The following is a 72089-nucleotide window of genomic DNA, read 5'->3' on the forward strand; positions in this document are numbered from 1 at the left end:
TAGTTCACCAAACCATTTATAAAATGCCCAGAAAATGCTAGCATCTTGAATGGTGTTCTCTGGTTTAAAAATGCTACTGCATTTATTCTTTGGATCAAAAAAGAAAGAATGCTACTGGGCTCCTTTGGTTCTGTTGCATGCTCATGCTCATGCTCATAACATGAATGAAATGCAAAATTGCTTGCTCATGTTCAAAATGCTCATGCATGCTCACTGGTTGTTTGAAGCTGCTACGAAAATGAAAATGCAGTAGCAAGTTTAAATGAAATGATGATATTATGTTAGCAATTCTCTGGTTCATTTAGCTAAATTAGTTTTTTTTATGCTTGCAGTACCTAGAGAATGAATTGCTGGCAGTGTAGGTGTTGCATGCTCATGGTCATGCAAAAATGCTGAATTCCCCTCTCTGCCGTAGCAGTAGCAGTACATTCTCTGGTTCATTTAAAAAAATGATGAAAAAATGGTCATGCTACTCCTACTGGTTGATTTAGTTGGTTAATCAAATATGTATAGGAACAATCATGGCCAGAATATTTGTAGAAAAACAACCTGCTAGTTATTTACTTAGTGATTGTGTCAGGTGAATCAACATGTTGCTCTTTTGCAATTTAGGAATCCAGGATGATGCTTAGGTTGTCACTGGTTAAATGCTGTAAGTGCTATTTCTGGGATCATTTTCTTATGGTTTGGCATCACAATAAAATGCTAGCAGTAATGTTGTAGCTCTGTGCTATGTGCTGTTGTAATTTGGTTTAGCTCCAGTTGGTATATATTGCATATTTTGTGCTGACGCAGATTTTGCATTTGGTATATATGTTGGTGTTTGCTTGATGAGAATGGTGATGTTTGGTTGATGCACTGGTTCATTTAAATGCCTAATGAAATGCTACTCATTTAAATGCTACTGGTTCATTTAATCTAATGTGTATTTCTAATGCACCTAGTTATTGTTATGTATTATGATGGTTATGGTGAAATGAAAATGAAAATCAAGCTGCTCCCTTACTGTAATGGTCAAGTTATATTGTCTCTCGTTTATGGTGATGGTTATGGTGTTCATGGCTATATATATGTGAATTGCATTTCTGTTACACAGGGATTGAGTTGCTATTGAGTGCCGGAATGTCGATTCATTTCCGTTCCGGCAATTCTAGCACTCGGCATGACCAATTTTTAGCAAAGGTCATGCCGAATTTTTCCGTGAATTCTAACTCTTTTTCATCTTCTATTAGTGCAAGCCACCATGTCGTCTCAAGAAGAGTTAGAGGAGCACTACAATAGGCACTTCTTTAGGATGGAGGAGGATGCCGAGGCCGCTGGTGTTGGCGGCAACGAGGACCATGAGATGGAGGATGCCGCTGGGGGTAGTGCCGACGAGCCAAGCGGCAACGAGGCAAGCGGCGCCGCCGGGGGTAGTACCTACGAGCCTAGCGGCGATGAGGCAACCGGCGCCACCGGGGGTGGCGGCGAGACAAGCGGCGACGATCCTAGCGGCGCCGCCGGGAGTACTGCCACCGGGACAAGTGGAGCCAAGAGGCCGCGGAAGGCAAGGCGCCAAAACACGGTCGGCACCGGCAGAGACACAGTCAAAGAGGTGGACCCCGCCAGTGGTTTGCCGGTGGAGCCTAAGGATGTTGCCAAGGGGTACGGCAACCAACTGGCATGTATCCTCCGAGAGGTCATCAATCTCAACGAGACGGATCTCCGAGCTGAGAGCAAAGCGCATTTGCGAGCCCAGCTCATTGCGAGGTTGCACTCACGATACAAGTTCCTAGGCGACTACGCCTCCACTGATGAATCCAAGAACATTGTGAACTCACAAGCCCTCTTGAAGTTCACCAAACACCTCAGCAGCTATAAGTACATGGTGCGGAAGATGATTGCTGACGGCAAAGGTTTCGAAGAGGTCCACTCTGCCTTTCCGCATGTCTCCCAGGCGGACTTTGATGCTTTTGTGGCCAATGAAGAGCTACAAGCGATGAAGAATCGCAAGTTGTGGGGGAAGGAAATGCGGGAGCTTAACATCGGCAACCACAACCTTGGGAGCCGTGGGTACGAGGGAAAGGAGCCCTATTGGGCGAAGGAGGACGAGGCGTATGTAAATGCCGGCATTGAGAACCCCTGGCTCAAGTACAAGGACCCGCTTGAAAGAAGATTCATCAGGTCGCGGTACCATAAGAAGAAACTAACCGGGGAACTTGTCACGGGCCCCAAGGTCGTAACCGACATAATTTGGTTCACGAACGACCAGAAGGTCCTGTCGTTGGAGAAAAAACTGGTAAGCAATTTACCGGTTTTATTAGATCAAGTATCGTTCATATAATAGTAGCAACATTTCTAAATGGCTCACGTTTCTTCCGCAAGAAGAAGAAAGACAAAGACTTTCTCAAGGTGACGAAGGCTCCTCGTCCCAGGCGTCGACGGGCAGGGTAGCATGGGACAAGCCTCTCGTACGGGCGCTAAACATCGTCAATGAGCATTCACCTACGAGAAGGCCGCATAGAGGCCGTGTGGCTGGCGCCGGTACAGGCCACAAGCATGATCACTACGGCTTGTCGTCTGCGGCCGATAAAAATGCGCGCAATGAGAGGAAGCAGCGGGAGGCGGAGGTAATGAGGGAGTCAATCCTAGCCCAAGTCCAAGCTGGTTTGGTACCGCAACTGGTACCGCAACTCAAAGCTACACTCGTACCTGAAGTCAAAGCTGAAGTCGCCGCTTCAGTCCAAGCAGATTTCAACGCTCTACGTGCGTGGTATGAGGGTGGCAAACAAGGCCCCCCCCCCCCCCCGGAAATGCAAGTGGTTAGCTTCGACGGTAGCAACTCGATGGCGCCGCCGTCCGCCGGCAATGACAATGTTATAATGGAGACTCCTCCGGCCGCCGGCAATGACAATGTTATAATGGAGACTCCTCCGGCCGCCGGCAATGTCGCTGGTGCTAGGGATTCACCGTCCATGACGGGTAGCAGCCCCTCCGTCACTTGCACGCCCGCCGCCGCATGTGCTGGCCCGTCGACATTAGCCGAGCTCAACGCCCTCACGGTAATTAACTAATGTGTACATCAAGTTAATATATTAGTTTCGTCATCCTTGCCCTCTCTCTAATGCCATACACATGTTCTCGCAGGCGCTCTCAACGCCATGCACCTTCCTGATGAGAGTAAACGACGAACTCAAAGACGTCGCGAGGGGTTCCATCCTTCGGCCCCTGGATAAGAAGTGGCACACACGAGATATGGCGGATGACGTTTACCGGGTTGAAGTGGATCGGGCGTTACCGGGCTATGAGGATTTGTTTCCTCCTAATCAACCGCATGGTGCCGATGATGATAGCCCGTTGAATCTGGCCTCACTGAAGGGTTGGGTACTGCTATGGCCGAAGACCCTAATTCGGATCAACACCTACTCGGGGTCGACGGCAAGCAAAGACAAGCACCTTGCGGCGCCACATGTCAGCGTCCCTCCACGACAGCCAGCGGCGCCCGTGGTCATCGCCCCACCAGAACGGCCAGCTGCGCCAGAGGTCAGCGCCCCACCACAACAGCCAGCTGCGCCAGAGGCCGAGGAATACGAACGTGACAACTTCCAATGGGATATTCCTACGTCTTCACAAGTTGTCCATGAGGATGTGCCGGCCTTGAAATATGTGTGCTCCAAGAAGCTGTTCGATTCTCAAGAAACGGCTGAGGAGGAAAATCCTGAGGAGGTCGCCACCGCCGCCGTCAAAAATATGTTGAGCCCAAACACACTCCGTGCTATGGCCACTACGGCGATGGAGGGTCCATCAGTACAACCGAAGAAGAGGAAGAGGCAAAATAAGAAGGACGCCCAAGACAAGGCGGCGGCGGCCAAATCCAAGGACAAGGTCCCACTCCTTGACAAGTTGCCAAACAATTGGCGACCTCTGCATCACTTGGGTCAACCGATGCTGCCGGAGCATGTCGTGAAGAAACTCACCCCGGATATGAGGAGCTTGCATGAGACTGTCTTGCATGTGGAGAACCTTCTTCTCAAATCAAAAGATCCTGGTTACCCTCTCTTGGTGGCGAAGGTGCCAACTGGCATGAACTTCGTCTAGAAGTACCCCGCGGACTTGTGCTTCATCCGGTTCAACGACATCTTCAGCATCTATCGCATGCAAGCGCTCCACTTTAGTGTGGTTCGCCTAGTTGCTCTTAGCTTGTACGCAGATTGTTAAGGAGGAGACGCCGACCATCGCGATAATGGACCCCTTCTATATGCGGGAGAGCATCATCTGCAACGGCGGGGATCGGGCGATTGCCACCCACAGGTCGAGGATTTCATGCTGGCGAACATTAAAAAGGGCGCCATTCTCATCCCTTACTTCCCCGAGTAAGTAATCACTCGCTAGTCCCCCATTACCATTCTATCCTATATCTCCATTTGCATTTCCAAAGGTTAATCCGTGTGTTTTCCGCAGAGACAAGTTCTGCACCCTCATCGTCATGCACCCGCAACACTCGCATGCAGTCTATCTCGACTCGGGTAGGGACCACAAGAAAGACTACACCCACATCAAGGCCCTTCTCAATGATGCTCTCACCGGCTTCACCAAGAAGGCAGGCCCCCTCAAAGTAGAGAGGAAATCCCGAGGAGGCTTGGTCTTAACCCACACAACCAACTTCCCCTGCCTCAGGCAGTCGACGCCCGACAATGGGATGGACGCGTGGTACGCCATCCTTCAGATGCAGGAGTACATAAAGTACGCAGATGACATGTTGCTGCCAGAGAATCTCAGAAACAGGTTTGCAAACATGGCGGATGTCCCTGATAGAGAGATTAGAAAGAACTGGGGCCGCATCCAGCAGTTCATTTGCACGATAATCCTGCAGGATGTCAACAATAGGTTTGGCGAGTTCTTCTACGGCTACGGTCTACCACCTAATGACGAGATAGAACTCCGCTTGGAGATGTCGCGTGATGAGAGGCCGTTCAACTCGCTTGAGGGCTGCCGTCCATTCCCCCCTAGGCGTACAACCTGATCCTACGACGGGAACACTTGCTAAAGCTTAAACGATATGTCCTTGAACTTCCGTATTGTAATAATTGCTATATATTCCCATAGAATCGACTAGTTGCTTTTATTTAGTTGTATGAATGTGCATGTGAACATGTGTCTATAGTTTCATTTACTTTGCTATATATTTCAAGATTATGGCGTACATAGCTTAATAATTATTTGCATTTACTCGACCACTACTTGCCTCGTATTTGGAGTTCGCCGATGATTAGAATGTTCGGTCACTCGTACACTCGGGGGTGGAGCCAGTGAGCCTTGGTGCGACGGCCACAAGTATCAATCTATTGTGCATCCTACCTAGCCTCACTGACTCCATCCCTGGATGTTAATATTTGTTTCGACCGACAAAGTATGAGGCACGCTATTTAATTCGTACTACTTGTCTTCTATTTGAGTTCGCACTTCTTAATTGCATTGGCCGATGATTAAAATGTTCGGTCACTTGTACACTCCGGGGTGGGGCCAGTGAGGCTTGGTGTGATGGCCACAAATATCAATCTATTGTGCATCCTACCTAGCCTCACTGACCCCATCCCTGTATGTTATTATTTATTTCGACCAACAAAGTATGAGGCACATGCTATTTAGTTCATACTACTTGTCTCTTATTTGAGTTGGCACTTGTTCATTGCATTGGTACTAACGTTTTACTTGTCTTGTGAATGGAGATGCCGACGACATATGTCGTGTACAAGGGGAGGGCTCCTGGAGTCTACGACGACTGGGAGGACTGTCGGAGACAGGTGCACCATTTCAGCGGCAACAGCTACAAGGGATACCCCACTAGGGTGGAGGCGGAAGGAAGATACGCCCGTTATCTAGCGGGAGAGATGAGGGACATGAGGAGGAACCGGATGAAGACCATGGCCTTCGTGATGATGGTCATCATGACCATGTTGGTCATGTTCTATGTGATTGTAGTTTAGGTTAGGACCTACATTGTGAGGTGTATGACGATACTTGTGACGACTATGTACCAAGACTTCTAACTTTGTGAAACTTCGTCGTTCGGTGTTGCATATGCACATGTGTTGTATGAATCAACATTCCGAAACGAGACTTGCGTATTTGTGTATTGATACCGAAATGAAACTTGGCTCTCTATGTGCTTCTCATATTGCATGTAATGCTGTATAAATATGAACTGCGTTGTAAATATATACTGCTGTCAAATATGTATTGTAATATGCTGGAAAAAAGCTGAAAAAAGAATTTTCGAATTTATTGCCGGCGCACCTAAATGACCTACTGCCGGCACACGTGGCATGCGCCACTGCTGGTAGCACTACTGCCGGCGCAGCTGATGGTGCGCCGGTGGAACTTGTCCTTTGCCGGCGAAGCGTCGATGGCGCGCCGGCAGTATCCATCTATCGCCGGCGCACTGCCTGGTGCGCCGGCAGTGGCCATTTATCACCAGCGCGTTCGCACCGGCGGGCTCGTGGTGCGCCGGCAATGGGCCTTTTAGGTTCGCCGGCGGTAGGCCTTTTCCTTGTAGTGATTCCCTGAGACTGCATCCCTGTCGTGCTACTTCTCTCCTGCCCTTTTTTTTCCCGCCCACCCTTTCCTGCTGCTTCTCTCCCGCCCTTTTTTCCCGCCCACCCTTTCCCGCTCCTTCTCTCCCGCCCTTTTTTCCCGCCCACCCTTTCCCGCTGCTTCTCTCTCGCCCTTTTTTTCCCCGCCCACCCTTTCCCGCTGCTTCTCTCCCGCCCTTTTTCCCGCCCACCCTTTCCCGCTGCTTCTCTCCCGCCCTTTTTTCCCGCCCACCCTTTCCCGCCCATTCTCTCCCGCCATGTTTTCCCGCCGTTTCAGCCCCTCGTCGGCCTATATATAGCCATGGCTTCTCCACTAACAGCACCAGCAACATTTCCCCCTTCATCACTTCTCTCATCCAATAGAACCACAAAATCCTCTGAGCTGAGCTGCCGCTGAGATGGCTCCTCGTCGCTGTAGCAACACGGGCTTCATTGGCGTTTGCCTGCGGCCTGCGGGACATTTCGCGGCTGAAATCACCGCCGGTGGTACGCGTGTGTGGCTCGGCACCTTCTACACGAAGGAGGCTGCTGCCCGCGCATACGACGTTGCGGCTTGGAGGTTTGGCCGGCCGCGCCACGAAATGAACTTCCCGGAGGTCAGGTCTCTGACGGAAGCTCAGAGTCTCTCTACTGAGCCGCTACTTCGCTCACAGGGTGAAACGCGGCGGTACAGGGCTGGCCAGCGGTGGATTGATACCACCGAGGCGGACGAGCAGTTCATGGCACAGTGGCGCAGAGACCATCCCGGAGACGTCGAGGCAACGCGCGCATTCTGGAAGGAGAAGCAGACGTACAGGAGAGAGAGGAGGGCGGGAAAGCGGCAGAGGAAGGCCGAGGTTGAAGCAGAGTACGCCAAAGGAGAGGCGTCGACATGGGGGGAGAATGATGAACGTTGGTCATGGAACCTCACAACCACCGCTTCAGAGGACACCCCCAGCGAGGATGAAGATTTCGACTTCTCTGATTAATATGTGTGTGTGTCGAGTCCGTGTGTCTAGCGGGTCATGTGTCGACCCAGTGTTAAGTGCTTTGTTTGTGTGTGGGTGTAGTTCTTTAAATGCTTTGGTTTGTGTGTGGGTCTAGTTCTTTAAGTGTTTTGGTTCCTGTGTGTGGGTGTAGTTTCTTTAAGTGTTTTGGTTCCTGTGTGTGGGTGTAGTTCTTTAACTGTTTCGGTTCGTGTGTGGGTCTAGTTCTGTAAGCGCTTTGGTATGTGTGTGAGTCTAGTTATTTAAGTGTTTTGTATCGTGTCTGGGTCTTAAGTTCTTAAGTATATCACTTTTGTGCCCTTATACCGCCCTTATACATATATAGGTTTCCCGCAAAGGGGTTCGCCAAACTAGCAGTAAGAAAAAAATAAACAAATAAAAATGATTGGGATTAACAATTATATGTAGTAAAAAATGTTAAAAAAAGGTGGGGCATCATTTGCTGTGCCGACGGCCGAGGTTGTGCCGTGGGCAGCCGTCGGCACAGTAGGAGAAGGGACCCAGTTGTCAGGCTCTGGGCCGATGGCCGCGGTTGCGCCGTGGGCCACCGTCGGCACAGCCTAGACGGCGCCGTGACAGCCTAACGGCTGGGCCCACCTATCAGTGCCTGTGCCGACGGGTGAATCTATGCCGACGGTGACCTTCGGGCGCCATATTTTTGTGCCGACGGCCATTGTTGCGCCGACGGTGACCGTCGGTATAACATGCAGTGTGCCGACAGCCGGCCTGTGCCGACGGTCAACTCCGTCGCCGGTCGACGAGGGCTTCTGTGCCGACGGCCCCGACATTTAGCCGTCGGCACATCGGGTGGCCGTCGGCACATGCCGGCTCTCGCGTAGTGGGTGGCTATGGTCACCTCACTTGTGTTTAATTATTTCAAACTTTTTCCGCAAAAAAATTTATTTCCACCTTTTCTAGCACCCCACCTTAGTATATAACATTGTGAATCATATAAGATTCCAACCTGAGTTGTGATTGTAGAAGAAACATCTTTTGTAGTTTGCTCTAATTAAGGAGAACCATGAAACTCGCTTGGAATGTACGTCTTAATCTCCAACTTTATGAGATTTGCAATCGTGTTCATGAAAATATAGGTAGAGCGTTCTGCTATTTTCGCTATACATTATCAAAATCACATAGTGAAGTGCCAAACCTACCCCATACGAACCAAAAATATATGCTCTTTATCGAAAAAAAGGAACCAAAAATACGTATTAATATGAATGTACATGATTATAATGGGGAAGACTCATTTTTCCATTGTATTGGAGGTCATCCCTCTTTCTCACCATGTCTGATCAAGTTTAACCAACTTAAGAATTCAGATGAATTAAGCATCATGAACTGCCTGAGATGATTACGAGTTACAATCTCTAGATATTGTGTGCGTGGGACATAAGATTCACTGGATAAACTTGAACACGTCTTGAACATTCACGGGATAACTTGTCTACGGTAGTTTATGCAAAACTACTCTGCTGATAAATTGATAACTTAAGAAACAACCAAAACTAACGTAACCCTAACAAGCTGACTGGTGCCATCATATATAGAGAGTCGCCACTACCGGTAACTAATCTTTCACCAACAATGATAGTAATTAAGGAACTGACAAACAAACCAGGAGGAAAATCTCCAGACTCGGCAAAATGAATTGGCAAAACCAAGTTAAGGCGGTGATGAAAGGGAGTAGTGGTCATATTTTTGAGTACCTTGTAGGTACGTGGACTAAGCTAATAGTATGTGATGATTTTAAGGCTACAGTGATTAACATAATGCTTTGCTAAATATATCCATTTGATCCCTAAAATTAACACTAATCACATTTTTATCAGAAAAATATTAATAATTTCAGACTTCTAAACGTGCATATAATTAGTAAGTCGTTGTCTCATCATGTGTTCATATGCGATCTACACTTGTTCACACTTCACTTTCCAGACATCATGGAAAATCTGCTTGATCTCCCATCCAAACTATTCAATAGATCGCAAACTAATTAAGGATCAGCCATACGCAGAATTGCGGAAAGAGGATCATGCATACCGTCCTAAAGATTAAAAAAACCTGCATGCATGATATGGTTCTGAAAAGGAAAAGCATGCCTCCATGCATATATCTGCACGTATCAGTATTCAGTACTCATATACTACCCCAGTTTATGCCTTTCCTTCCAACAGATGCACTCTGATCATGAAGTTCAAACAGAATCTATCTTTTCTAACGCAATCCACTTGACAAATACAGTGATGCCTTTTCTTCCAGATGCATACTCATGCATATGAATGAATATATAAAAAGATCGGTTAGATAAGCAGTTAGATATATTACGTCTATATATATATATAAGCCTGTTAAATTTATATGAGAAAATGGCATTATTAACAAAAAACGTAATACCTACATGGGGTCAATGAATATGGAACTAGCTATCTATACATATGAAATGCTCATCTTGTCAAAACAAAATGCAGAATTGCAATATAGTGGTAAGTCAAATTTCACTGATTCATCGATGAATAAGTTATCCAATAACAAACAAAAATAGCTCGACACAAGAGAAGATTTTCCATGTTACCAATATAGTATCAAGGAGAAAGGAATTTATGGCGCATGCATGTTGTCCACATAGTAATATTACCAAGCTACTATCATTCTAGACAAAGCGTCAACTTGTATTGATGTAAGCTTGTCTGTCCATGTCGAAGATGCAGAATAATAGATACTAATTGCATTAAGCATGAAAATCCATACGCCAAAATGATGTTTTGTACTTGTATAGTGCTTAATGGTTATCACCCGAAAGATTAATGTGATTTTATTTCGTCCTATATCAGAGGAGTCTAAAGTGAACATGCCTAACAATACCCATAGGCTCATCTTACAAGATGCTTATATTTCAGTTGTATATATATAGGCCTAAATCTTATATTTAGACAAAGGAAGAGATCACTCTTTGTCCTAGGCACAAATCTAATTATTGTTGACTATAACAATATGTAGCTAGTAAGTACATTTCCTTTTTAGGGGCCAGTTTTATGTATATATTCAACTTAGTCAAACCAAGCAAATCATGCTCCTGATGGCATGGCCTTACTACTAACATTCAAAATAATCACATGCAATCAACTTAGACTACTCAAAAAATAAGTAGTAGCCAAACAAATAGATGAACAGAAAGTGTGTACCCACATATCAATGTTAAAAGAAACAAATGAAAGAAATGAATTAGCTAAACACCTAGTTATTTGGTTTTCCATTAATTCTATTAGAAATCTAGGTGCACAAATTTAGTATTTCATCTACAATCTCACTCAACTCTTTTGAATGGCCGGTAAGAAGATCGAAAAAACATTCCTTTCAATCCATAGTGGTTGAGTCAGATAAGAGTGTACGTTGCCTAGAATAAAAGATGAGAGTGTATGATCTCCAAACAAGTCAAGGACGTCTATCCAAAAGCTTCTGCTCCGGTGCTCCTCCCCTGAAAAAAATATGGGCGCATAAAATACAATTATGGTGGAGATCTTCCCATAGATGTTCGTAAGAGGGCCCACGATCGTAATTTTGAGTGTAGGTCCACCGTCCGTACAGCCATGTACAGGTCCGTATGGTCCGTGTTGTGTTGTACCTCGTTTTATACGTATCTACGGTCACGTGCGTGTGCCGAAATAGAAAAATGCTATAAAGATCTTGCTCATGTGACCTCTTCTTTTTTCCTTGCGCGACGTATACATACCGTATTAATATAGACATGTATACATGGGTTAGATATGAATTTCGGCGGATCCAACATAGGAAAAAATATCAACTATGACCCTTCAACTTATTTTAGGGGGGAGCACCGGAGTAACCCTCCTATCCAAAGGCAATAGCAACAAAGCTACCAAGTCCAGGCTGAATCCCTGACAAGGGACAAGGCCATATGGATGTAGGAGAGACTGAACTAATGACTCAAATCAAGATCAATAATATAGGCAGGCAGCTACATACATCCTGGACTGTGGTAGCAGTATGCCTGGCATTGAACCCAAATAATGAACAACACATGGCTAAAAGTTACTCTAGCATGCATAATCTAAAGCTCCCACATCTCTCATCTCATCTCCTGCCAGTAATTACTCTCTTCTGCAGATTATAACTGCTGCCCCAGTACCTGAATTCAGATCCCCATTACGTGCAACTGTGCAAGTGTATACTTAATTAACTGTGCCATGCAATGCTTTGAAGTGGTACTGTACGTGTCATGAAATGCTTTGTAATAGTAGCAGTACGTACAATACGCAATGTGTTCTGCAGTCTTGCACTATATCCACATTCATCTCTCTCTCTCTCTCTCTCTCTCTCTCTCTCTCTCTGGGGAAGAACCGAAGGGCAGCAGGAGGGAAGGATCTACAACTGCTCTGTAACGGACAGCTTTAATTCTTCTTTTTACTCCCCGGTGCAGAAAGGTCGTCTGGGCTGGGCTGGGTTGCGTATACAAATCTTGGCATTTAGTACTTCTGTGGTATGTACAGATGGTGTACTATACCCCTGATGAACATTTCACACACTAGGCATGCTGCCGTGGTGCTGCCTCAGAAGAAACAGCAGAGGCAGCAGGGGAGAAGGAATTGCATATGGGACAAATGCGCAAGCCAAATCAAGGAGTGCAATAGTGCACTCTCTCTGTGTGTGGAGAGAGAGAGAGAGAGGTATGAATGTATGCAATTGCAGCGGCATGCATGTGTAGTAGAAGGATTTAGGATCTGACCTCCAGGCCTCTCCCATAACTGACTGTCCTAGCAAGCAAGCTAGAAAGAATGCTGGCGCGCTGGCCCTGGCCCTGGCCTGGCCTGGCCCTGCCCTAGCTCTCCCACATTTTAAAGGGCATCACCGGCCTCACCTACAGCTAGGCTTAGCTGCTTCTTTGGAAGGAGAGCCCAATTGACCTGCATGCCCACACTAGCTAGAGCCAGCAACAACAAGAACAATCCATGTGCCCATCTACAACATATAGTTAATTAAACATTGCTTTCCATCGACAAGATACTTGTGTGTATAATTATATAGCGGTGTGTGTGTAAATTGTTATCATATGTGGGAAGCTCAATGTGTTTCATTTTCTTCTTCAACATTAGATAGGAGTGGCAGTGTCTATTTGTGTTCCCCCCAAGACAAAAGAACAAGATATCATGTTAAGACAACTAAAATATATAATTAAGCACAAGGGAGGGGGAGGAAAGGAATGGAAAATCAGACCAAATCGAAGCAAGAAATTATGCATCAAGCTAGAAAGAATATTTTTTTGGTTGCTGCTGCTTTGTTCTTTTCGTGTTTCTTCTCACACTGCACTGGCTAATTAAAGAGATATCATGAGCTATATACGAAGAGAGATTAGGAAGAAGCTAGATGAGTACTCCAATGTCCACGCATGCACCGGCGGCCGCCGTCGCGCGCCGCTGTTGTTTACTTCTCCTGCCGGCCTCTCGAGTCTCGACCACAAGAACGGCGGCGGTTCCGTTTCTGTCAGAATTGGAGTAGCAGCAGTAGTGGTGGGTCGTAGTGTACCACCGTCCACTTTTTAGCGCTTCACAAGTCAAGATTCAAAGAGCACCTCGCTTTCCCGGACGACGACGACGACGAGGACGCCGGAGACAGCAGCTGCAGCGACGGCGGCGCCATCCTCCCGGGGCCTCCGAAATCGTCCTCGGTGGTGCTCGTCGCGCACTCGAGGTTCACCCCGAAGAGCCTGACCCGCTTCGACCCTGACGTCGCCACCGACGGCTCCGGATGCCCCGGAGCTACCGCCAGGCGAACCGGAACTGACTCCAGGACCACCGACTGGTGGTGGTGGTATTGCTGCTGCGGCCGGTAGAACAGCACCTGCCTGCCGGACGCCGCCTCGTAACCATCGTACCCGACGTGTCTCCGGGTGTGGTGGTGGTGGCCGTCGTACTCGTAGACGGACACTGGCGAAGGCGCCGGCATGAACATCCTGCCTCCTCCAACAGGGTGGTGCGTGGTCCACGGCGCGAAGGGCATGGAGGGGATGGCGAAGTGGCCGCGGTGGTGGTGCGCGAGCAACGGCGCGGCGACGACATCGGGGCGGCGGCGCCAGTCGATGAAGAGCCTGTCCCTGGCGGCCTCCCCGACGCCGCGGCCGAAGGAGACGGTGTCCCCGGCGTCGAGGCGCTTCTCCTTGACGAAGCGGCTCCAGCCCTTGGTCATGACGTAGCTCTGGCTGCTGTTCCAGTAGGAGTATCGGAACCGCCACGGCTTGCCGGCGCGGTCCTCGAAGCTAAGCAGGAGGCCCTTGTCGGTGGAGGAGGCGTCGAGCGGGAAGTACTTCTCCGCGTGCTGCTTCGGGATCACCAGCCGGTTCAGCTTCCCCACGTCGCTCGGCGTCACCACCTTGTCGAACATGTGCTCCTTCTCCACCGCGGCCGCCGGCTGATCCGGCGACGGGCATCCGCCGCCGATCCTGTCTTGCCCGTGCTCGGCACCAGCCGCCGCCACCGTGGAGGCCCTGATTGCGGTGAACTCCATCAGAGCAGACCTCGCGCACCACCGATCGATCGAGAGGTAGGTTAGGTAGGTAGATGATGCCTCCTCTTTCCCTTCACTTGCTTGCCTTGCTTCTCCTTGACCTTTGACCAGCAGCAAGCTGCAGCTGGTGCTGTGCTGCTTCAGCTGGGCTGTGACTACTATTGTTAGTATAGGATTGGCTGGGCTTATTATAATTGGCAGGAAAAGTGCACCCTCTTCGATCGGTTAGTGGATGGCGAACTGAGAAGGAATTTAGAATTCCGGTGTCTCTCTCCTGGCCGACTAGGTTGAGTTTCTTGGAGGTTTCGGACACTTGAGATCGAGCAAGAAGAGGCCGAGAAGGACGATCGAGGAAGAAGAGGTAAGGAGGATGGAGAGAGGCTGGAGGAAGTAATGGAGGTGAGCTTGTTAGATGCGTGAAGGCTGATGAGGAGTGAGGAGTACTATGTGGTGGAAGAATGAAGGGGTGGAGGGAGATGAGGATAGATGGATGGATGCTTACTTTTGTCTTGCCACCAAAGGTAATTGTCCTAGCTTAACTAGTGTGTATGTATACGTGTGTGTTTGTGTATGTAGAGGGAGGGGGTGATGGTGGTGTACCGATAGAGGGAGGAAAGGGTGGGCACAATACATGTAGCTTGCTTTTTAAAGGGAGGATGGCTGATGAGAGAGAGGGATGGGGCGTGAGAGGGCTAGCTAGCTAGGGAGGGGCCCATGGATTATCTGGTTGAGCTCATGTGAGCTTGTCCTTGTCATGCTATAGGGAGAGACTTTATGTGAGTTAGGCAGGTGATGAGGAGCCCCAAAATGCCAGTTGTTGGATTAGCATTTTCTACCTTGTATTGGTAGGTATCGAAATTGCTGTATTTTATGTGATATTTCGGCTGAATATAGGATTTGTTTGCGTAGAGTATTGTTTGATGTCATCCGAGTCTTTTATATATGGAAGATTATATTCTATTTGATGTTGAGAAATGAAACAATCCAAGTGTTTGCTAGCTAGCTGTATCAACTGGTGGCTATATTATTGCATTGCAATTTGACTTGAGTTTGCAGTGTCTCTTCGTCCCTTCCGAAGTTTCCTTGAACTTTCGGGTTAAGCTGGCAAAAGGTAATGGTTATTGGAGCCTATATGTCTTAGTTGACTTCTCAGTCAATAATATAAAGGTGTTCATCCAAATCTAAAAAATGTCTCTATATCAAAAATAATTTTAAAAAAAATATCTGAGTCGATTGACAAATAACTAACTCCTTGATGATTTTACAAATATGTTCATATCAATCTAAGAAAATGCTCACGCTGGAGTAATAATTTGACCATCCGGTGAAAAAAATAGATATTTTCTCAGAATTCAGGATATATAGAATTGTACCAGGTTTTTTATGGGGGTTCTAAGTAATTTCCAGGCGAATGAGAAATAGCGAATCTGAAGGAATAATTTTGCTACGATATAGTTTTGTTTTTTTGGCAGCACTAGGCTATCATAATATATTTAATGGACTCATATATGTAAACATCTGGATATTATTATCATGCATATGGTTAGTCTTAGCTGGCAGGTTCTTATCACATCCAGATGCTAAGTTTGAACGGTATTGCTGAAACCTGCACAAGATTGATCTGCCACTGAAAACCGAACATGGCTGTCTTATTTTGTTGGTGTATTAAATTGAAGTGATTGCATAATATGTTGATACATGCTTCCTCAAATCTCAACACCTAAGATCCCCAAATAAAAACATGAATACATAAAGATAGTACTATAGTTGTAACGTGAGTCTGTTGAGGGCAGTTTTTGATTAGGCCGAACTGGCTCTGAATTTATTTCAGGTTATCTGCTTGCAATATAAAAATTGGATACAGCCTCTGCAGGGCCAGCTACTGTGGCAGGAAGAGAAGATTAGGAGAGAGGGGTCAGCATGGCTGCTCACATCTGATTCGGCCCCAGGAGTGAGAGGCGCCTATTCTATGGTCACGCATACACATGTGGAGCATACAATAAGGTACAATCTGCAGCTACTTACTACAAGTAGGGGCATATTTTATAAGGTGCACACACATGTTGCTGGGTGTTCACTTGGCACATGAGGTAGGCAGATGCCAATATATATATATGAGTATGTGTGTGTGTGTCCACTGGCTGTTTGTTTCCAGGGGTTTTTCCTTTGTTTTGGTGGAGAATCGCGAGGCATTGGGAGGGGGTAGTTGACGGCTGGTTAGACTGCTGAAAGGACTTCTCTACTCTTGTTTGTATTGGTATAATCAGTTCCACAATTTACTTTTTTTATGACATCGTGTTCGCCGCTAACAAGTTTTGGCTGTAGCGTGGAAGTTTATGACCCGGGACAACAGTTAAATTACGACAACTTGTACTTAAGTTACGGTTGAGTGTGCTTATATTTTTAAACATATGGTCCTAGTAAAGCTACTAACTAGATGGCAAGGAGGTTGTTTAAGCTTTCCGTGCGCCACAATACCCTGCTGGCGCTACTCACCCAATTATGTCTTTAAATTTCGTGTGCGTCACACAGCCTTTAATTTGTTTTATTAATCTCGAGTAATCTCTGAAAGTAACATTATGGTCCTAAAATAAGAAAGCTACACAATATATGGCCACAAAAGGCTCCTGTATTACTTACAATGTACTCCCTAGTGTTGATGATTTCGACCGGTTAGCATGGGGGTATGCAGAACAAGTGGTCTAGCTAGGTCCATCCGCACTTGGCGAACCCTATGTAGGAAAGCACCTTTTTTAATAAAAACATTGAAAAATTAATGCAACTCCTCGTTTCACTTAGTTATGACTTACAGCGGATTCGAGCAAGCTCAAGATCTATATTTAGACTCAAGACTTTATTTGTATTCTGAAGAAGATGTAGCTCAAGATCGAGACCGGTTAAAATTTGGTCAAACGTCCACTTCTCAAACAACCTCAAGTTGAGCCCAAAGATGCATTCCAAGAGATCGTATGGGACCAGGGACCAGGCAGCCGCCAGCTCCTTGCTGTGGATCGGCTGAGCACTTTGTTGACCATTGGACGGAAGGATATGTGCATTGCATTTTGCATGCATGCGTATCTCAAGTGGGCATGTAGCATGTCAATTTTGCAAAGCTAAGAGAACGTACTTTTTTTCTCTCTTTTGCAAAGCAGCTGAGCCCTTCTCTGGGCTCCATTTGTCACAGGACCGTGGATGATATAAGCTATTCCCTCCGATCCATATTATTTGATACTAAAATGGATGTATCTACAACAAAAATGTGTCTAGATACATCTACATTAGCATCAAGTAATATGTATCGGGAGAAGTACTAAGTTGTACCGGTGTTTTCATCGCTGGTTATTCAAAAATAGGGTTAACTATTGTGTATATTCTGCAGGCATGCAACACGTGATCCTAGACATTTTGTGTGAGTGAAATGTGGATCATATAGCAATAAAGTAGTAGTATGTCCTACAATTTTATAGTTAACTATTGTGTATCTTAATCTAGGATGACGAGTTAATATGGACACTATAGTGTACAACTCGATCATAATCCTAGCTTGCCAATGAAAAGTGATATTCCAAGGCCAGTTTTCTGCAGCTTCAAAATAATGTGAAATGATTCAGACATGACGACTGCTGACAAGATCTACTTTTCTTTAATTACGGAGTATATATAGGAGATGGAGATTGCAGGTTGACTAGCTGCAAATGCTTAAAATGGAGTATATATAGGAGATGGAGATTGCATGATGCCAAGGCTGACAAGGCATGCATGTCTAAGACAGTGAATTTTTCTGAGACGTTAGGGGGCACGTATTCGGTCGCCATGGAGACCAGGCAACATGGAGCTAGCTGCACGCGCGAATGCGCATGCGCATTGTCAATTTGGCACATCGACATCTATCCATTTGTAACTGCTAAAACCAATTTGAGCGATCGTCGAATCGATCAATTCACCAACTTGCAGGTACTATGGGAAAACTAGACTTTGCCGTGTGACATATCGCACGGCAAAGGGCCCTAAACGCTCGGTAAAGGCACGGCAAAGATCGCACGGCAAACAATTCGACGACAACGAGTTCGTTGCCGTGCGCATCGCCAGTTTTGCACGGTAAAGACGTTGACGTGCGTTCAGGGCTTTGCCATGCGCAATCATCTTTGCCGTCCCCCTTTTCTTCGTCGTGCACCCTCTCTTTGCCGTGCAAAGTTTCGTTGCCGTGCGCCCACCTCGTTGCCGTGCGTGCTCGCTTCGCCGTGCGTTGCTGCTTTGCCGTGCGTTGTCATTGCCGTGCGCTAAAGGTTTGACGTGCCGTGCCTTTTGCCGTGCGCAAGTGCCCCAGGCCGCACGGCAAAGAATATGCAGCATGCCCCCTAGGAGCTCCCAGGAGCACAGCTGCGCGCCACGTGGCCCTTTTGCCGTGCGTGTGCACACGACAAAGTGACCAAAAGTCCTTTGACGTGTGCATACACACGGCAGATGCCCCATATTTTTCATTTTTTTGCTGTTTTTCATTAATCTCTGCATTTTAAATATTGCATTTCACAAATATAGCATATTCAACATATCATCACCAAACACATCAACAACACCACAAATACATCGAACACACATAGTTCATGCATACCATACATTACATAGAGTCCATCCATACAAGTTAAATAGCAATGTTCATTACAAGTGCATACAATCCATTACAACAACGATAAGTGCACGACGAAGAGTTCATAGAACCGATGCCATCAACCTTGTCCTCCTCCATTGCTTCCCATGGCATCATCGTCATTGCCTTATCCTCTCCCTACATGGTTGATGGAATTAGCATTTGCATTTGCATATTGACATGAAATTGAACAAGTAGTATCATTTGCATGTTGACATGGAACTGAACAAGCATGGATCCATGGCTACACTTGAACAAGTACAAGAAGCGGGTTGGGCACAATTGTAGGAGGACTCACCGGGGATCAGGTTCCTGATGATGTTCGTGTTGTTCACGGTGAAAGGTGTGGTCACCGGGCTCTGAGTGGACGGTGGCGGCATCCACGGCAAGGAGAAAGGAGGAAGAGGAAGACTCCCCGGTGGAGAAGACAGATTGGTCTGGCTCATCAGCCAGTTCATCTATGCCTGGTGCTGCTGGATCATCTGCTGCTGCTGCTGTTGCATCTGCTGCATCATCTGTGTCTGGTGCTGCTGGTAGTCCAGACCTGCTGCTCCATCTACGCCCTTTGCTCCTGGTCCGCCTGCTCCTTTGCTGCCATCTCCGCCTATGTTGTGTTGCCGTGATATCATTAACATTTCAATGGAAAGCATATAAAGAAAAGGTAGAGGCCCGAGGAAGAACATACCCGTAACCGCTCGACAGCTAGATCTGAAGCCCGTGGCCAGGTCTCTACCTGAGGCTGGCCGCTCTTACGACCACGACGGATCTGGCGGAGAGAGGGAACAGTCGCTGGGTCGACGCACCCGTCACCAAGCCATAGGTGGCCATGCTTCATGCCTTCTCCCGCAAGCACCCGCAACCTCAGGGTCAAAGTCCTCGGCATCTGGGTTGGCGCCCTCGCCGTACTTCTGCTTGAACTTCGAGACATACGAAGTACACTGGGTCTCGGATTGCGGGTTAACCCATATGGACCCCATCTCAGGATGCGGCGTCTTCCTTTGCTTCATCTTTTTGAGCAAGCTAAAGACGTTTGGCTTCGCTCCTGTCCCGACTTCCTGCAAAAGAGAACATGTAATTAAGTGAAATGGCACACCCTTGCGGAGTTAACAATATATAACGTGAATTGAAAGAATGAAGTAACAATTTGCTCACCTCGGCCTGCATGCGAAGAGAGATGGGGATACTGCTGATACGCCTCAAAAGTATCTATAATTTCTTATGTTCCATGCTAGTTTTATGACAATACTCACATGTTTTATATACACTTTATATCATTTTGATGCATTTTCCGGCACTAACCTATTAACAAGATGCCGAAGCGCCAGTTCCTGTATTCTGCTGTTTTTGGTTTCAGAAATCCTACACAGGAAATATTCTCGGAATTGGACGAAACAAAAGCCCACGGTCTTATTTTCCACGGAGCCTTCCAGAAGTCCGAAGAGGAGACGAAGAGGAGCCGAGGGGGCCCCACACCACCTGGCGGCGCGGCCAAGGGGGGGCGCGCCGCCCTATGGGGTGGGCCCCTCGAGCATCCCCCGACTCTGCCTCTTCACCTATTTATTCTGTCCGTCGCGAAAAACCCTATTATCGAGAGCCACGATACGAGAAAAGTTCCAGAGACGCCGCCGCCGCCAATCCCATCTCGGGGGATTCAGGAGATCGCCTCCGGCACCCTGCCGGAGAGGGGAATCATCACCCGGAGGACTCTACATCACCATGCCCGCCTCCGGATTGATGCGTGAGTAGTTCATCCTTGGACTATGGGTCCATAGCAGTAGCTAGATGGTTGTCTTCTCCTCTTGTGCTATAATGTTTAGATCTTGTGAGCTGCCTATCATGATCAAGATCATCTATTTGTAATGCTACATGTTGTGTTTGTTGGGATCCGATGAATATGGAATACTATGTCAAGTTGATTATTGATCTATCATATATGTGTTGTTTATGATCTTGCATGCTCTCCGTTGTTAGTAGAGGCTCTGGTCAAGTTGATACTTGTGACTCCAAGAGGGGGTATTTATGCTCGATAGTGGGTTCATGCCTCCATTGAATCTGGGACAGTGACAGAAAGTTCTAAGGTTATGGATGTGCTGTTGCCACTAGGGATAAAACAACAATGCTTTGTCTAAGGATATTTGTATTGTTTACATTACGCACAGTACTTAATGCAATTGTCTGTTATTTGCAACTTAATACTGGAAGGGGTGTGGATGCTAACCCGAAGGTGGACTTTTTAGGCATAGATGTATGCTGGATAGCGGTCTATGTTCTTTGTCGTAATGCCCTAAGTAAATCTCATATTAGTCATCATGATATGTATGCGCATTGTTATGCCCTCTCTATTTGTCAATTGCCCAACTGTAATTTGTTCACCCAACATGCTATTTATCTTATTGGAGAGACACCACTAGTGAACTGTGGACCCCGGTCCATTCTTTTACATCTGAAATACAATCTACTGCAATCATTGTTCTCTGCTATTCTTTGCAAACAAACATCATTCTCCACACCATACGTTTACTCCTTTGTTTACAGCAAGCCGGTGAGATTGACAACCTCACTATTAAGTTGGGGCAAAGTATTTTGATTGTGTTGTGCAGGTTCCACGTTAGCGCCGGAATCCCTGGTGTTGCGCCGCACTACACTCCTTCACAAACAACCTTCAGTGGCCTTCATCTCCTACTGGTTCGATAACCTTGGTTTCTTACTGAGGGAAAACTTGCTGCTGTACGCATCACACCTTCCTCTTGGGGTTCCCAACGGATGTGTGCTTCACGCGTTATCAAGCTCTTTTTCTGCCGCTGTTGCCGGGGACGTGAAGGAAAATTACACCACAGAGATTTCTAACTCCCACGTCAACTGCATGCCAGCAAATCTTTTTCTGGCGCCGTTGCCGGGGAGATCAAGACACGCTGCAACGGGAGTCTCTCACACCCAATCTCTTTACTTTGTTTATTGTCTTGCTTTACTTTATTTTATTTTCTATCTTGTTTGCTTTCTTTATATCAAAAACACAAAAAAATTAGTTACTTGTTTTACTTTACTTAATTTAGTTTGCTTTACTTATTTTTATTATTGTTAAAATGAGTACTCCTGAGAACACTAAGTTGTGTGATTTCACTAGCACCAATAATAATGATTTCATATGCACACCTATTGCTCCACCTGCTGCTACAGCAGAATTTTATGAAATTAAACCTGTTTTACTAAATCTTGTTATGAGAGAGCAATTTTCTGGTGTTAGTACTGATGATGCTGCTGCCCATCTTAATGATTTTGTTGAACTTTGTGAAATGCAAAAGTATAAGGATGTAGATGGGGACATTATAAAACTGAAATTGTTTCCTTTCTCCTTAAGAGGAAGAGCTAAAGATTGGTTGCTATCTTTGCCTAAGAATAGTATTGATTCATGGACTAAATGTAAGGATGCTTTCATTGGTAGATATTATCCTCCTGCTAAAATTATATCTTTGAGAAGTAGCATAATGAATTTTAAGCAATTGGATAATGAACATGTTGCCTAAGCATGGGAAAGAATGAAATCTTTGGTAAAGAATTGCCCTACCCATGGACTGACTACTTGGATGATCATCCAAACCTTTTATGCAGGATTGAATTTTTCTTCGAGGAACCTATTGGATTCAGCTGCTGGAGGTACTTTTATGTCCATCACTTTGGGTGCCGCAACAAAGCTTCTTGATGATATGATGATCAACTACTCTGAATGGCACACTGAAAGGACTCCACAAGGTAGGAAGGTAAATTCTGTTGAAGAAACCTCCTCCTTGAGTGATAAGATTGATGTTATTATGTCTATGCTTGTTAATGGTAGATCTAATGTTGATCCTAATAATGTTCCTTTAGCTTCATTGGTTGCTCAAGAAGAGCATGTTGATGTGAACTTCATTAAAAATAATAATTTCAACAACAATGCTTATAGGAATAATTTTGGTAACAACTATAGGCCATATCCTTCTAATAATAGTAATTGTGTCCTTGATGAACATGTGAATTTTTGATTATGCACTAACCCTCTAATGAGATTGCTTTGAGTTTGGTGTGAAGGAAGTTTTCAAGGATCAAGAGAGGAGGATGATATAATTGTTATCACCAGAATTTAACCGGATCAGAGGTGGGCCGTGATTAAGATGGGCTTGGAGAATATACACGGAAAATATGCATGAATCGGCCTTGTGCAAGAGTTTGGGCTAAGTTGCCCGTGTATCTGTAAATATAGTAGGATACGTGTCGGTTAGGATTAAAGGAGTTTGGCTCGTGCACGGTTGGGATTATTCCCACGTTAGAAAGTCTACGGACTATAAATATGTATCTAGGGTTATTGAGAAGGAGGAAGATCACGTTCACAACAAATCAATCTAGGCGCATCGCCACCCCTTGTTTCGAGGGTTTCTTCCTGGTAAGCACCATGCTGCCTAGATCGCATCTCGCGATCTAGGCAGTATCAGGTTTATTCGTTGTTCGTGCGTTGCTCGTGCTGAAGCCTTGTTGATGGCGAGCAACGTAGTTATCATAGATATGTTAGGGTTAGCATCAGTACTTTCTTGATGTATTTGCTTAGCCATGCTGCCTCTAGATATCTAGCCACCCTTGTACCGATCTGAGGTGCAAGGGTGGCACCTTGCTTAGTCATTGTTTAGTAGATCCGATCCGTTACGATTGCTCCTTGTTCTTCAAGGATTAGTTTAATATCTACATAGTTAGGCCTTGCAAACGGGTTGAAGGATCTAGTAGTACGTAGGGTGTAGTTTGTTAGCCCTAGAGAAGATATTCCGTGAATCAACTCCATGTTGGTTTTTAGGCCTTATCTAGGGTTGGCTTATTATCATCTTGCGTGGCTGCCAGGCTCAGTCACGTGTAGGATGTTCCGATTATGTGGTGAAAACCCTAAATCGTCGTAGGTCGTTTTAGCTTAATATTGATCAAGCAGGACCACCATGTTATCGTAGACTTCATACGAATCATGGGTGGATCGGCTCCTTGAGCCGATTCACAGGACAACCTGAGAGCCGATCGAGGCTCGTATTTAATGTTTACGTGTATGCCATGCAGGAAACTAAGCGAAACAATCCATCACCTTCCTGACCAGGTATAGGTCAGGTGGCACGCCCTTGCACCAGCATCGGACGTGCGTGCCGGAGCTTTGCGGTCCGTCGCTCGAGGGACTAGGTCCAACCGCAGTTCTGGGAGCCTCCCGGCTCTACCTGTTGCCCGTCGCTACTCGCCGGTGGGTTTTGGTGGCCAACACATTCTGGCACGCCCGGTGGGACAGTCTTCGACATCAACTGCATCATCATCCGCATCAGAGATGGCGGAAGATCCAGTCACGTACGAGGATCTGACGGAGGAGCTCAAGAATAAGTATGACGATATCAAAGCTCTCTTCGAAGCCGACCTCATCGGCTCTTTCCAGAGGACCCGCTCACACGGCATCAGGTGGAAAGGGTTCTCACCTGAAGGCGCGCTCGATGGAGTGGATCTGTCTACTCCTTCAGAAGAACGCACCAGGTCTCTGCGTCAGGAAGTTAATCACATGGTAGCTCATTCGCTACACCGCCATTCGGAGAGCCTGGTGAACGCCTTGGAGCGAGTCGCGCTTCGTGTGGTCCAGGAAATCATGAAGCATCAGTACTCTCCGTCAGGACCTGCTCTAGGGACTCACCAAGGAGAGATACCACTCCAGACCCGACCACAGCTGCCATTCGCGCTGGCAGCACCAGAAGTGCCGAGTTCACCGGCATACGTCGTCTACAAGATCGGTGGCGATCCTAGTGATTACCAGTTCTTGTATGAAGCGCCTAAGGAGATCCCGCACGGATACATGTGCACATATGTGCCAGACTGCAGTAACTGGGCACGCACGAGCCAGACTGCAACAGCAGGGGTTTCTGGAACAGCAGGAGGGGCTTCTGGATCAGATCTTGAGAAGCAGGCGTGGCTAGCTAAGTATGCCACTCCAACGAACCTTCAAAGCTCGACTCCTGCAGCTAGCTCAGATCTTGAGAAGCAGGCGTGGCTAGCTAAGTATGCTACTCCAGCAAATCTTCAAAGCTCGACTCCTGCAGCTAACACCGTGGATCAGATCAGTGCAATCTTGAGAGACCAGTTCGGCATGGTGCCGAAAAGGAGGACAATCGGCTATTTCAAGCCGTACCCCAACGAGTACGATTTGATCCCACTACCACCCAAATATCGGCTCCCTGAATTCTCCAAGTTTAGCGGGTCAGATGGCTCCAGTTCAATCGAGCATGTGAGCCGATATTTGGCGCAGTTGGGCACGATCTCAGCATCAGACCCATTACGTGTGAGGTTCTTCGCACAGTCCCTCACGGGATCGGCTTTCGGGTGGTACACCTCGCTGCCACCAGATTCAATCCGGGCTTGGAAGCAGATGGAAGAGCAGTTCCACATGCAGTATCACTCAGAGGCTTCCGAGGTTGGCATTGCCGATCTAGCACAAGTACGACAGAAGCGCGGAGAAACAGTGTCAGAATACATCCAGCGCTTCAGGACCATCAGGAACCGATGCTATTCGGCTCGTTTGATTGAAAAAGAAGCAGTCGAGCTGGCGGTGGTGGGTCTCGCATCGCCGATCAAGGATATGGCTTCCCAAGCAGAGTACGCTTCACTGGCGCATATGGTTCAGAAACTGTCACTATATGAACAGCGCCACCCAGAGTTGTACCAGGACAAGTTCAAGCGCGCGGTAGTCCTGGTTGAGACAGAGGAAGAAGACTCTGCAGGAGATCAGGAGGTAGCAGTAGCTGAATGGGCTCGGGGGGCAAGCCCCGTGTCCTGCAAGTGGGTTAAGCCACAAGGTCCTCCAAGAGGGTTTGACTTCGACGTAAGCAAAGCTGAGCAGATTTTTGACCTCTTACTCAAGGAGAAGCAGCTGAAGTTACCCGAAGGCCATAAAATCCCTACGGCGCAAGAGCTGAACGGAAAGCCATATTGCAAGTGGCATAACACGTTCACCCATACCACCAACGACTGCAGGGTGTGGCGTCAGCAGATCCAAATGGCGATAGAACAAGGCCGTCTAATTTTCAGCCAGTATGCCATGAAGGTTGACTCACACCCCTTCCCCGCCGTTAACATGGTGGAGTACGCTTACCTCAGGAGGTGCCAGCCAGGTTTCTCGTTCAGCATTAACATGGTCGGGCCTGTGCACCACCCTGGTAAGGACAGAGACGAGGGCAGCCGCTTTCGTGGCAAGGACAAAGAGGAGGCCGTTCCGCGCGACCGGCCCCGACACGATGGCAAGCGCTACATCACAGAGGGAGAAGTGAAGAATGTGCGATATCAGCAACCTCTCTCTGATCATCTCCTCAACAAATATGAGCGTCAGTATGACCAACGCCGGTGATACAACGACGACGACGAAAGAGATCGTCGGGCTAGCAGGGACGCCAGGAAATATCGTCGGCATGATCGGGGCGATGAAAGATATGAGCGCCATGCCAAGGAAAAATCTAGAGAGCAGGATGACGTGGACATGCACTGGGATTGTCCCTTCTTCAAACACTGCTGGGATTCAGGAATGAGCCGATTGCCCACAATCGGCAACTGCCCAGAATGTAGACAGAAGAAGAAGGGCACAGGAGACGTGTCAGTGTTCAAGCGTCTAGGACCTCTCCCATCTCGGAACAAGCAAGCTGAGTCCTCTCGGGTGGAAGATCTCGAGGAGTTAGAAGACGAAGAAGAAGAAGAAGAAGAAGAAGAAGAAGAAGAAGAAGAAGAAGAAGAAGAAGAAGAAGAAGAAGATAAATACCACCGTCCAAGGTGGTGCCCTGATGGACTCAGCCACTCCCAAAAACGTAGGGTTCAGCGACTACGTTGCTTGGAGGAAGCCGAAAGGTTATACCTGCATACGTTGAGGAAAGCGCGGCCTGATCTAGCCGCGAAAATTCAGCGAACTCTGGACGAGGAGGGTCGACCACAGAAGAAAGAGTGGCGCCCCAAACAGAAGAAAGCCGATGATGAGACATCGGCTGGCACAAACATGGTGTTCATTCTTCCGGCGGAGTTTTGTGCTCCTGGAACCGAAGAAGCACCTGTGGCACAACTTGACTGCGGCCCACGGCCGATTATCTTTGAGAAGCCACGAGAAAGAAGTTACAGATACCTGAAGGCCATGTACTTACGAGGTTATATCAATGGGCAGCCTGTCAACAAGATGCTGGTTGACACCGGAGCGGCAGGCAACATCATGCCATACTCCATGCTACGTCGTCTGGGACGCTCTAGCTCGGATCTGATCAAGACCAACGTCACATTGAGCGATTTCAACGGCCAAGCATCAGAAGCACAAGGTGTTCTGAACGTGGATCTGACCGTAGGAAGGAAGACCATCCCTACGACATTCTTCATTGTCGATAGCAAGAGCACCTACGCTGTCTTGCTAGGGAGAGATTGGATTCACGCCAACTGCGGCATTCCATCCACGATGCATCAATGCTTAATACAGTGGGATGGAGATGAAGTAGAGGTCGTCCACGCAGATGACTCAGCCGAGATCTCAACGGCTGGCATGAACGTTTGGGAGGCGGCAGGTCAAGAGCCACTCTCTGGAGTCACTTTGGACGACTGTGAGCGCATCGACGTGACAAAAAATGGGGTGAGGCTGGTCTTATCCACCGGCCTGACTATGTAACAAGAGCGAAGACTATGGACGTATGTGGCAAGGCCGATCCATGCGATCGGCCCCAAAAAATAAAAAGTGGTGATCTTGTCTCAAGCATGTCACGTAGTCGTAGTAAAGCACGAAAAAGATGTAAACCCTCATTGAGCAATACAATCAAAGTGGGGGCCGATTCCAGCAATCGGCCCATATTATCCTCGCCATACGTTTTGCCTGTGTTGAGCATCGATCTAACAGGAGACGGAAAGCTAGGGTATGGGTTTACATCGGCTGATGAGCTAGAAAAAGTCGACATTGGTCCTGACGGAGCCGATGTTCAGGTACAGTTCTTTAGATGACTACAGAGCCGATATCTGCAGTTACCTGATAGACTCGGCTCGGGGGCACCTAAACGGATAAACATGTGCGACACATGGACAGTGAAATGTGGGGGCCGATACGATACAAAAAATCGGCCGGTAAAAAAATGTACATACAAATCACAGCCGATGCACAAACATCGACTTCAGAATAAAAGCCGATGCATAGCCATCGACTCCAGAGTTGTTATCAGTTACAAAGAAAGGTTCTACTGAAGAAACACGTTAAGGGCATGAAGGGCGTCAGCACGGATACGATCCACCTCGGCGATCTCAGCCTCGTCATCCTCGTCTTTGCCCGTCACCAGCTGACTGTTCAGGGCGCGAATTTCAGCCAGATCGGTCTTCAGGTCAGCTGTGAGGCCTTTTGCTTCCTCTTTAGAGCGGGCAATAAGAGCTTCCTTGTCTTGGATAAGCTGCTTGGTCACCCTGACCCTCTCTTCAAGGTCCTCCAGTTCCTTACGCAAGGTCTTGAGTTCGGCGTGACTCGCAGAGGTGTCAGTCCTGGCGTCCAAGGCAGCCTTTTTCTCGTTGAGCCGTTGACACTTGTCTGCAATATCGGCTCTCAACGGTAGCTGGGCGTGGCGAAGGTTAATTCTCTGACGAGCCAACTGCACCCTTGACCTGAAGACCGACAGGGTCACAGCTGGCCAAAGTTTCACCTGCAGTGTCACCGGGAGATGAGGCTGAATGTCTTCGAGAATGCCCTTCACTTCCTCAGGATTTTCAACCAAGGTCTCAACTGAGGAGGAGAGAAAAGTCTTGAGACGCTGGAGTTGACCATGGGTCGTGCTAGGTCTCGGCTCTTCACCTGCCCTGGAAGTAGCTGGTTCGATGGATTCCGGGTCGAATGTCAGCAAGCTTGAGAGATCACAACCCTGACAGACGGACAAGAACAGCATTAGTACACAGCAAAGGAAAAGGGTAGAGCCAAGGGAATGGAGCGTACCTCTCCTAAGACAGGAGGAGCAGCCGATGTTGTGGTAATCGGCTTTGCTGTGGGCTTGGCTAGGTTGGCCACCTTGTCAGCCACGATCGTTGAAGTTGCTAGATCCAGGGTGGCGGATGACATCACTATCTCTTCAATGTCCCCACTAGGGGTGTCATCAGTCTACAAGGGAAATGGTTAGCCGATCCGAGTAGCGATGGGATAGTATGGAATATTAACCAAGGGAGCTAATTACATTCGAAACCTCTTTGCTTGGTGAAGAAGCTCGCGGTTCTTTGCGAGCCCTCTTGATGCATCGGCTCTTCATACGTAGCCCTGTTCTGATCGGAGCTTGAGAAGCAGCAGGTTCGGGAGCTGACCTTTTCTTGGAAGCCGACGATGGCAAGTCTGTCTGGCTCTGTGTGGTGGTTCTCCCGGAATCACCTGAGCTCGAGTCCCTTCGACTAGACTGTGTCTCCTCGCTGGGGTTCTCCTCGGTGGAGGTCTGTAAAAGAAATACAAGCATGTTGCAAAAGCCCAGAAGGACAGATGAAATTAGTCAAGGCATAGATCAGCTTACGTGCAGGCTTTCTTGAGCAGGAGTAGGGGCTTGGTGCTTCAAGGTCTTCCTGGCAGCTACTTTCCTCACTGCTTTCCTCGCCTGGATTGAGGCTCGGGGGGCAGCTGGCCCCGAGGATGCTCTGCTCTTGGAAGCCGATTTCGGAGAAATCGGCTGACCCTGCATCATAACCTTCTTCAGGGGTGGCGAGCTCTGGCAGAAGAGAACCACCGGAGCTGGTGGAAGGAATTTGAAGGGGGAGCCATCGGCTTGCATGGGTTCCGGGCCATCGTGCTGCTGCAAGGAAATAGAGCCAGGTTACAGACAATCATCGTGAGCCATTGCAAGAAATTTATAAGTAATGATACCTGGTCTGCAGGGACATCGTATTCAGCATCAAGTTGCTTCAGCAACGGTCCTAGAGCTCTTCTGAAGGCATGGGTCTTCCACATGGACCACCAAGTCTCAAAACCATCGGTAGTGGTGGTGAAACGAAGGTTATGAGGAATTGGAATGGCCAGAGCGTCAAAGAAGGAATAGCACCTCTGGCCAGTAAGGATGTCAGGCAGTTCAGCTCTGCTTTCTGTCAAATGGTGAAGAAAGAAGTGTGGAGACACTTGCCCGAGACCAAACTGCCGGGCTACTACCACCGGCTGGTAAGACTCATAACCAGGCTTGATGATCCTGTTTGAGGTACTCATGCCAACTGGAAGAAAGCAAGGACGGATCATGATAGAGTACAAGTGCCGAGTGCTGGGGTCATCGGCAAAGCTGTCCAACCTGAAGGAAACTGGGTTCTCAAAATTTTCAGATTCAGTGTAAGGAAAGAACAGAGGATTGTCCAAGCCTTGGAAGAAAGTTCTGAACCACTCTGATGCTTCCTTAGGGATCAGCCTGCTGCCTGGGAGGCTGTACAGAGCTTGGCCGTAGCTAGTGCATCGGATCTGCTTCCCACTAGCATTGGGGAAGGTGCAGGTGGCCAAAGGTGGAAAGTTTGGGATCTGGTTTTGGAAGTACAGCTGAGCCCATAGCTGAATAAACCACCAGGGGCCTCCTGTTTTAACTGTCTTTTGGGAGAACAGTTTGACAGACATCAGTTGGAGAGAGCGATAGACCTCTCCAAGGAACAGTTTGCCGATGCCAAGCTGAGTGCCTTTAGCGAGTTCATAGGCCAGGGAAAGGTAATTCTTGGTTGGGGTGAGTGAAGGGCCACAGAATATGAAGTGCTCCAACCAGAAGTTCAGGAAGGCCGTGTGTTCTTTCTCTGTCACAGGGCCTTTGGTTTTCATATAACGTCTGAGGTAGGCACCCCAGCTTGTACACTCTGTTTTGGAGGAGAGGGTGAAAGGAACCTTTGGCAGCATAAAGGCAGAAGGGCATGTGGATGCAATATCTAGGCCTGTGATCATGGCCACGTCTAACAGAGTGGGTGTCATGGGGCCATGGCCGAACATGAAGCAATTCAGTGCATCAGACCAGAAGTAGCCGATGGTTTTCAGAATGTTCTCATTCTTTTCAAGAGGAGACAATGATAATGACAAAGCATCGGCTATCCCTATAGTTTCCCAGGTGGCATAATGGGTTCTGGACACTCTACTGTACCATGCCACCCAACCCTCAGGAGGATTAGGCCAGGCTCGCAAGCAGTCGGCCCAGGAAGTCAGACCTAAATTCTGGTTCACAAAGGGGATCCTGTTGGCCTCGCATGAAATTAAATGAGCGGGACCCTCGGAAGAACGGGGGCCAAGACACATAGAATTTGGGAGAGAAGGATGCGGCAGCAGGATGTCTGAAACCTAAAATTAATAACGAAATGGGACATTAATTCAGGTGTTTGCTGTTAATCCTAACATTTACTCGAATGTCGAGGAGCGGTTAAGGATTACCTTCAGACCGGAGACCATAGCGTTGGCGTTGGATGATTCCGCCATTGGGTGCGCTGCGGAGTTGGTTCGGCGCGGTTGAGATCTGAGATTTGTGTGGCCGTGAGATTGGATCTGTTCGAGCGGCGATTTGGGGATCCGAGTTTACTCTCTCAGACGGAGGTCGCAGGTTACCGTTTGAAGAGACAACCGGTTTGGCCTTACTCGCGTTTTATGGTAAAGGCCGATGCGATGCCATCGGCTCTTTGGGAGTTGACTGACTTTGACTATCGGCAAGATTAATTGAAAGCACTTCTTCATTAATAAAATGGTTTTTTACAATGAAGAGCCGATTGCTCAAGGAAGGAAGAACAAAAGAAGAGCCGATTGCTCAAGAACTACTGCTAGCCCTGTACTAATAGCTCCTATTCTAAGGGCTGTCACTTGCTTTGTCATCGGCGTCGTAGCTGCCGTTGGCGCTACTTCCGGCGGGCTCCTCGTCGCTGCTACCCCAGCCCTCGGTCGGGGCTTCTTCCTCCTCGTCATCATCATCGTCGTCACTCTCCGACCAAGCTCGGAAGCGTTTTGCCGGCGGGTATCCGGCGGAGGAGGAGTCGTCCTCCTCCTCTCCCTCTTCTTCCTCCTCTTCCTCCTCTGCCTCCTCTTCCTCCTCCTCGTCAGAAGAGGTAAAGCTTGCCCAGGAGTGGAGGTCATCCTCGCTCTCGCTCTCCAGTTCCCCGTCGATCAGGAACCAGAGGTCCACCTCCCCGTCGGTCATTGACAGGTCGTCGTCCGACCCGACGGCGGCTGGGGGAAGGTCGTCGCTGGAGAAGGAGGATTGAAAAGAGAGGCCCGATGAGGCGGAGGAAGAAGAAGACATTGCTACAGGGAAAGAGGGTTTTTTTTGGTGCCGATGGCTAAAACAGAGCGAGGGGATGAAGAGGTGAACTGTTCGATGCGGTTAAATAAAGAGGATATAGTGGAAATTTAATGCCGTAGCAGTTTTCGAGGAGGCGATGCCAAAACACTATCAAATCTTGCAGAGAAGTCGAGAAGGCAAGACATCATGATGAAGGATACTGTGACAGTTCTGCTCTGCCACGACATGACCCGACGAAGAAAAAACAGAGTGGTTTTGGAATTATCATTACCAAAACCAGGGGGGCATGTGTTATCACCAGAATTTAACCGGATCAGAGGTGGGCCGTGATTAAGATGGGCTTGGAGAATATACACGGAAAATATGCATGAATCGGCCTTGTGCAAGAGTTTGGGCTAAGTTGCCCGTGTATCTGTAAATATAGTAGGATACGTGTCGGTTAGGATTAAAGGAGTTTGGCTCGTGCACGGTTGGGATTATTCCCACGTTAGAAAGTCTACGGACTATAAATATGTATCTAGGGTTATTGAGAAGGAGGACGATCACGTTCACAACAAATCAATCTAGGCGCATCGCCACCCCTTGTTTCGAGGGTTTCTTCCGGGCAAGCAGCATGCTGCCTAGATCGCATCTCGCGATCTAGGCAGTATCAGGTTTATTCATTGTTCGTGCGTTGCTCGTGCTGAAGCCTTGTTGATGGCGAGCAACGTAGTTATCATAGATATGTTAGGGTTAGCATCAGTACTTTCTTGATGTATTTGCTTAGCCATGCTGCCTCTAGATATCTAGCCACCCTTGTACCGATCTGAGGTGCAAGGGTGGCACCTTGCTTAGTCATTGTTTAGTAGATCCGATCCGTTACGATTGCTCCTTGTTCTTCAAGGATTAGTTTAATATCTACATAGTTAGGCCTTGCAAACGGGTTGAAGGATCCAGTAGTACGTAGGGTGTAGTTTGTTAGCCCTAGAGAAGATGTTCCGGGAATCAACTCCATGTTGGTTTTTAGGCCTTATCTAGGGTTGGCTTATTATCATCTTGCGTGGCTGCCAGGCTCAGTCACGTGTAGGATGTTCCGATTATGTGGTGAAAACCCTAAATCGTCGTAGGTCGTTTTAGCTTAATATTGATCAAGCAGGACCACCATGTTATCGTAGACTTCATACGAATCATGGGTGGATCGGCTCCTTGAGCCGATTCACAGGACAACCTGAGAGCCGATCGAGGCTCGTATTTAATGTTTACGTGTATGCCATGCAGGAAACTAAGCGAAGCAATCCATCACCTTCCTGACCAGGTATAGGTCAGGTGGCACGCCCTTGCACCAGCATCGGACGTGCGTGCCGGAGCTTTGCGGGCCGTCGCTCGAGGGACCAGGGCCAACCGCAGTTCTGGGAGCCTCCCGGCTCTACGTGTTGCCCGTCGCTACTCGCCGGTGGGTTTTGGTGGCCAACAATAATATGATCAAGAAGAGTGAAAAGTCTAAGCTTGGGGATGCCCCCATGGTTCATCCCTGCATATTTCGAGAAGACTCAAGCGTCTAAGCTTGGGGATGCCCAAGGCATCCCCTTCTTCATCAATAACTTATCAGGTCACCTCTAGTGAAACTATATTTTAATTCCGTCACATTGATGACCCACAAGTATAGGGGATCGCGATAGTCTTCGAGGGAAGTAAAACCAAAATTTATTGATTCGACACAAGGGGAGGTAAAGAATACTTATAAGCCTTAACAACTGAGTTGTCAATTCAGCTCCACCTGGAAAAGCACTAGTAACAGGGGTGATGTGAAAGCAGCAGTAATATGAGAGCAATAGTAATAGTAACACAGCAGCAGTAACACAGGAGCAATGGCACCGGAAAATAGTTGATACTACTTCCAATGACATATAGAACTATTATATGATGATGAGAGATGGACCGGGGTTCCCAGCGATCTACACTAGTGGTAACTCTCCAATAAGTGACAAGTGTTGGGTGAACAAATTACAGTTGGGCAATTGATAGGAATCAAAGCATTAAGATAGAACATCCAGATTATTAATTATGTAGGCATGTTTTACAATTATAGTCGTACGTGCTCGCAATGAGAAACTTGCACAACATCTTTTGTCCTACCAGCCGGTGGCAGCCGGGCCTCAAGGGAAACTACTGGATATTAAGGTACTCCTTTTAATAGAGTACCGGAGCAAAGCATTAACACTCCGTGAAAACATGTGTCCCTCACATCACCGCCATCCCCTCCGGTTGTCCCGATTCTTGTCACTTCGGGGCCTTTGGTTCCGGACAGTGACATTGCAGCAACAATAACTTCACAAACTTTATAGATAGACTAATCATAATGTATCATCCATCGGATCCCAACAAACACAACACCGATTACATCAGATGGATCTCAATCATGTAAGGTAGCTCATGAGATCATTGTATTGAAGTACATGGAGGAGAGAATACCAACTAGCTACTGCTAGAACCCGTAGTCCATGGGGGAACTACTCACGGAGCATGATGGAGGCGGTGGCGTCGATGGAGATGGCTTCCGGGGGCACTTCCCCGTCCCGGCAGGGTGCCAGAACAGAGACTTCTGTCCCCCGAATTGGAGTTTCGCGATGGCGGCGGCGCCCCTGGAGTCTTTCTGGAGTTTCGTCAATTGGTACTGCGTTTTTAGGTCGAAAGGGGTTATATAGGCGAAGAGGCGGCGCAGGAGGGTCGACAGGGTGGCCTCCCCATAGGGGGGCGCGGCCTGGGCATGGCCCGCGCGGCCCACCCTCCTGGTGGCCCCCTGGCTCTTCTCCGACTCTTCTTCGGTGTTCTGGATGCTTCCGGGAAAAATAGGATGTTTGGCATTGATTTCGTCCAATTCCGAGAATATTGCCCGAACAGCCTTTCTGGAACCAAAAACAGCAGAAAACAGGAACTGGCACTGTGGCATCTTGTTAATAGGTTAGTTCCGGAAAACGCATAAAAACATTATAAAGTGCAAGCAAAACATGTAAGTATTGTCATAAAACAAGCATGGAACGACAGAAATTATGGATACGTTGGAGACGTATCAGCATCCCCAAGCTTAGTTCCTGCTCGTCCCGAGCAGGTAAACGATAAAAAGAATAATTTCTGTAGTGACATGCTACCTACATAACCTTGATCATACTATTACAAAGCATATGAAATGAATGAAGTGACTCAAGACAATGTAAATGACATGAGTAAACAAATGAATCATATAGCAAAGACTTTTCATGAATAGTACTTCAAGACAAGCATCAATAAGTCTTGCTTAAGAGTTAACTCATAAAGCAATAAATCAAAGTAAAGGTATTGAAGCAACATAAAGGAAGATGAAGTTTCAGCGGTTGCTTTCAACTTATAACATGTATATCTCATGGATATTGTCAATGTAAAGTAATATAATAAGTGCAATATGCAAGTATGTAGGAATCAATGCACAGTTCACACAAGTGTTTGCTTCTTGAGGTGGAGAGAGATAGGTGAACTGACTCAACAATAAAAGTAAAAGAATGGTCCTTCATAGAGGAAAGCATCGATTGCTATATTTGTGCTAGAGCTTTGGTTTTGAAAACATGTAGAGAGCATAAAAGTAAAGTTTTGAGAGGTGTTTGTTGTTGTCAACGAATGGTAGTGGGCACTCTAACCCCCTTGCCAGGCAAACCTTCAAAGAGCGGCTCCCATTTTATTTTATTTTTGTGTGGCACTCCTTCCAACCTTTCTTTCACAAACCATGGCTAACCGAATCCTCGGGTGCCTGCCAACAATCTCATACCATGAAGGAGTGCCTTTTTATTTTAGTTTTATTATGATGACACTCCTCCCCACCTTTGCTTTCTCAAGCCATGGCTAACCAAATCCTTCGGGTGCCGTCCAACAATCACATACCATGGAGGAGTGTCTATTTTTATTAATTAATTTGGGACTGGGAATCCCATTGCCAGCTCTTTTTGCAAAATTATTGGATAAGCGGATGAAGCCACTAGTCCATTGGTGAAAGTTGCCCAACAAGATTGAAAGATAAACACCACGTACTTCCTCATGAGCTATAAAACATTGACACAAATCAGAGGTGATAAGTTTTGAATTGTTTAAAGGTAGCACTCAAGCAATTTACTTTGGAATGGCGGAGAAATACCATGTAGTAGGTAGGTATGGTGGACGCAAATGGCATAGTGGTTGGCTCAAGGATTTTGGATGCATGAGAAGTATTCCCTCTCGATACAAGGCTTAGGCTAGCAAGGTTATTTGAAACAAACACAAGGATGAAACGGTGCAGCAAAACTCACATAAAAGACATATTGTAAACATTATAAGACTCTACACCGTCTTCCTTGTTGTTCAAACTCAATACTAGAAATTATCTAGACCTTAGAGAGACCAATTATGCAAACCAAATTTTAGAAAGCTCTATGTATTTCATCATTAATAGGTGCAAAGTATATGATGCAAGAGCTTAAACATGAGCACAACAATTGCCAAGTATCAAGTTATTCAAGACATCATACCAATTACTACATGTAGCATTTTCCGTTTCCAACCATATAACAATTAACGAAGCAGTTTCAACCTTTGCCATGAAAATTAAAGGCTAAGAACACATGTGTTCCTATGAACCAGCGGAGCGTGTCTCTCTCCCACACAAGCATTTATTCAAACAAAAACAAAAACAAGAAACATACAAACAGACGCTCCAAGTAAAGTACATAAGATGTGACCGAATAAAAATATAGTTTCAAGAGAAGGAACCTGATAATTTGTCGATGAAGAAGGGGATGCCTTGGGCATACCCAAGCTTAGACGCTTGAGTCTTCTTGAAATATGCAGGGGTGAACCACCGGGGCATCCCCAAGCTTAGACTTTTCACTCTTCTTGATCGTAGTATATCATCCTCCTCTCTTGACCCTTGAAAACTTCCTCCACACCAAACTCAAAACAACTCACTAGAGGGTTAGTGCATAATCAAAAATTCACATGTTCAGAGGTGACACAATCATTCTTAACACTTCTGGACATTGCTTAAAGCTACTGGAAGTCAATGGAACAAAGAAATCCATCCCACATAGCAAAAGAGGCAATGCGAAATAAAAGGCAGAATCTGTCAAAACAGAATAGTCCGTAAAGACGAATTTTATTGAGGCACCAGACTTGCTCAAATGAAAATGCTCAAATTGAATTAAAGTTGCGTACATATCTGAGGATCACTCACGTAAATTGGCATAATTTTCTGAGTTACCTACAGAGAATTTTTCCCAGATTCGTGACAGCAAAGAAATCTGTTTCTGCGCAGTAATCCAAATCTAGTATGAACCTTACTATCAACGACTTTACTTGGCACAACAATGCAACAAAATAAGATAAGGAGAGGTTGCTAAAGTAGTAACAACTTCCAAGACTCAAATATAAAACAAAGTTACTGTAGCAAAATAAACACATGGGTTATCTCCCAAGAAGTTCTTTCTTTATAGCCATTAAGATGGGCTCAGCAGTTTTAATGATGCACTCGCAAGAAATAGTATTTGAAGAAAAAGAGAGCATCAAGAGGCAAATTCAAAACACATTTAAGTCTAACATGCTTCCTATGCATAGGAATCTTGTAAATGAACAAGTTCATGAAGAGTAAAGTGACAAGCATAGGAAGATAGAACAAGTGTAGCTTCAAAAATTTCAGCACATAGAGAGGTGTTTTAGTAACATAAAAAATTTTACAACCATATTTTCCTCTCTCATAATAACTTTCAGTAGCATCATGAGCAAACTCAACAATATAAGCATTCTTATCATGAGTCTCATGCATAAAATTATTACTCTCCACAATAGCATAATCAATTTTATTAGTTGTAGTGGGAGTAAATTCAACAAAGTAGCTATCATTATTATTCTCATCATCAAATATAGGAGGCATATTGTAATCATAATCAAATTTATCCTCCATAACAGGCGGCACCAAAAGGCTAATATTATTATAATCATCATAAATAGGAGGCAAAGTATCATCAAAGTAAATTTTCTCCTCCATGCCCGGGGGACTAAAAAGATCATGCTCATCGAAACCAGCTTCCCCAAGCTTAGAATTTTCCATAGCATTAGCAACAATAGTGTTCAAAGCATTCATATTAATAACATACCCATTAGCATGCATATAAAGTTCCATGGGTTTTTTAAATCTCTCTTCAAACACATCATGTCCTAATTCAAGATAAAGTTCATAAAGATCTCTCATATTTTTGTTGTTTTCCATTATGCCTAACTAGTGTAAACAAGAAACAAAAAGATGCAATTGCAGGATCTAAAGGAAATAGCTTCGAGCACGCACACAATGGCGCCAGAAAAGTACTGTTACCTGGAACCGAAGTATGAGTGCCTTTTACCTTTCCTCCCCGGCAACGGCGCCAGAAAACGGTCTTGATGACCCACAAGTATAGGGGATCGCGATAGTCTTCGAGGGAAGTAAAACCCAAATTTATTGATTCGACACAAGGGGAGGTAAAGAATACTTATAAGCCTTAACAACTGAGTTATCAATTCAGCTGCACCTAGAAAAGCACTAGTAACAGGGGTGATGTGAAAGCAGCAGTAATATGAGAGCAATAGTAATAGTAACACAGCAGCAGTAACACAGGAGCAATGGCACCGGAAAATAGTTGATACTGCTTCCAATGACATATAGAACTATTATATGATGATGAGAGATGGACCGGGGTTCCCAGCGATCTACACTAGTGGTAACTCTCCAATAAGTGACAAGTGTTGGGTGAACAAATTACAGTTGGGCAATTGATAGGAATCAAAGCATTAAGATAGAACATCCAGATTATTAATTATGTAGGCATGTTTTCCAATTATAGTCGTACGTGCTCGCAATGAGAAACTTGCACAACATCTTTTGTCCTACCAGCCGGTGGCAGCCGAGCCTCAAGGGAAACTACTGGATATTAAGGTACTCCTTTTAATAGAGTGTCGGAGCAAAGCATTAACACTCCGTGAAAACATGTGTCCCTCACATCACCGCCATCCCCTCCGGTTGTCCCGATTCTTGTCACTTCGGGGCCTTTGGTTCCGGACAGTGACATGTGCATACAACTTGTAGATACAATCTAAGCAATAAATATAGAGCTTAAATCTAAGATCATGCCACTCGGGCCCTAGTGACAAGCATTAAGCATAACAAGATTGCAGCAACAATAACTTCACAAAATTTATAGATAGACTAATCATAATGTATCATCCATCGGATCCCAACAAACACAACACCGATTACATCAGATGGATCTCAATCATGTAAGGCAGCTCATGAGATCATTGTATTGAAGTACATGGAGGAGAGAATACCAACTAGCTACTGCTAGAACCCGTAGTCCTTGGGGGAACTACTCACGGAGCATGATGGAGGCGGTGGCGTCGATGGAGATGGCTTCCGGGGGCACTTCCCCGTCCCGGCAGGGTGCCGGAACAGAGACTTCTGTCCCCCGAATTGGAGTTTCGCGATGGCGGCGGCGCCCCTGGAGTCTTTCTGGAGTTTCGTCAATTGGTACTGCGTTTTTAGTTCGAAAGGGGTTATATAGGCGAAGAGGCGGCGCATGAGGGTCGACAGGGTGGCCTCCCCATAGGGGGGCGCAGCCTGGGCATGGCCCACGCGGCCCACCCTCCTGGTGGCCCCCTGGCTCTTCTCCGACTCTTCTTCGGTGTTCTGGATGCTTCCGGGAAAAATAGGATGTTTGGCGTTGATTTCGTCCAATTCCAAGAATATTGCCCGAACAGCCTTTCTGGAACCAAAAACAGCAGAAAACAGGAACTGGCACTGTGGCATCTTGTTAATAGGTTAGTTCCGGAAAATGCATAAAAACATTATAAAGTGCAAGCAAAACATGTAAGTATTGTCATAAAACAAGCATGGAACGACAGAAATTATGGATACGTTGGAGACGTATCACACATCTTATGTGCTTTACTTGGAGCGTCTGTGTGCTTTTATTTTCATTTTGTTATTTTCATTCTCTGAATAAATCGGATCTTAACATCCTTGTGTGGGAGAGAGACACGCTCCGCTTTTTCATTTGAACACTGGTGTTCTTCGTTTTACTTTTAATGTTCATGGCAAAAGCTGAAAGCCGCTGCATTTATTGCTATTTGGTTGGAAACAGAAAATGCTTCATGTGGTAGTTCGTATATTGTCTTGAATAATTTGATACTTGGCAATTGTTTTGAGCTCTCAAGTAGATCATGTTTAAGCTCTTGCATCATGTAGTTTAAACCTATTAGTGGAGAACTACCGTAGAGCTTGTTGAAATTTGGTTTGCATGATTGGTCTCTCTAAGGTCTAGATATTTTCTGGTAAAAGTGTTTGAGCAACAAGGAAGACAGTGTAGAGTCTTATAATGCTTGCAATATGTTCTTATGTAAGTTTTGCTGTACTGGTTTATACTTGAGATTGCTTCAAACAACCTTGCTAGCCAAAGCCTTGTACTGAGAGGGAATGCTTCTCGTGCATCCAAAACCTTGAGCCAAAACCTATGCCATTTGTGTCCACCATAACTACCTACTATGTGGTATTTTTCTGCCATTCCAAGTAAATACTTCATGTGCTACCTTTAAACAATTCAAAACTTTATTACTCCTTATTTGTGTCAATGTTTTATAGCTCATGAGGAAGTATTTGGTGTTTTATCTTTCAATCTTGTTGGGCAGACTTTCACCAATGGACTAGTGGCACATCCGCTTATCCAATAATTTTGCAAAAAAAGCTAGCAACAGGGTTCCCAGCCCCAATTAATTAACTTTCATTAATAATTCTCTTCACATATTTTGCCATGATTCATCAGTAAGCAACTTAATTTTGCAAATAGACACTCCTCCATGGTATGTGAAATGTTGGAAGGCACCCGAGGATTCGGTTAGCCATGGCTTGTGAAAGCAAAAGGTTGGGAGGAGTGTCATCCCTAAATAAAACTAAAGAACATGTGTAAACAAAAGAGAAGAGGGATGATCTACCTTGCTGGTAGAGATAACGTCCTTCATGGGAGCCGCTCTTTGAAAGTATGTTTGACTAGAGGGTTAGAGTTCCCACTACCATTCGTTGACAACAACAAACACCTCTCAAAACTTTACTTTTATGCTCTCTTTATGATTTCAAAACTCGAAAAGCTCTAGCACATGATTTAATCTCTGCTTCCCTCTGCGAAGGGCCTTTCTTTTACTTTATGTTGAGTCAGTTTACCTACTTCCTTCTATCTTAGAAGCAAACACTTGTGTCAATTGTGTGCATTGATTTTTACATACTTGCTTATTGCACTCATCATATTACTTTGTGTTGACAATTATCCATGAGATATACATGTTAAAAGTTGAAAGCAATTGCTGAAACTTAAATCTTCCTTTGTGTTGCTTCAAAACCTTTTATTAAGAATCTATTGCTTTATGAGTTAACTCGTATGCAAGACTTTTTGATGCTTGTCTTGAAAGTACTATTCATGAAAAGTCTTTGCTATATGATTCAGTTGTTTAGTCATTATATATTTGTTAACAAACTATAGACCATTGCTTTGAGTCACTTCATTCATCTCATATGCTTTACAATAGTATTGATCAAGATTATGTTGGTAGCATGTCACTTCAGAAATTATTCGTTTTATCGTTTACCTACTCGAGGGCGAGTAGGAACTAAGCTTGGGGATGCTTGATACGTCTCCAACGTATCTATAATTTCTGATGTTCCATGCTTATATTATACCAATTGCTACATGTTTTATATACACTTTATATCATTTTTATGCATTTTTCGGCACTAACCTATTAACAAGATGCCAAAGTGCCAGTTCCTATTTTCTGATGTTTTTGGTTTCAGAAATTCTACACAGGAAATATTCTCGGAATTGGACCCCACGAAGACAGAAGTCAATATTTTGCCGAGACGGACCTAGAGAGCCAGAGAGGGGCCAGAGGGGGGCCAAGGGGCTCCCACACCATAGGGGGCGCGGCCCCACCCCTGGCCGCGCCGCCATGTGGGGTGGGCCCCTCGGGACTCCACCGATGCTGCCCCTTCGCCTATATATTGCCCCAGATGCGAAAACCCTAAAGAATCCAGTCATATTCCACGAAAAGTTACGTAGCCGCCGCCATTGCGAAGACAAGTTTCGGGGGACAGAATCTCTGTTCCGGCACGCCGCCGGGACGGGGAAGTGCCCCCGGAATCCATCTCCATTGACTCCGTCGCCATCTTCATCGCCGTTGCTGACTCCCATGATGAGGAGGGAGTAGTTCTCCCCTGAGGCTGAGGGCTCTACCGGTAGCTATGTGGTTCATTTCTCTCTCCCATGGTGTGATCTTTATGTGATCATGAGCTTTGTAATCTAGTTGAATATGTAGATGTTACTCTTGTTTATTATGCATTCTAGAGGTTACTTTAATATGAACTTCGGAGTCACTCTCCACGGTGTTATGGTGACAGTGTGCACATCGTGTGTGATTCCTTTATGACGTTGTGGAGCTTGTTTACTCCGGCTTGAGGTGTGCTTTTGCAGCCCTACACAATGAATGGTGTTTGTTATCCAACAAGAGAGTCTTTGAGAGTATCATTTATTTAGTCAATTATGTGATCATTGTTGAGAGTGTCCACTAGTGAAAGTATGATCCCTAGGCCTTGTTTCTAAGCATTGAAACACCGTTTCCAACAAGTTCTGCTACATGTTCGCTTTCTGCCATTTTTTATTTCAGATTGCAATTACTACTTATAATCATCCATATTACTTGTATTTCACTATCTCTTCGCCGAACTAGTGCACCTATACATCTGACAAGTGTATTAGGTGTGTTGGGGACACAAGAGACTTCTTGCATCTTAATTGCAGGGTTGCTTGAGAGGGATATCTTTGACCTCTACCTCCCTGAGTTCGATAAACCTTGGGTGATTCACTTAAGGGAAACTTGCTGCTGCTCTACAAACCTTTGCTCTTGGAGGCCCAACACTGTCTACATGAATAGAAGCGTGCGTAGACATCAACCTCCATTTTAATTCCTCTTCCCTAACTTTAATGAGAGCATTTGTAATATGTTTTGTAAAGGCCAAGTTTATAGCACTAGCATTAGGACTTCTAGCAAGTTTTTGCAAGAACTTAATAACTTCAGAAATATGACAATTATCAAAATCAAAACCATTATGATCTAAAGCAATGGGACCATTGTCCCCAACACTTTGAAAATTTTCAGCACTTTTATCACAAACAGTTTCAGCAGTTTCAAGCAATTTTGCACGCTTTGTTGTAGAAGTAGAAACATTGCCAATACCAATTATTTTACCATTGATAGTAGGAGGTTTAGCAACATGTGAAGCATCAACATTACTAGTGGTGGTAATAGTCCAAACTCTAGCTATATTATTCTCTTTAGCAAGTTTTTCTTCTCTTTCCCACCTAGCATGCAATTCAGCCATCATTCTAATACTGTCATTAACTCGAACTTGGATAGCATTTGCTGTAGCAAATGACTTAATATCTTTAACTTCATTAGGCATAACTTTCAGTTTCAAAAGATCAACATCAAGAGCAAGACTATCAACCTTAGAAGCAAGAACATCAATTTTACCAAACTTTTCCTCAACAGATTTGTTAAAAGCAAGTTTGTGTACTAATAAATTCTTTAAGCATGACTTCAAGATCAGAGGGTACACTCCTACTATTGTTGTAAGAATTACCATAAGAATTACCACTGTTAGAAGGATATGGCCTATAGTTGTTACCAAAATTATTCCTATAAGCATTGTTGTTGAAATTATTATTTTTAATGAAGTTCACATCAACATGTTCTTCTTGAGCAACCAATGAAGCTAAAGGAACATTATTAGGATCAACATGAGATTTACCATTAACAAGCATAGACATAATAACATCAATCTTATCACTCAAGGAAGAGGTTTCTTCAACAGAATTTACCTTCTTACCTTGAGGAGTCCTTTCAGTGTGCCATTCAGAGTAGTTGATCATGTTGGAGATATGCCCAAGAGGCAATAATAAAATGGTTATCATAATATATCTTTGTGTTTATGATAATGTTTACATACCATGCTATAATTGTATTAACCGAAACATTGATACATGTGCGTTATGTGAACAACAAGGAGTCCCTAGTAAGCCTCTTATATAACTAGCTTGTTGATTAATAGATGATCATGGTTTCGTGATCATGAACATTGGATGTTATTAATAACAAGGTTATGTCATTGATGAATGATGTAATGGACACACCCAATTAAGAGTAGCATAAGATCACGTCATTAAGTTCATTTGCTATAAGCTTTCGATATATAGTTACCTAGTCCTTTCAACCATTAGATCATATAAATCACTTATGCCGGAAGGGTACTTTGATTACATCAAACGCCACTGCGTAAATGGGTGGTTATAAAGGTGGGATTAGGTATTCGGAAAGTATGAGTTGAGGCATATGGATCAACAGTGGGATTTGTCCATCCCAATGACGGATAGATATACTCTGGGCCCTCTCGGTGGAATGTCGTCTAATTAGCTCTTGCATCATATACTTTGCACTTATTAATGAAGAAATACATAGAGCTTGCTAAAATTTGGTTTGCATAATTGGTCTCTCTAAGGTCTAGATAATTTCTAGTAAGAGTTTGAACAACAAGGTAGACGGTGTAGAGTCTTATAATGTTTACAATATGTCTTTTATGTGAGTTTTGCTGTACCGCTTCATACTTGTGTTTGTTTCAAATAACCTTGCTAGCCTAAGCCTTGTATCGAGAGGGAATACTTCTCATGCATCCAAAATCCTTGAGCCAACCACTATGCCATTTGTGTCCACCATACCTACCTACTACATGGTATTTCTCTGCCATTCCAAAGTAAATTGCTTGAGTGCTACCTTTAAATTTCTATCCTTCACCTTTGCAATATATAACTCATGGGACAAATAGCCTAAAAACTATTGTGGTATTTAATATGTACTTATGCATTTTATCTCTTATTAAGTTGCTTGTTGTGCGATAACCATGTTCCTGGGGACGCCATCAACTACTCTTTGTTGAATATCATGTGAGTTGCTATGCATGTCCGTCTTGTCTGAAGTAAGGGCGATTTACCATGAGTTCAATGGTTTGAGCATGCATACTGTTAGAGAAGAACATTGGGCCGCTAACTAAAGCCATGATCCATGGTGGAAGTTTCAGTTTTGGACAAATATCCTCAATCTCATATGAGAAAATTAATTGTTGTTGAATGCTTAAGCATTAAAGAGGAGTCCATTATCTGTTGTCTATGTTGTCCCGGTATGGATGTCTAAGTTGAGAATAATCAAAAGCAAGAAATCCAATGCGTGCTTTCTCCTTAGACCTTTGTACAGGCGGCATAGAGGTACCCCTTTGTGACACTTGGTTAAAACATATGTATTGCGGTGATAATCCAGGTAATCCGCGCTAATTATGACAAGGTGCGGGCACTATTAGTATACTATGCATGAGGCTTGCAACTTGTAGGATATAATTTACATAACACATATGCTTTATTACTACCGTTGACAAAATTGTTTCTTGTTTTCAAAACCAAAGCTCTAGCATAAATATAGCAATCAATGCTTCCCTCTGCGAAGGGCCTTTCTTTTACTTTTATGTTGAGTCAGTTCACCTATTTCTCTTCACCTCAAGAAGCAAACACTTGTGTGAACTGTGCATTGATTCCTACATACTTGCATATTGCACTTGTTATATTACTTTACATTGACAATATCCATGAGATATACATGTTACAAGTTGAAAGCAACCGCTGAAACTTAATCTTCCTTTGTGTTGCTTCGATACCTATACTTTGAATTATTGCTTTATGAGTTAACTCTTATGCAAGACTTATTGATGCTTGTCTTGAAAGTACTATTCATGAAAAGTCTTTGCTATATGATTCATTTGTTTACTCATGTCATTTACCATTGTTTTGATCGCTGCATTCATTACATGTGCTTACAATAGTATGATCAAGATTATGATGGCATGTCACTCCAGAAATTATCTTTGTTATCGTTTACCTACTCGGGACGAGCAGGAACTAAGCTTGGGGATGCTGATACGTCTCCGACGTATCGATAATTTCTTATGTTCCATGCCACATTATTGATGATATCTACATGTTTTATGCATACTTTATGTCATATTTATGCATTTTCCGGCACTAACCTATTAACAAGATGCCGAAGAGCCAGTTGCTGTTTTCTGCTGTTTTTGGTTTCAGAAATCCTAGTAAGGAAATATTCTCGGAATTGGACGAAATCAACGCCTAGGGGCCTATTTTGCCACGAAGCTTCCAGAAGTCCGAGGGAGAGACGAAGTGGGGCCACGGGGCGCCGCCACACTAGGGCGGCGCGGCCCAAGGGGGCCCGCGCGGCCCTGTTGTGTGGGGCCCCCATGACGCCTCCTGACCTGCCCTTCCGCCTACTTAAGGTCTTCGTCGCGAAACCCCCAGTACCGAGAGCCACGATACGGAAAACCTTCCAGAGACGCCGCCGCCGCCAATCCCATCTCGGGGGATTCAGGAGATCGCCTCCGGCACCCTGCCAGAGAGGGGAATCATCTCCCGGAGGACTCTTCACCGCCATGGTCGCCTCCGGAGTGATGAGTGAGTAGTTCACCCCTGGACTATGGGTCCATAGCAGTAGCTAGATGGTCGTCTTCTCCTAATTGTGCTTCATTGTCGGGTCTTGTGAGCGGCCTAACATGATCAAGATCATCTATGTGTAATGCTACATGTTGTGTTTGTTGGGATCCGATGGATAGAGAATACTATGTTATGTTGATTATCAATCTATTATCTATGTGTTGTTGATGATCTTGCATGCTCTCCGTTATTAGTAGGGGCTCTGGCCAAGTTTTTGCTAGTAACTCCAAGAGGGAGTATTTATGCTCGATAGTGGGTTCATGCCTCCATTAAATCTGGGATAGTGACAGAAAGTTCTAAGGTTGTGGATGTGCTGTTGCCACTAGGGATAAAACATCGATGCTATGTCTAAGGATGTAGTTGTTGATTACATTACGCACCATACTTAATGCAATTGTCTGTTGTTTGCAACTTAATACTGGAAGGGGTTCGGATGATAACCTGAAGGTGGACTTTTTAGGCATAGATGCATGCTGGATAGCGGTCTATGTACTTTGTCGTAATGCCCAATTAAATCTCACTATACTCATCATATCATGTATGTGCATGGTCATGCCCTCTTTATTTGTCAATTGCCCAACTGTAATTTGTTCACCCAACATGCTTATTCTTATCGGAGAGACGCCTCTAGTGAACTGTGGACCCCGGTCCATTCTTTTAATCGAATACAATCTACTGCAATACTTGTTCTACTGTTTTCTGCAAACAATCATCATCCACACTATACATCTAATCCTTTGTTACAGCAAGCCGGTGAGATTGACATCCTGTGGTGACCCGGCATACCACTGCATGGTGTAGTATGCAAGTCTGATATAACACCAATGAAACACAGTTCCACGGGTATTATATCGCTCAGAGTGGTACAACAGAAACATATGCGGGTCCAAGGCATGTCTATAGAATTACAACATTGACTCTGTTACATAAGATCATCACAGCCTCCTACTTTACAATGAGGTAAATCTGCAAATAAACTCCAGAAGAACGACTCGTAGTCTAATCCTATCACGAACTCTATTTGTAGAGTATTTGACTAACTCTAGAGGCTGTGAATAGATTCTAGCTAAATAGGAGCTAGGTTTAGGAAACTAGTTCCTTTCTATTGCTAAGCTAGGTTTGATCCTTGTTGGAGGTAGTGTTTGACTCTTCTGTCAGGTTCCTGTCCCTTGAAGTATTTGTTGATCCCTCTGTCTTCGAGTTGCACTGTAGATCCTCCTTCGATGCCTCCATATCTAAGCAGGGGATTTAAGAGTGGGATGAGTACGAGCGTACTCAACAAGTTCATTATAGGAAAGAGGTGTTTAATGCACTAGCTACGGCATTAGACCAGAAAGTCTAATACCAATGCAAGTTTTCATAACCATTTCTTCAAAAGGTTGCTTTTATTCAGAAGAACTATGTCCGTCAGCCTTCACCGGTTTACTAGAACTTCATGGAGCTCCTTTCCGGCCGCGTTCGCAGTTCCATATCCCGGAACAGGGAGTGACAGGTCACGGTTCTTTACACTCTGCAGAGGTGTGTTGCTTTACCCATAAGAGATCTTAACCTTGGTGCCAACCGAGCCGCGAGCTCGTCCACACTTCCTATGGTGTGAGGCCCGGTATAAGGTCTATCCAATCATGTTCCTCCGCTACCTCGAACACCCACCCTTTGTTGCATGCCCCGACCCTGGGTCCTCGCCGGTCCCATTATTCCCACTCACGGGTGGACCCCGACCACGACGACAGTTTGGGATCGAACCAAACTCCTTCGCCGGTAGCTGCAACCCATCATAGACCGCAATACCGTGGGGACTTAAGGCTTCCCCAGCCAACCGCTTGCACTTCGAGCGACAAGTGTCTACGGACTATTCCGTGGGGACTTAAGGCTTCCCCAGCCAACCGCTTGCCCTGACAGATACAAGTGTCTACGGTAAAGCGCATTCGTTGATGAACGAGAGGTGGAAACACTTTTGACTACTCCGTCCCACTCCGGATCTTATGGTTAACACGGGTATTACGGCACAAGAATCACTGGCGACATTTGTTGTTTAATCCTAGATGGATATAAACCCTTGCAATGGAACCTCCACCATATCAACACAATCCATGGTTCCATTGCCCACCACATAGTCATATTCATAGTTATGAAAATAGTGGTTTTGGTTTTTATGCAATAGTGATAACCATAATACTTTGCAAGTAATTTGATAGAAATACTCAAATGACATGAGCAAGTGATGAACTTGCCTTTCTTGACTGCAAGATTATGCAGGCAAGGTCTTCGATACGCAATAACTCCAAATTCTGAAATAGCATCATCGTTCGGTAAGGACGATGTTTAAAAGATTGGCAAGGATGCAATAATGCATAAGAATGAGATGCAATCACTCTAAGCGTGACCTAACCCCGATGATTTAAGATCAGTGAGTTGTAATGATTGGTTCAGGGTGTGTTGCACTTTTAGAGTGTTCACAAACAAGGTTCTTATTCAGGTGTGATTACTTGGTATCATAAACAGGTGTTGCAATATAGCATAACAATAGCATTAATAACACACAACAATAAGATTTGGTGTAATCCTAACATGTAATAAATAGTGGTTGGTTTTAGCACTATATGTCATGGTTAATGATTGATTATTATATACTTCAAAAGAATAACTTTTGAAGAACATGTTCTTGAATAAAGAACAAGTATGATAATTAGATTGGTGGGGTTCTATGGTTGACTATGGTTTCATCTAGTTTCTGGAGTAAGTATTAGATGGATCACAACAGAGTTGGGTTCATCAATAGTAGGTGGAGTTATGTCTAGGCATCCTAAGCAATTAATTACACATGGATGCTATCAAGGTTGATGCTACCTTGCTGGTGTTAGATGGCTATTGTCTATAGGTCTTATTGGGCATGATTGATGATGATTCCTTATTTTCTTCAAAAGAATAACTTTTGAAGAACATACCTCTTAAATAATAAGAAGTATTACAATCAAGGTTGAGGTTGTCTTGTATTAACCATTGGATCTCTAAGTGGAGAATGGTTGGTTCCTAAATAGGATGGTTTATATGTACCTCACACTAGTAGGGTTTAGTGGAGTAGGGAATGTAATACAAAATAGTAGGTGTAGTTGCTATTAGGGTTCATCACAATGGTGTGATGCTAATTATGGATAACTAAGGATGGTGGTCTTTGGGTTAGGAACTAGGGTTTTATATTTGGTTGATCCCACTTGATTAGTCAAGTCTGATAAGGATGAACACATGGGGTACCTATATATTAGTGATAGGTCTTCTACATTTTATGTGTCCAAGACAAGTATGTAGTTGCTACTATGGTTCTATGGTTTGTAATAAGGTACCATGATCACATGCTCTAACCTAGGGTTTAGGTTAGAAGCAAACTAGGGTTTACATGTAATAATGGAGCTAGGGTTCCTAATGATATTAGAGTTTTAGGTTTCACATGAGATGATGAGATTCTAGTTTTATTTCTTATGGAACTAGGGTTTACTAATTACCCTATAATTTTTGGATTAATAACTTCATTAATAAATTTGAAGTTATTAATAACTTGGAAATAGAAATGATATTGGATTTGGGATTTTATTAATTTTCAAGAATTAATAATTAAGGTAATTATTAATAAGGGTTTAAATCTCTCTAATAAAGATTTAACAAAATAACAAATAAAGAAAAATAGCTTTAATGTTTTCTTTATTTTTCTTATTGGTTTTTATTTATTTTAGAAGGTTTTACTATTTATTGAATTTTAATTCAATTTAGAATTAAAGAAAAGGCTTATTTAATGAATTTGTAGTTAAAAATATAAATTTCATTTTATATTTTTATTGGATAGATTTTTCTTTTATAAGAATTTTGATATCTTATTTGTATTTTTCTGAGCTTTTATGAATTTTCTACATTTTTTCAAAATTTCAGGTATTTTCTGTAATTTGAAATTAAACCGAAATACTAAACACACCCGAACTGGTCTACACCCAGTGGCTGACTGGTGGGCCTTAGGCCACGCCAGCTGCCACGCAGGCGTGGACCAAGTCCATCTACTGACGAGGCACAGGAGCACACTGCCGGCGAGGCAGTTGTTGCCGGCGACGGCGATTCCGGCCGGTAGGACACGGACGAATGGGCGAGCTAGACGCAGCACTACACGCTGAACAATTTGTAGGCGGTGCCCCCAGCGAATGGTCACCGGAGTAGCTCCGGCGAGCACATGCCGCGGCGGTGAACTCCGGCCAAGATGCAAGAACTTGCTACAGGCGGATATAGGATGCAATAATAGGCTCAGGCGAAGCGCAAGCTCACCAGGAACCTGTGGGTATGCTTGGTGATGCGCGGGGTTGTCAGAGTCGATGACACGGCCATGGATTCCGGCGAGGTGCTGCGGACGAAATCGGTGAAATTATCCCGGCTGAGATCATCCCGGACCAATTCCTCCCGTGGGCGTAACTTGTCGATGACGGCGGTCACGATGGTAAGCTTAGCTTGGCTCGGGAAGGCCTCTCTCACCGGCGGTAAGGGAGACTGAGGCGGCCATGGTTTCGGGTTGGAGAAAATTTAGCAGGGGAGGAAGAAAACTGGGGCTAGAGCTCGTCCCGGGGCTTTTATATGGCGTTCGGACGATCCTCGTCACGTCGTTGGTCGCGGAGAGGGTGCCAGCACGAAGGGGAAGACGATCACGACGTCGCCGTGGCCTCCAGCACGATGGAGAGGATGAGGATGAACTCGTCCTCGCTATTTTGGACGAAGGGGTACGGCTGGGTTTTGGGCCGTGCTGGGCTTGCGGTTGTTGGGCTGCTCTGCAGGCTTCTGCCGGGCTGCCACGGCCAGATGAGGTCTGATAAGCCTCTGCTCCATTTTTTTCTCTGTTTTTCTTTTTCTTCTTATTTTCTGTTTTTGAATTCTGTTTTTAATTCAATTTTTTTTTTGAATGCTTTTGTATTAGCAGGTATTTCTTATTTGTACAATACAAGGATTAGCCTAAGATACTGCAAATACCTTGGTTATGTATTAGAAAATTTAATATGGGTTCTATAACATTGGTTTTATTGTTATTTTTAGGATTTGAATTCAGCTATCCATATGGGCATGAATTTGAATATTATTTTTGAAGAATGTTAAATTGTTTTACATGTGATAGTTTTCTTACTTAGTGATATATAGAATTTTGTTGGTATTACTTGGCAAGAAACATTCTCAAGGTAATACTTATTAATGAATTTTAATAAGGGAGTGTCTTAATGACATGAGTTCATGTACTAAAATATGTCTAAGGACTTGACCTCTTATTTGGGAATGTTGTCACTTGCACATATTTCTATGTGAGCACTTGCTTGGTAAGGTTTTGTAGTTTTTATTATAACCATGTTTCAAAGGTATCACTAGGATTATATTTAAATAGCACCTTGAAGTACTTAGAGTAGGTATTACTCTCCTCATAGTTAGTTCTTAGTTATTAAGTCAAATGGTTGACATGAGTGGTTATTCACCTTACATGGGCTTTTAATTATGGAGCTTAGCATTAGATGTTTCTTATGTTTATAATTGAAGCATTGGATTTAATTAATGAACCATTAGAGTTCTAATGATATCTACCTAATGGCAATTAGTTTGAATCATAGTCATGGCCTAGGTTTATATTATGATCACCATAGTGATGCATAAACTAGGGTTGAGATGGAATTCTAATTTATAGAATTGGTATTACCTTATATTGCATGTGCTAGGTTTAATCTCCCCTAACCATGATAAGATGGTTACTTGCTTAATATTTTATGTGCTTCTCTTATTACTAAGGATTTGGGAATTGGTTTAATCTTCTACCAATTGGCTTCTATTATTAACCTCAATTTATCATTTAAGTAACTACATTGGTTATAGTTTTTTTATAGTTAACTTTGGTCATTTGGGTATATGGTTTCTCACCATATAAAGCATGGAGTTTAACTCTAATGTTTTCTTTGGTTAATTAATTTATGAAGTATGGATATGGTAGGATTCTACTTATGATCACCAAGTGGTTCACAAGTAAAGGTTGGGATATAAGTCTAGAGTTGCTTACTAGTTACCTCCCTATGATTTCATGTGGTGAATGATATCTACTTATTCTAGTAGGGTTTAACTTATCCTCACATACATCAAGTTCTTAGGGTTTTTGATCATTCACCAACTGATAATGATCAAGGTTTGGCTTCCTAAAGTATCTCTTATGAAATGAGTTTCTCACTTCTATGATCAAGCATTGTCTTGATCCACTAGGGTATAGTACTTCTATTTCACTTTCTAGAATGGAACTTCTATGGTTGCCTCTAAAGTTTATATCCCAGGAGAATGCCTGAGATATTATGTTAGGGTCCTACTCAACAATGATGATATGATCATCTGGTCATAAGAATAGTTCTCTCTCTCAAATCCAGGTGTTGCCTCATCTATTTTTAGTGTAACTCCATAGCTTGAGTTCTCTCATATAGGAATGGTTTATTCTAGGGTTTATGGTGTACTCCTAATATTTATTTAGGTTGCTGAGCTAAAGATTCAATTGTCTAACTTAGTTGGATTAGTCCAACCCTTATTTCACTAATTCATGGATATAGTTTAATTCCACTTGGTATTTGGTTATCTCACTACTTCAAGATGAAATGGTTAATCTCTTAATACTTTAATTCAAAGGTTGTCCTTTATTCTTGAATAGGTAAAACTAAGATTAGTATGAGTGGTCTCTCTCTCATTTGGGGAAGGACTTGAATAATACTCTAGGGTTCCTCTTGAAGATGATGATTAGAATACTTGGATGCATATCCAAGGTTTAACTCAAGGTTTGTTAATGCTTCTCTAATAATTATAATAGAACTCTCACCTCTCTAGGTTTGATTCTTAATAATTTGGAATAGAGAAGAATTATATCCCTTAGTTGGATCTCCATGTCTTGTTTCCAAGAATGAAGTAAAATGAATACCATGGGTTCATGATAGGACCAAGGATTAGTTAAAGACATGGAAAAGATAAGTTAGGAATAGTTACTCCAATTATTGTTACTTGATTTCCAATTAAATGGATGTTTATATGTTGTGGCAAGGATTACCATATTATAATCTTTTATAAGATAATGTAGTTGATCCTTGATTAATAAGTTCTTGTGTTGATTTTAATTCCATTTGATCTAATCCCTTAGATCAAATTATCTCTACCCAAAACAATGTTTTAGCAAAGTCACATTGAGGTTTATAGCGCTTGACTTGATGAGCTACTTCAATTCCACCAAGGTCAAGTGAAACTTCAGTTACTGTGATTGTTTTACTTTAAAGCGCGAAAATTCCCCAGATTTTCTATGCATGAATGCAGTGCACACATCTGTTTCCTCTATTTTTGTAACCCCAATACCTGGGATATTACAGTCTCTACCCCTTAAACTAAACTTCGTCCTCGAAGTTTGATATCTCTCACGTTTCGGAGTGTGGATCTGACTTGTGCAGAATACATCTTTTCGCAAACTCCTTGGTGATCTCACTGGATATAATTGAATATATCCCTTGTCCAGATTCTTCCTGGAATCCATTAGGGTTTGTCTCTGAACTATGGTTCTTACTTTGATTCATTGATTTCTTCAAACTTTATAAGCTTGTTTCCTTTCTCATTGAAGAATCAATGATGGGACTTTTTCTGGTGCTGCTAGTCTTAACTGAGGACTAATTTAACAACATACTCCTGATTGGTAAATAGGTCTTTGTTTTCCCTTACTACCAGAACTGCAATAATGGTACTTAGTAATGTACTTAGCATGGAATGGTCGTGATGGTTTATTTTCCTAAGAATGGATTAGACTCATTTAGTCCATCCAATCATGATTTATAGTTGATACATATAACTATTTTGGGTTATTTAGGTTCCATGAAAGGAATCATTCTATTAGTCTTTGGTATTGGTATGTTCAATCTTCTTCGGTCTTTGGCCTTTTTGAACTGTATTTGATCTACTATATTTTCTTCATCCAACTTCTTTATGCTTGACTTACTTGAGCTTTTGAACTTCTGAGTAAATACTACTCACTTTCTCAAGTTATAGTCCACTTCTTACTTCCTCGAGGTATAAACCTTGGCTTCTGGTCTGACATCCCTCTGAAAGTAGTGTTCAATAATCTTATGAAAATAAGATCGAACTTCCTCTCAGTTCAGACCTTCTTCTTATATCTAACTCAAAGTATTGAGTCGTGGTACATCCAACTCAATCTTTACTCTACCCCTTAAAGTTTTCTTATGGTTTTCAACTCCTTTTTCTTCCAGCCATTGGACTTATGAGTAGAATATTGGTATAGATCTTGTTTATGATTTATATTCCTCTAAGGTTTTGCGTAGAAACTTTGTGGTGTATCCACTCAATTGTGGACATCCAATGTGAATCCTTTGACTAAATGTTTATAGATCTAGCTATTTGGCTGACAAGATTTTTATTTGTTCACAAACTTTTGTTACAACTAATTAAATCATGGACTATTTATAATACCAACTGATACCAGCTGTGGTTATTATACCAACTGTGGCTATCTGATATCTAAAAAATGGATTCTATTATAGGTTCTGATCAACTGGACGAGACATCTTCTACTTTATCTCTTAGTATTGATCCTATACCACAACTGTGGTCTTCTGATACCCATTATGGTCTTCTTATATCTGCTATGATTTCATATATCATCTTCCTTCATTCAGGGTTTATTTTGCAAGAAAACCACTAACTGTCACTATGAATATAGTATCCTTAGTGATTTCCCATGCATTCCCTCTTCTATGTTGACTATGGATCTGCTTCAGCTTCACCATAATCACCAGATTTCTTACCTTCATGCTTCTTATGTACTAAAGTACTCCTCTGTTGAGGTAAAGCATGAGTTTTGATTGATACTTCCTTCAAAGTTTTGTGGTTGCTTCCCACAACTTTGCTTCCTTTCTCTGATGAACCTTCATCTTGTCTTCGGAATCTTCCAGAATTCGTCACTTCCTCACACGAATACTATTACCCTCTAGATCTATAGCATCAAGTAAGGACTTGATATTGCAACATGCATTTGCATATCAAAGTCAAACTTCAGGTATGGATCTAGTCAAACAATGAAAATCCATTAAAATCCAAGAAGATTCAGCTTTGTGTTTATAGTACACACCATCATAAGCCCGAGTATAATAATTGAGTAAGACATCTCTAAACATCAGGCTGAGATGTGTAGTATATAACACCACATAATATAGGTTTATATCGTGATAGTTAGCACGATTATATGGGATTCTACTATTTGTCTCAACATTTACCTTAATTGCACAATTGCAATGAGATAAACTTGAAACAAAGTGGTCTAGGATAGTTGAGGTTAACCTAATTTTGTTTGGAAGTACTAACAAAGTATCATACCATATATAAGTGCTATTGAGGACTATTTTGTATGATACCACTAGTTATAATATGGTTACTCTAAATACATATTTATTCGGATATAGTTCCTATACTTCTAAGTGTTTCTACCATAAACATATGGTCTTGATGTGCTTGGCACACTTCCCATTGTTTTGGAACACAATTCTTGCACTTATTGTTTTGCACTTGGCTTCTTATTGTACTCTTTTTAATTAATTAAGAGGTTCTAGTCCATCACATAATGATTCTCAGGTGAATCATATATGAGTAACAACTCTACCATGTAAGTAGACATATATTATTCCTATCACTCTTCCTTATTTCCCATGATTGACTCATCATGGTCCATACTACCTCACATAACTTATAGTTATCACTTACTATCAATTGTTTCACAAGTTTGGATAATTACTTACTCATTACTTAACTTGGTATATATTTTCTATTATGATATCTTAATTATCTTCATTACTTGGCATCACTCCTATTACAGGTCTGGATAATTCTTACTTAACCATATCAAGTGTTGGTACACATCTTCCAATAGGATATCTTACTTATGGTTGTATCCTCTCTTTGGACTACCATGTATTGTATACCAACTGTGATCTACTCATCTATGGTATGAAGGACTTAATGTATGCTACATATTTGGGATTAGCTAACTAACTTCACTTAGGAATAATAGTTAAGAAAGGTTGACTCAAGTGTGTCAGGATTATTCTCAAGTGAATATCCATCTCAAGTCATATGCAGTATTTGGTTTAACTAAGACAACTTCCTATAGACACTACCAATCCTATAGGTCTCCTTTAAAGGGTTTTAATCCTAGGGTAAAAGCATTTGCTCTGATACCAACTGTGGTGACCCGGCATACCACTGCATGGTGTAGTATGCAAGTCTGATATAACACCAATGAAACACAGTTCCACGGGTATTATATCGCTCAGAGTGGTACAACAGAAACATATGCGGGTCCAAGGCATGTCTATAGAATTACAACATTGACTCTGTTACATAAGATCATCACAGCCTCCTACTTTACAATGAGGTAAATCTGCAAATAAACTCCAGAAGAACGACTCGTAGTCTAATCCTATCACGAACTCTATTTGTAGAGTATTTGACTAACTCTAGAGGCTGTGAATAGATTCTAGCTAAATAGGAGCTAGGTTTAGGAAACTAGTTCCTTTCTATTGCTAAGCTAGGTTTGATCCTTGTTGGAGGTAGTGTTTGACTCTTCTGTCAGGTTCCTGTCCCTTGAAGTATTTGTTGATCCCTCTGTCTTCGAGTTGCACTGTAGATCCTCCTTCGATGCCTCCATATCTAAGCAGGGGATTTAAGAGTGGGATGAGTACGAGCGTACTCAACAAGTTCATTATAGGAAAGAGGTGTTTAATGCACTAGCTACGGCATTAGACCAGAAAGTCTAATACCAATGCAAGTTTTCATAACCATTTCTTCAAAAGGTTGCTTTTATTCAGAAGAACTATGTCCGTCAGCCTTCACCGGTTTACTAGAACTTCATGGAGCTCCTTTCCGGCCGCGTTCGCAGTTCCATATCCCGGAACAGGGAGTGACAGGTCACGGTTCTTTACACTCTGCAGAGGTGTGTTGCTTTACCCATAAGAGATCTTAACCTTGGTGCCAACCGAGCCGCGAGCTCGTCCACACTTCCTATGGTGTGAGGCCCGGTATAAGGTCTAGCCAATCATGTTCCTCCGCTACCTCGAACACCCACCATTTGTTGCATGCCCCGACCCTGGGTCCTCGCCGGTCCCATTATTCCCACTCACGGGTGGACCCCGACCACGACGACAGTTTGGGATCGAACCAAACTCCTTCGCCGGTAGCTGCAACCCATCATAGACCGCAATACCGTGGGGACTTAAGGCTTCCCCAGCCAACCGCTTGCACTTCGAGCGACAAGTGTCTACGGACTATGCCGTGGGGACTTAAGGCTTCCCCAGCCAACCGCTTGCCCTGACAGATACAAGTGTCTACGGTAAAGCGCATTCGTTGATGAACGAGAGGTGGAAACACTTTTGACTACTCCGTCCCACTCCGGATCTTATGGTTAACACGGGTATTACGGCACAAGAATCACTGGCAACATTTGTTGTTTAATCCTAGATGGATATAAACCCTTGCAATGGAACCTCCACCATATCAACACAATCCATGGTTCCATTGCCCACCACATAGTCATATTCATAGTTATGAAAATAGTGGTTTTGGTTTTTATGCAATAGTGATAACCATAATACTTTGCAAGTAATTTGATAGAAATACTCAAATGACATGAGCAAGTGATGAACTTGCCTTTCTTGACTGCAAGATTATGCAGGCAAGGTCTTCGATACGCAATAACTCCAAATTCTGAAATAGCATCATCGTCCGGTAAGGACGATGTTTAAAAGATTGGCAAGGATGCAATAATGCATAAGAATGAGATGCAATCACTCTAAGCGTGACCTAACCCCGATGATTTAAGATCAGTGAGTTGTAATGATTGGTTCAGGGTGTGTTGCACTTTTAGAGTGTTCACAAACAAGGTTCTTATTCAGGTGTGATTACTTGGTATCATAAACAGGTGTTGCAATATAGCATAACAATAGCATTAATAACACACAACAATAAGATTTGGTGTAATCCTAACATGTAATAAATAGTGGTTGGTTTTAGCACTATATGTCATGGTTAATGATTGATTATTATATACTTCAAAAGAATAACTTTTGAAGAACATGTTCTTGAATAAAGAACAAGTATGATAATTAGATTGGTGGGGTTCTATGGTTGACTATGGTTTCATCTAGTTTCTGGAGTAAGTATTAGATGGATCACAACAGAGTTGGGTTCATCAATAGTAGGTGGAGTTATGTCTAGGCATCCTAAGCAATTAATTACACATGGATGCTATCAAGGTTGATGCTACCTTGCTGGTGTTAGATGGTTATTGTCTATAGGTCTTATTGGGCAGGATTGATGATGATTCCTTATTTTCTTCAAAAGAATAACTTTTGAAGAACATACCTCTTAAATAATAAGAAGTATTACAATCAAGGTTGAGGTTGTCTTGTATTAACCATTGGATCTCTAAGTGGAGAATGGTTGGTTCCTAAATAGGATGGTTTATAAGTACCTCACACTAGTAGGGTTTAGTGGAGTAGGGAATGTAATACAAAATAGTAGGTGTAGTTGCTATTAGGGTTCATCACAATGGTGTGATGCTAATTATGGATAACTAAGGATGGTGGTCTTTGGGTTAGGAACTAGGGTTTTATATTTGGTTGATCCCACTTGATTAGTCAAGTCTGATAAGGATGAACACATGGGGTACCTATATATTAGTGATAGGTCTTCTACATTTTATGTGTCCAAGACAATTATGTAGTTGCTACTATGGTTCTATGGTTTGTAATAAGGTACCATGATCACATGCTCTAACCTAGGGTTTAGGTTAGAAGCAAACTAGGGTTTCCATGTAATAATGGAGCTAGGGTTCCTAATGATATTAGAGTTTTAGGTTTCACATGAGATGATGAGATTCTAGTTTTATTTCTTATGGAACTAGGGTTTACTAATTACCCTATAATTTTTGGATTAATAACTTCATTAATAAATTTGAAGTTATTAATAACTTGGAAATAGAAATGATATTGGATTTGGGATTTTATTAGTTTTCAAGAATTAATAATTAAGGTAATTATTAATAAGGGGTTAAATCTCTCTAATAAAGATTTAACAAAATAACAAATAAAGAAAAATAGCTTTAATGTTTTCTTTATTTTTCTTATTGGTTTTTATTTATTTTAGAAGGTTTTACTATTTATTGAATTTTAATTCAATTTAGAATTAAAGAAAAGGCTTATTTAATGAATTTCTAGCTAAAAATATAAATTTCATTTTATATTTTTATTGGGTAGATTTTTCTTTTATAAGAATTTTGATATCTTATTTGTATTTTTCTGAGCTTTTATGAATTTTCTACATTTTTTCAAAATTTCAGGTATTTTCTGTAATTTGAAATTAAACCGAAATACTAAACACACCCGAACTGGTCTACACCCAGTGGCTGACTGGTGGGCCTTAGGCCACGCCAGCTGCCACGCAGGCGTGGACCAAGTCCATCTACTGACGAGGCACAGGAGCACACCGCCGGCGAGGCAGCTTGTTGCCGGCGACGGCGATTCCTACGGTAGGACACGGACGAATGGGCGAGCTAGACGCAGCACTACACGCTGAACAATTTGTAGGCGGTGCCCCCAGCGAATGGTCACCGGAGTAGCTCCGGCGAGCACATGCCGTGGCGGTGAACTCCGGCCAAGATGCAAGAACTTGCTACAGGCGGATATAGGATGCAATAATAGGCTCAGGCGAAGCGCAAGCTCACCAGGAACCTGTGGGTATGCTTGGTGATGCGCGGGGTTGTCGGAGTCGACGACACGGCCATGGATTCCGGCGAGGTGCTGCGGACGAAATCGGTGAAATTATCCCGGCTGAGATCATCCCAGACCAATTCCTCCCGTGGGCGTAACTTGTCGATGACGGCGGTCACGATGGTAAGCTTAGCTTGGCTCGGGAAGGCCTCTCTCACCGGCGGTAAGGGAGACTGGGGCGGCCATGGTTTCGGGTTGGAGAAAATTTAGCAGGGGAGGAAGAAAACTGGGGCTAGAGCTCGTCCTGGGGCTTTTATACGGCGTTCGGACGATCCTCGTCACGTCGTTGGTCGCGGAGAGGGTGCCAGCACGAAGGGGAAGACGATCACGACGTCGCCGTGGCCTCCAGCACGATGGAGAAGATGAGGATGAACTCGTCCTCGCTATTTTGGATGAAGGGGTACGGCTGGGTTTTGGGCCGTGCTGGGCTTGCGGTTGTTGGGCTGCTCTGCAGGCTTCTGCCGGGCTGCCACGGCCAGATGAGGTCTGATAAGCCTCTGCTCCATTTTTTTCTCTGTTTTTCTTTTTCTTCTTATTTTCTGTTTTTGAATTCTGTTTTTAATTCAATTTTTTTTTGAATGCTTTTGTATTTGCAGGTATTTCTTATTTGTACAATACAAGGATTAGCCTAAGATACTGCAAATACCTTGGTTATGTATTAGAAAATTTAATATGGGTTCTATAACATTGGTTTTATTGTTATTTTTAGGATTTGAATTCAGCTATCCATATGGGCATGAATTTGAATATTATTTTTGAAGAATGTTAAATTGTTTTACATGTGATAGTTTTCTTACTTAGTGATATATAGAATTTTGTTGGTATTACTTGGCAAGAAACATTCTCAAGGTAATACTTATTAATGAATTTTAATAAGGGAGTGTCTTAATGACATGAGTTCATGTACTAAAATATGTCTAAGGACTTGACCTCTTATTTGGGAATGTTGTCACTTGCACATATTTCTATGTGAGCACTTGCTTGGTAAGGTTTTGTAGTTTTTATTATAACCATGTTTCAAAGGTATCACTAGGATTATATTTAAATAGCACCTTGAAGTACTTAGAGTAGGTATTACTCTCCTCATAGTTAGTTCTTAGTTATTAAGTCAAATGGTTGACATGAGTGGTTATTCACCTTACATGGGCTTTTAATTATGGAGCTTAGCATTAGATGTTTCTTATGTTTATAATTGAAGCATTGGATTTAATTAATGAACCATTAGAGTTCTAATGATATCTACCTAATGGCAATTAGTTTGAATCATAGTCATGGCCTAGGTTTATATTATGATCACCATAGTGATGCATAAACTAGGGTTGAGATGGAATTCTAATTTATAGAATTGGTATTACCTTATATTGCATGTGCTAGGTTTAATCTCCCCTAACCATGATAAGATGGTTACTTGCTTAATATTTTATGTGCTTCTCTTATTACTAAGGATTTGGGAATTGGTTTAATCTTCTACCAATTGGCTTCTATTATTAACCTCAATTTATCATTTAAGTAACTACATTGGTTATAGTTTTTTTTTATAGTTAACTTTGGTCATTTGGGTATATGGTTTCTCACCATATAAAGCATGGAGTTTAACTCTAATGTTTTCTTTGGTTAATTAATTTATGAAGTATGGATATGGTAGGATTCTACTTATGATCACCAAGTGGTTCACAAGTAAAGGTTGGGATATAAGTCTAGAGTTGCTTACTAGTTACCTCCCTATGATTTCATGTGGTGAATGATATCTACTTATTCTAGTAGGGTTTAACTTATCCTCACATACATCAAGTTCTTAGGGTTTTTGATCATTCACCAACTGATAATGATCAAGGTTTGGCTTCCTAAAGTATCTCTTATGAAATGAGTTTCTCACTTCTATGATCAAGCATTGTCTTGATCCACTAGGGTATAGTACTTCTATTTCACTTTCTAGAATGGAACTTCTATGGTTGCCTCTAAAGTTTATATCCCAGGAGAATGCCTGAGATATTATGTTAGGGTCCTACTCAACAATGATGATATGATCATCTGGTCATAAGAATAGTTCTCTCTCTCAAATCCAGGTGTTGCCTCATCTATTTTTAGTGTAACTCCATAGCTTGAGTTCTCTCATATAGGAATGGTTTATTCTAGGGTTTATGGTGTACTCCTAATATTTATTTAGGTTGCTGAGCTAAAGATTCAATTGTCTAACTTAGTTGGATTAGTCCAACCCTTATTTCACTAATTCATGGATATAGTTTAATTCCACTTGGTATTTGGTTATCTCACTACTTCAAGATGAAATGGTTAATCTCTTAATACTTTAATTCAAAGGTTGTCCTTTATTCTTGAATAGGTAAAACTAAGATTAGTATGAGTGGTCTCTCTCTCATTTGGGGAAGGACTTGAATAATACTCTAGGGTTCCTCTTGAAGATGATGATTAGAATACTTGGATGCATATCCAAGGTTTAACTCAAGGTTTGTTAATGCTTCTCTAATAATTATAATAGAACTCTCACCTCTCTAGGTTTGATTCTTAATAATTTGGAATAGAGAAGAATTATATCCCTTAGTTGGATCTCCATGTCTTGTTTCCAAGAATGAAGTAAAATGAATACCATGGGTTCATGATAGGACCAAGGATTAGTTAAAGACATGGAAAAGATAAGTTAGGAATAGTTACTCCAATTATTGTTACTTGATTTCCAATTAAATGGATGTTTATATGTTGTGGCAAGGATTACCATATTATAATCTTTTATAAGATAATGTAGTTGATCCTTGATTAATAAGTTCTTGTGTTGATTTTAATTCCATTTGATCTAATCCCTTAGATCAAATTATCTCTACCCAAAACAATGTTTTAGCAAAGTCACATTGAGGTTTATAGCGCTTGACTTGATGAGCTACTTCAATTCCACCAAGGTCAAGTGAAACTTCAGTTACTGTGATTGTTTTACTTTAAAGCGCGAAAATTCCCCAGATTTTCTATGCATGAATGCAGTGCACACATCTGTTTCCTCTATTTTTGTAACCCCAATACCTGGGATATTACACATCCTCGCTGTTACGTTGGGATAAAGTACTTTGGTTGTGTTGTGCAGGTTCCACGTTGGCGCCGGAATCCCTGGTGTTGCGCCGCACTACACTTCGCCACCATCAAACTTCAACGTGCTTCTTGGCTCCTACTGGTTCGATAAACCTTGGTTTCTTACTGAGGGAAAACTTGCCGCTGTACGCATCACACCTTCCTCTTGGGGTTCCCAATGGTCGCATGTTGTACGCGTATCAATGCTCGGTATCCAATTGCTTAAAATTCATTATGCTACTTCTCAAAGATATAATTTTAGCAGGAGGATAATATCTACCAATGAAAGCATCCTTACATTTAGTCCATGAATCAATACTATTCTTAGGCAGAGATAGCAACCAATCTTTAGCTCTTCCTCTTAATGAGAAAGGAAACAATTTTAATTTTATAATGTCACCATCTACACCCTTATACTTTTGCATCTCACATAGTTCAACAAAATTATTAAGATGGGCAGCAGCATCATCAGAACTAACACCAGAAAATTGCTCTCTCATAACAAGATTCAGTAAAGCAGGTTTAATTTCAAAGAATTCTGCTGTAGTAGCAGGTGGAGCAATAGGTGTGCATAAGAAATCATTATCATTTGTGTTTGTGAAGTCACACAACTTAGTATTTTCAGGAGTACCCATTTTAGCAATAGTAAATAAAGCAAACTAGATAAAGTAAATGCAAGTAACTAATTTTTTTGTGTTTTTAATATGGAGAACGCAAACAAGATAGTAAATAAAATAAAGCTAGCAACTATTTTTTTTGTGTTTTGTTTTAGTGCAGCAAACAAAGTAGTAAATAAAAGTAAAGCAAGACAAAAACAAAGTAAAGAGATTGGAGGTGGAGACTCCCCTTGCAGCGTTTCTTGATCTCCCCGGCAACGGCGCCAGAAAAAGCTTTGCTGCTTGTGACGGTAAAGCACACGTCCGTTGGGAACCCCAAGAGGAAGGTATGATGCGTACAGCGGCAAGTTTTTCCCTCAGTAAGAAACCAAGGTTATCGAACCAGTAGGAGCCAAGAAGCACGTTGAAGGTTGATGGCGGCGGAGTGTAGTGCGGCGCAACACCAGGGATTCCGGCGCCAACGTGGAACCTGCACAACACAACCAAGATACTTTGCCCCAACTTAAGAGTGAGGTTGTCAATCTCACCGGCTTGCTGTAACAAAGTATTAGATGTATAGTGTGGATGATGATGTTTGCAGAGAACAGTAGAACGAGTATTGCAGTAGATTGTATTCGATGTTAAGAATGGACCGGGGTCCACAGTTCACTAGTGGTGTCTCTCCCATAAGAAATAGCATGTTGGGTGAACAAATTACAGTTGGGCAATTGACAAATAAAGAGGGCATGACCATGCGCATACATGTTATGATGAGTAGGGTGAGATTCAATTGGGCATTACGACAAAGTACATAGACCGCTATCCAGCATGCATCTATGCCTAAAAACTCCACCTTCAGGTTATCATCCGAACCCCCTCCAGTATTAAGTTGCAAACAACAGACAATTGCATTAACTATGGTGTGTAATGTAATCAACAAATACATCCTTAGACATAGCATTGATGTTTTATCCCTAGTGGCAACAGCACATCCACAACCTTAGAACTTTCTCACATCGTCCTGCATTTAATGGAGGCATGAACCCACTATCGAGCATAAATACTCCCTCTTGGAGTTACAAGTATCAACTTGGCCAGAGCCTCTACTAGCAACGGAGAGCATGCAATATCATAAACAACACATAGATGATAGATTGATAATCAACATAACATAGCATTCATTATTCATCGGATCCCAACAAACGCAACATGTAGCATTACAAATAGATGATCTTGATCATGTTAGGCAGTTCACAAGATCGAACAATGATAGCACAATTAGGAGAAGACGACCATCTAACTACTGCTATGGACCCATAGTCCAGGGGTGAACTACTCACACATCACTCTGGAGGCGACCATGGCGGTGAAGAGTCCTCCGGGAGATGATTCCCCTCTCCGGCAGGGTGCCGGAGGCGATCTCCTGAATCCCCCGAGATGGGATTGGCGGCGGCGGCGTCTCTGGAAGGTTTTCCGTATCGTGGCTCTCGGTACTGGAACTATTATCGACGAAGGCTTATGTAGGCGGAAGGGTAGGTCAGGGGCGCCACGAGGGACCCACACGCTAGGGCCGCGCCGCCCTACTGTGGCATCGCCTCGTCTCCCCACTTCGTTTCCCTTTCGGACTTCTGGAAGATTCGTGGAAAAATAAGATCCTGGGTGTTGATTTCGTCCAATTCCGAGAATATTTCCTTACTAGGATTTCTGAAACCAAAAACAGCGGAAAACAACAACTGGCTCTTCGGCATCTTGTTAATAGGTTAGTGCCGGAAAATGCATAAATATGACATAAAGTATGTATAAAACATGTGAGTATCATCAATAAAGTAGCATGGAACATAAGAAATTATAGATACGTTTGAGACGTATCAGGGGGCCGGCTACCTTAAGCCATAGTTGGCCGCAGCCCCAAGTGGCCGGCGCCCAACACACCCCCTCTCCCCAAACCCTAGCGCCCCTCCTCCACATATCTCTCCTGCAGCGCATAGGCGAAGCCCTGCCGGAGATCTCCACCACCACCGTCACCACGCCATCGTGCTGCCGGGATTCCGAGGAGGATCTACTACTTCCGCTGCCCGCTGGAACGGAGAGGAGGACGTCTTCTTCATCAACACCGTACTGTGACCGAGTACGGAGGTGTTGCCCGATTGTGGCACCGTCAAGATCTTCTACGTGCTTTTGAAAGCGGCAAGTGATCATCTTCTGCAACAACGAGATCTAATCTCGTAGGCTTTGGAAATCTTCAAGGGTTAGTCTCGTTATCCCCTCATTGCTACCATCTTCTAGATTGCATCTTGGCTTGTTTTTCGTTCTCGCGGTAGGAATTTTTTGTTTTCTATGCTACGAATCCCTACAGTGGTATCAGAGCCGTGTCTATGCATAGATTGGTTGCACGAGTAGAACACAATTGTTTTGTGGGCGTTGATGCTTTGTTGTCTTTAGTTCGTGTACTTTGCATCTTGCGGCATGGTGGGATGAAGCGGCTCGGGCTAACTTTACATGACCGCGTTCATGAGACTTGCTCCACGTTCGACATGCAACTTGTATTGCATAAGTGGCTTTGCGGGTGTCTGTTTCTCCCTCCATAGTGAAGATTCAATTTACTCTTTATATTGACAACATTAGTATCACCGTTGTGGTTCATGTTCGTAGGTAGATTGGATCTTACTCGAAAACCCTAAACCACGTAAAATATGCAAACCAAATTAGAGACGTCTAACTTGTTTTTGCAGGGTTTGGTGATGTGATATGGCCATGATGTGATGATGAATATGTATGAGATGATCATTATTATATTGTGGCAACCGGCAGGAGCCTTATGGTTGTCTTTAAATTTCATGTTGAGTAGTTTTTTCAAAGTAGTTGTAATAGTTGCTACATGAGGTGAACAACCATGAAGACGGCGCCATGGACGTTGACGCTACGCCGACGATGATGGAGATCATGCCCGTTGATGATGGAGATCATGTCCGTGCTTTGGAGATGAAGATCGAAGGCGCAAAGACTAAAGGGCCATATCATATCACATATGAATTGCATGTGATCTTAATCCTTTATGCATCTTATTTTGCTTAGAACGCGACGGTAGCATTATAAGGTGATCCCTCACATTAATATCAAGATAATAAAGTGTTCTCCCATCGTATGCACCGTTGCAATAGTTCGTCGTTTCGAAGCATCTCGTGATGATCGGATGTGATAGACTCTACGTTCATATACAACGGGTGTAAGCCATGTTTGCACACGCGGAATACTTGGGTTTGCTTGACGAGCCTAGCATGTACAGACATGGCCTCGGGACAACGGAAACCGAAAGGTTGAACACGAGTCATATGGATGATATGATCAACATGTTGATGTTCACCATTGAAGCTACATCATCTCACGTGATGATCGGTTTTGGTGTAGTGGATGTGGATCGTGTACCACTTAACAACTATGAGGGATGTTGTATTAAGTGGGAGTTCATTAGTAATTAGATTAAAACATGAACTAATTATCATAAACATAGCCTGAGTAGTATTTTGAATTAATTTTGTAGTATTGGCATCTGTTTTCTACCATGCGCTAATCTTATAATTGAGATACAAATACTGTTAAGTCTGACAAGAAACTTTATGGACTGGTACCGTATTGTTAAAGAATCAAGAAATTATTAAGTCCTATTGCAAACTTTTAGTAAACCTCACATTGTTGATTCAAAGAGCTATGATTTCAATTAGTACCTAAAGTTATCTTGTCTCCATAAAAATTGAAGTTCAAATCTGTTTGAAAAGTAAGGAGCTGAAAATTTAGTTTTCAGAAATAATCAAGGTATGAGATATATGTGATATCTAAGACCTTATTGCAAGATGATAGAATATAATTTGGTGAGACTACATAAACTCATAAGTTTTATGGGAATGTATGAACGTTGAAGACGCCAGGCGTCCCAATCCTCCAACTATTGGGGCACTAACGATATTCGCATATCCATGAAGTGATTGTCCTTAGTATGCACCGTTGCTAAGACTCGTCGTTTCGAAGCATCACGTGATGATCGGGTGTTATAGATTCTACGTGTGCATACAACGGGTGCAAGCCAGATTTGCACATGCGAATACTGAGGTTAAACTTTACAAGCCTAGAATGTACAGACATGGTCTCGGAAAGTCGTCATGATATGATGGATAAAATTATGAGTGAAATTGTTCATCATATTAAAAAGTTACTAATAGAGAAATCTAAAACACTTGTCATATGATGTTCAACTTCAAAGTAATAACCTCAAGGTTATTGGTATTTGACCAATGGACTTAGAAGTTATTGAAGGTGAAGTGTTTTCTGAGAATGAGGAAAACTAAAAGAGAAACTACAAAAGATATTTTGGCAGAAAGAAAGAAAAGACTGGAAAGTCTAGCTCAGGTGCATATAAATGATATACATGTTATGAATGTATTCCTAGTTTGGTCACACAATGAAATTCTTGGGTATCTGTACCATATTGGTTAGTATGAAGTGTCATACAAAACAACGCAATACAAGAATACAATGGCCTAAATGACTGACAAGGAATATGATAGGAATGCACGTCTGGAACAAAAATAAAGTGTTATTATGTTCGTCGTTGGCATTCTATCTAGCCCTTAGAATTTATAATAAAGAACTTAATAATTGTTATTTTGCTCTGGTCAAATGAAAACAATGGGTTGATCAAATTATGACATTACTCCATGTACGATGGATAAGTTATTATAAATCTTAATGGTGAAACACACACACATAACACTGACGCTAAAATGCCATAAGGCAAATGATTTGAATTCCACTTATTTGTGGAACCGCCATTTAGGTCATGTTAGAAAGGAACGCATGAAGGAACTCCATGCAAATGGTTTTTTGGAGTCACTTGATTTTTGAATCGTTTGGCGCTTGCAAATCATTTCTAAAGAGAATAACTAAAATACCGTTCATAGGCCAAGAGTTGAAACGTGCAACTAACTTAGTGGAAACATACATGATGATGTATATGGTTCACTGGGCATAGTTGTGTGCGGGAGATTCTTCTACTTCATGAAAACTTCCAACAATGAATTGAGTATATATATGTGGAAATATTCAATAAGGAACAAGTTTGAAACATTTGAATGGATTCAAATAAATTTCAGCATGAGGTCGAAATCATCGTAATAGAAAAGTCAAATATCTATGATTTGATCATGGTAGAAATATTTGAATTACGAGTTTTAGCGAACATCTAATAGAGTTATTAAATTGTTTTACAACTCAAGTTTCTTGGAATATCATAGTGATGATGGAGTATCCGAGAGATGTATCCAAACCTTGTTGTGTCAATGATGAGATAAAATATTGAATGCCAATATATTTTTGTGGATTATGCTTTAGTGACTACCGCTTTTACACTGAATAGAGCATCATTACGATCCGTTGAAAAGAAACCATACGAGTTATGGCATGGGTATGAACCCTAATAGTCCTTTCTTAAATATTGGTATAAGTAAATAAGTTTACAACCAAAACCGGATGAATTTCTTTGTGGTTATCCCATAATTGGGAATTCTTTCCACAATGAAGTAAAAGACGAAAGTGTTTGTTGATGTTACTTGCATATTTCCAAGAAATAGTTTTCTAGCGAAGTATTTGAGTGGGAGGACAATAGTACTTGATAAAGGTTTATGAACCTGAGCATAATGATCAAAGTAGCGCAGCATCGGAAATGGTTCCGGAAGCGGCCACGACGATCATGGCTCCCATGTCTACAAAATGTTATAGCCATGGAGATCGAAGTACCTATTGAACCTTGTAGGTATGGTTTACTTTGTGATCAAATAAATGATTTGTGGACAAAGGATTGATTTTGAACAATGATAAACCAACTACAAACAAAGAAGTTATGATGGGCCCTGACTCCGTTAAAATGGCTATGCACCATAAAATCCAAGATAGATGAATACTTTTTGAAAGTAAATGGATCTATAAAATTGATGGACATGAATGAAATATCTTTGAAGAAGCTCGACTTGTCGAAAATTTGTTTACGACAAAGTTCAAAGAGTTGACTACGATAAGATTAGATCTTCCGTAGCAATGCTTATAGTCTATGTGGATTATTCAAGTAATCACTACATATTTCTTTTATGAGATATGCTAGTAGGATGGCAAAATACATTACTTAACAGAAGTATGTATCAAAGGTGTATACAAGATACAACCAAGAGTTTTGCTGGTCCGTGGAATACTAGATAGGTATACGAAATTCAATTGGATGAAGTGAGTATCACGGGGTTAGAATCTTCACCGGATGAAATAGTCAAAGAGTTTTTGATTTCATTAGAAACGATGAAGATGCTTGCATTTGCAAGAAATTAAGTGGGAGCGCTGAGATATATTTATAATACATTATGTAGATGACATATAGTTGGTTATAAATGATGTAATTATATACTTGATTATAAAATGTTTCATTGAGAATTAACTGTTGGAGATATTCCCAAGAGGCAATAATAAAATGGTTATTATTATTATATATCTTTGTGTTTATGATAATGTTTACATACCATGCTATAATTGTATTAACCGAAACATTGATACATGTGTGTTATGGAAACAACAAGGAGTCCCTAGTAAGCCTCTTGTATAACTAGCTTGTTGATTAATAGATGATCATAGTTTCATGATCATGAACATAGGATGTTATTAATAACAAGGTTATGTCATTATGTGAATGATGTAATGGACACACCCAATTAAGTGTAGCATAAGATCACGTCATTAAATTCATTTGCTATAAGCTTTCGATACATAGTTACCTAGTCCTTCGACCATGAGTTCATATAAATCACTTATGTCGGAAGGGTACTTTGATTACATCAAACGCCACTGCGTAAATGGGTGGTTATAAAGGTGGGATTAGGTATTCGGAAAGTATGAGTTGAGGCATATGGATCAACAGTGGGATTTGTCCATCCCGATGATGGATAGATATACTCTGGGCCCTCTCGGTGGAATGTCGTCTAATTAGCTTGCAAGCATATGAATGGTTCATAAGAGATGACATATCACGGTACGAGTAAAGAGTACTTGTCAGGAGACGAGGTTGAAAGAGGTATAGAGATACCGATGATCAAATCTCAGACAAGTAGAATATCGCGTGACAAAGGGAATCGGTATCGTATGTGAATGGTTCAATCGATCACTAAGTCATCGTTGAATATGTGGGAGCCATTATGGATCTCCAGATCCCGCTATTTGTTATTGGTCAGAGAGAGGTCTCAACCATGTCTGCATAGTTCACGAACCGTAGGGTGACACACTTAAGGTTTGATGTCGTTTAAGTATATATGGAATATGGAATGGAGTTCGAAGTTTTGTTCGGAGTCTCGGATGGGATCCAGGACATCACGAGGAGTTCCGGAATGGTCCGGAGAATAAGATTCATATATAGGAAGTCATTTTATAAGTTTTAAAATGATCCAGTGCATTTATGGAAGGTTCTAGAAGGTTCTTGAAAAGTCTGGAAGAAATCACTATGGAAGGCGGAGTCCCGGAGGGACTTGTCAACACTCGGATTTTTAAGTCCGGATGCCTATTATGTCATACATCGCAATCCCAGGAAATTGTTGTTGCGAGGCATAATAGTTAAGTATCACAGTCATCATTCATTATAAACCATAATGTCTTACAAATTGGAATCACATGATCCATATTACACGAATAGTTGATCTAATGATCAGCGAACAAACACAAGTTCATAGCGGAAGCGTAAGATACAAGGACTCTCTAGTCCACAGGCTAACGCTTGACGTTAGAAGCTCCTAGTTGTGGTAGACGTCCTGCTGATCATCATCCTCGTACTGCTGCTCGGCTTCATATTCGGGCCATTTGAATAGCCAGGGACAAAGCCGTGAGTACTTTAAGTACTCGCAATCTAATACTA

At 43.1% G+C, this 72089-nt stretch overlaps 1 protein-coding gene across 1 annotated transcript; it reads right to left on the reverse strand.

The window, feature by feature from the left end:
* Positions 1–12813: 12813 nt before the first annotated feature.
* On the reverse strand, positions 12814–14696 carry LOC127297316 (B3 domain-containing protein Os03g0120900). Its single transcript, XM_051327613.2, has one exon. The coding sequence runs from the start codon at positions 14081–14083 to the stop codon at positions 13127–13129; it is 957 nt and encodes a 318-aa protein (XP_051183573.1). The 5' UTR covers positions 14084–14696; the 3' UTR covers positions 12814–13126.
* Positions 14697–72089: the final 57393 nt, after the last annotated feature.

The sequence above is a fragment of the Lolium perenne genome, chromosome 4, assembly GCF_019359855.2.
Source record: "Lolium perenne isolate Kyuss_39 chromosome 4, Kyuss_2.0, whole genome shotgun sequence".
In the NCBI taxonomy this organism is placed as follows: Eukaryota; Viridiplantae; Streptophyta; class Magnoliopsida; order Poales; family Poaceae; genus Lolium; species Lolium perenne.

What these genes read in the sequence shown, in the direction of transcription:
- LOC127297316 (XM_051327613.2), bottom strand. Translation starts at nt 14,083, where the DNA reads ATGGAGTTCACCGCAATCAGGGCCTCCACGGTGGCGGCGGCTGGTGCC.